Consider the following 72,089-nt stretch of genomic DNA (forward strand, 5'->3'; position numbering starts at 1 on the left):
ATCGCTCCCCACACCATGATGCCGGGTGTTGGCCCTGTGTGCCTCGGTCGTATGCAGTCCTGATTGTGGCGCTCACCAGCACGGCGCCAAACACGCATACGACCATCATTGGCACCAAGGCAGAAGCGACTCTCATCGCTGAAGACGACACGTCTCCATTCGTCCCTCCATTCACGCCTGTCACGACACCACTGGAGGCGGGCTGCACGATGTTGGGGCGTGAGCGGAAGACGGCTTAACGGTGTGCGGGACCGTAGCCCAGCTTCATGGAGACGGTTGCGAATGGTCCTCGCCGATACCCCAGGAGCAACAGTGTCCCTAATTTGCTGGGAAGTGGCGGTGCGGTCCCCTACGGCACTGCGTAGAATCCTACGGTCTTAGCGTGCATCCGTGCGTCGCTGCGGTCCGCTCCCAGGTCGACGGGCACGTGCACCTTCCGCCGACCACTGGCGACAACATCGATGTACTGTGGAGACCTCACGCCCCACGTGTTTAGCAATTCGGCGGTACGTCCACCCGGCCTCCCGCGTGCCCACTATACGCCCTCGCTCAAAGTCCGTCAACTGCACATACGGTACACGTCCACGCTGTCGCGGCATGCTACCAGTGTTAAAGACTGCGATGGAGCTCCGTATGCCACGGCAAACTGGCTGACACTGACGGCGGCGGTGCACAAATGCTGCGCAGCTAGCGCCATTCGACGGCCAACACCGCTGTTCCTGGTGTGTCCGCTGTGCCGTGCGTGTGATCATTGCTTGTACAGCCCACTCGCAGTGTCCGGAGCAAGTATGGTGGGTCTGACACACCGGTGTCAATGTGTTCTATTTTCCATTTCCAGGAGTGTAGATAGTAAGAAGAGTCAGTTTTCTTGTACTTAAGTCGGCATTGTGCTTTTTGTATTTAATTCCGATGCAATTTCTGTGTTTCATCGTCAATAAGAAGGTCAGAGGGATACAGTAAACCTGAAGTGAAGCTTCGGAATCAATATTTAGTGTCACAGGAATGGTTCAAAACATAGAAAGTACGAAGAGTCAGTTTCCTTGTACTTAAGTCGGCATTGTTCCTTTTCTATTCAATTCCGATGCAATTTGTATGTTTCATCGTCAATATGAAGGTCAGAGGGATACAGTAAACCTGAAGTGAAGCATCGGAATCTATAACTAGTGTCACAGAAATGGTTCAAAACATAGACAGTAAGAAGAGTCAGTTTTCTTGTACTTATGTCGGCATTGTGCCTTTTGTATTTAATTCCGATGCAATTTCTGTGTTTCATCAACAATAAGAAGGTCAGAGGGATACAGTAAACCTGATGTGAAGGATCGGAATCTATAACTAGTGTCAAAGGAATGGTTCAGAACTTAGACAGTAAGAAGAGTCAGTTTTCTTGTACTTAAGTCGGCATTGTGCTTTTTGTATTTAATTCCGATGCAATTCCTGTGTTTCATCGTCAACAAGAAGGTCAGAGGGATACAGTAAACCTGAAGTGAAGCATCAGAATTTATAACTAGTGTCACAGGAATGGTTTAAAACTTAGACAATAAGAAGAGTCAGTTTTCTTGTACTTAAGTCGGCATTGTGCCATTTGTATTTAATTCCAATGCAATTTCTGTGTTTCGTCGTCAATAAGAAGGTCAGAGGTATACAGTAAACCTGAAGTGAAGCATCGGAATCTATCACTAGTGTCACAGGAATGGTTCAATACATAGACAGGAAGAAGAGTCAGTTTTCTCTACTTAAGTCGGCATTGTGCCTTTTGTATTTAATTCCGTTGCAATTTCTGAGTTTCATCGTCAATAAGAAGGTCAGAGGGATACAGTAAACCTGAGGTGAAGCATCGGAATCTATAACTAGTGTCACAGGAATGTTTCAAAACATAGACAGTAAGAAGAGTCAGTTTTCTTGTACTTAAGTCGGAATTGTGCCTTTTGTATTTAATTCCGATGCAATTTCTGTGTTTCATCGTCAATAAGAAGGTCAGAGGGATACAGTAAACCCGAAGAGGAGCTTCGGAATCTATAACTAGTGTCACAGGAATGGTTAAAACATAGACAGTAAGAAGAGTCAGTTTTCTTGTACTTAAGTCGGCATTGTGCCTTCTGTATTTAATTCCGATGCAATTTCTATGATTCATCGTCAATAAGAAGGTCAGAGGGATACAGTAAACCGGAAGTGAAGCATCGGAATCTATAACTAGTGTCACAGAAATGGTTCAAACATAGACAGTGAGAAGAGTCAGTTTTCTTGTACTTAAGTCGGCATTGTGCCTTTTGTATTTAATTCCGATGAAATTTCTGTGTTTCATCGCCAATAAGAAGATCAGAGGGATACAGTAAACCTGAAATGAAGCATCGGAATCTATAACTAGTACCACATGAATGGTTCAAAATATAGACAGTAAGAAGCGTCAGTTTTCTTGTACTTAAGTCGGCATTGTGCCTTTTGTATTTAATTCCGATGCAATTTCTGTGTTTCATCGTCAATAAGAAGGTCAGAGGGATACAAAAAACCTGAAGTGAAGCAACGGAATCTATTACTAGTGTCACAGGAATGGTTCAAAACATAGACAGTAAGAAGAGTCAGTTTTCTTGTACTTAAGTCGGCATTGTGCCATTTGTATTTAATTACGATGCAGTATCTGTGTTTGATCGTAAATAATAAGATCAGAGGGATAGAGTAACCCTGAAGTGAAGCATCGGAATCTATAACTAGTGTCACAGGAATGGTTCAAAACATAGACATTAAGAAGAGGCAGTTTTCTTGTACTTAAGTCGGCATTGTGCCTTTTGAATTTCATTCCGATGCAAATTCCGTGTTTCGTCGTCAATAAGAAGGTCCAAGGGATACATTAAACCTGAAGTGAAGCATCGGAATCTATAACTAGTGTCACATGAATGATTCAAAACATAGACAGTAAGAAGAGTCAGTTTTCTTGTACTTAAGTTGGTATTGTCCCTTTTGTAATTAATTCCGATGCAATTTCCGTGTTTCATCGTCAATTAGGTCGTCAGAGGGTACAGTAAGCCTGAAGTGAAGCATCGGAATCTATAACTAGTGTTACAGGAATGGTTTAAAACGTAGACAGTAAGAAGAGTCAGTTATCTTGTACTTAAGTCGGCATTGTGCCTTTTGTATTTAATTCCGATGCAATTTCTGTGTTTCATCGTCCATAAGAAGGTCAGAGGGATACAGTAAACCTGAAGTGAAGCATCGGAATCTATAACTAGTGTCACAGGAATGGTTCAAAACGTAGACAGTAAGAAGATTCAGTTTTCTTGAACTTAAGTCGGCATTGTGCATTTTACATTTCATTCCAGTTCAATTTCTGTGTTTCAATGTCAATAAGAAGGTCAGAGGGATACAGTAAACCTGAAGTGAAGCATCGGAATCTATAACTAATGTCACATGAATGGTTCAACACATAGACAGTAAGAAGAGTCAGTTTTCTTGTACTTAAGTCGGTATTGTGCCTTTTGTATTTAAGTCCGATGCAATATCTGTGTTTCATCGTCAATAAGAAGGTCAGAGTGATACAGTAAACCTTAAGTGCGGCATCGGAATCTATAACTAGTGTCACATGAATGGTTCAAAATATAGACAGTAAGACGAGTCAGTTTTCTTGTACATAAGTCGGCATTGTGCATTTTGCATTTAATTACGATGCAATTTCTGTGTTTCATTGTCAATAAGAAGGTCCGAGGGATACAGTAAACCTGAAGTGAAGCATCGGAATCTATAACTAGAGTCACAGGAATGGTTTAAATCATAGACAGTAAGAAGAGTCAGTTTTCTTGTACTTAAGTCGGCATTGTGCCTTTTGTATTTAATTCCGATGCAATTTCTGTGTTTCATCAACAATAAGCAGGTCAGAGGAATACAGTAAACCTGAAGTGAATCATCGGAATCTATTACTAGTGTCACAGGAATGGTTCAAAACTTTGACGCTAAGAAGAGTCAGTTGTCTTGTACTTAAGTAGGCATTGTGCCTTTTGTATTTAATTCCGATGCAATTTCTTTGTTTCATCGTCAATAAGAAGGCCAGAGGGATACAGTATACCTGAAGTGAAGCATCTGAATCTACAACTAGCGTCACATGAATGGTTCAAAGCATAGACAGTAAGAAGAGTCAGTTTTCTTGTACTTAAGTCGGCATTGTGCTTTTTGTATTTCATTCCGATGCAATTTCTGTGTTTCATCATCAATAAGAAGTTCAGAGGGATACAGTACACCTGAAGTGAAGCTTCGGAATCAATATTTAGTGTCACAGGAATGGGTCAAAACATAGACAGTACGAAGAGTCAGTTTTCTTGTACTTAATTCTGCATAGTGCCTTTTGTATTTGACTCCGATGCAATATCTGTGTTTCATCGTCAATAAGAAGGTAAGAGGGATACAGTAAACCTGAAGTGAAGTTTCGGAATCAATATTTAGTGTCACAGGAATGGTTCAAAACATAGAAAGTACGAAGAGTCAGTTTCCTTGTACTTAAGTCTGCATAGTTCCTTTTCTATTCAATTCCGATGCAATTTGTATGTTTCATCGTCAATATGAAGGTCAGAGGGATACAGTAAACCTGAAGTGAAGCATCGGAATCTATAATTAGTGTCACAGAAATGGTTCAAAACATAGACAGTAAGAAGAGTCAGTTTTCTTGTACTTAAGTCGGCATTGTGCCTTTTGTATTTAATTCCGATGCAATTTCTGTGTTTCATCAACAATAAGAAGGTCAGAGGAATACAGTAAACCTGAAGTGAAGCATATGAATGTATAACTAGTGTCAAAGGAATGGTTCAGAACTTAGACAGTAAGAAGAGTCAGTTTTCTTGTACTTAAGTCGGCATTGTGCTTTTTGTATTTAATTCCGATGCAATTCCTGTGTTTCATCGTCAACAAGAAGGTCAGAGGGATACAGTAAACCTGAAGTGAAGCATCAGAATATATAACTAGTGTCAAAGGAATGGTTTAAAACTTAGACAATAAGAAGAGTCAGTTTTCTTGTACTTAAGTCGGCATTGTGCCATTTGTATTTAATTCCGATGCAATTTCAGTGTTTCGTCGTCAATAAGAAGGTCAGAGGGATACAGTAAACCTGAAGTGAAGTATCGGAATCTATAACTAGTGTCACAGGAATGGTTCAATACATAGACAGGAAGAAGAGTCAGTTTTCTTCTACTTAAGTCGGCATTGTGCCTTTTGTATTTAATTCCGTTGCAATTTCTGTGTTTCATCGTCAATAAGAAGGTCAGAGGGATACAGTAAACCTGAGGTGAAGCATCGGAATCTATAACTAGTGTCACAGGAATGGTTCAAAACATAGAAAGTAAGAAGAGTCAGTTTTCTTGTACTTAAGTCGGAAATGTGCCTTTTGTATTTAACTCCGATGCAATATCTTTGTTTCATCGTCAAAAGGAAGGTAAGAGGGATACAGTAAACCTGAAGTGAAGTTTCGGTATCAATATTTAGTGTCACAGGAATGGTTCAAAACATAGAAAGTACGAAGAGTCAGTTTCCTTGTACTTAAGTCTGCATAGTTCCTTTTCTATTCAATTCCGATGCAATTTGTATGTTTCATCGTCAATATGAAGGTCAGAGGGATACAGTAAACCTGAAGTGAAGCATCGGAATCTATAACTAGTGTCACAGAAATGGTTCAAAACATAGACAGTAAGAAGAGTCAGTTTTCTTGTACTTAAGTCGGCATTGTGCCTTTTGTATTTAATTCCGATGCAATTTCTGTGTTTCATCAACAATAAGAAGGTCAGAGGAATACAGTAAACCTGAAGTGAAGCATATGAATCTATAACTAGTGTCAAAGGAATGGTTCAGAACTTAGACAGTAAGAAGAGTCAGTTTTCTTGTACTTAAGTCGGCATTGTGCTTTTTGTATTTAATTCCGATGCAATTCCTGTGTTTCATCGTCAACAAGAAGGTCAGAGGGATACAGTAAACCTGAAGTGAAGCATCAGAATATATAACTAGTGTCACAGGAATGGTTTAAAACTTAGACAATAAGAAGAGTCAGTTTTCTTCTACTTAAGTCGGCATTGTGCCATTTGTATTTAATTCCGTTGCAATTTCTGTGTTTCATCGTCAATAAGAAGGTCAGAGGGATACAGTAAACCTGAGGTGAAGCATCGGAATCTGTAACTAGTGTCACAGGAATGGTTCAAAACATAGAAAGTAATAAGAGTCAGTTTTCTTGTACTTAAGTCGGAATTGTGCCTTTTGTATTTAATTCCCATGAAATTTCTGTGTTTCATCGTCAATAAGAAGGTCAGAGGGATACTGTAAACCCGAAGTGAAGCATCGGAATCTATAACTAGTGTCACAGGAATGGTTAAAACATAGACAGTAGGAAGAGTCAGTTGTCTTGTACTTAAGTCGGCATTGTGCCTTCTGTATTTAATTCCGATGCGATTTCTGTGATTCATCGTCTATAAGAAGGTCAGAGGGATACAGTAAACCTGAAGTGAAGCATCGGAATCTATAACTAGTGTCACATGATTGGTTCAACCCATAGACTGTAAGAAGAGTCTGTTATCTTGTACTTAAGTCGGCATTGTGCCACTTGTATTTAATTCCGATGCTATTTCTGTGATTTCATCGTCAATAAGAAGGTCAGAGGGATACAGTAAACCGGAAGTGAAGCATCGGAATCTAAACTAGTGTCACAGAAATGGTTCAAACATAGACAGTAAGAAGAGTCAGTTTTCTTGTACTTAAGCCGGCATTGTGTTTTGTATATAATTCCGATGCAATTTCTGTGTTTCATCGTCAATAAGAAGGTCAGAGGGATACAATAAACCTGAAGTGAAGCATCGGAATCTATAACTAGTGTCACATGTATGGTTCAAAATATAGACAGTAAGAAGAGTCAGTTTTCTTGTACTTAAGTCGGCATTGTGCCTTTTGTATTTAATTCCGATGCAATTTCTGTGTTTCATCAACAATAAGAATGTCAGAGGGATACAGTAAACCAGAAGTGAAGCATCGGACTCTATTACTAGTGTCACAGGAATGGTTGAAAACTTAGACAGTAAGAAGAGTCAGTTTTCTTGTGCTTAAGTAGGCATTGTGCCTTTCGTAATTAATTCCGATGCAATTTCGGAGTTTCATCGTCATTAAGAAGGCCAGAGGGACACAGTAAACCTCAAGTGAAGCATCGGAATCTATAACTAGTGTCACATGAATGGTTCCAAACATAGACAGTAATTAGAGTCAGTTTTCTTGTACTTAAGTCGGCATTGTGCTTTTTGTATTTAATTCCGATGCAATTTCTGTGTTTCATCGTCAATAAGAAGGTCAGAGGGATACAGTAAACCTGAAGTGAAGCTACGGAATCAATATTTAGTGTCACAGGAATGGTTCAAAACATAGAACGTACGAAGAGTTAGTTTTCTTGTACTTAAGTCGGCATTGTTCCTTTTCTATTCATTTCCGATGCAATTTGTATGTTTCATCGTCAATATGAAGGTCAGAGGGATACAGTAAACCTGAAGTGAAGCATCGGAATCTATAACTAGTGTCACAGGAATGGTTCAAAACATAGACAGTAAGAAGAGTCAGTTTTCTTGTACTTAAGTCGGCATTGTGCTTTTTGTATTTAATTCCGATGCAATTTCTGTGTTTCATCGTCAATAAGAAGGTCAGAGGGATACAGTAAACCTGAAGTGATGCTTCGGAATCAATATTTAGTGTCACAGGAATGGTTCAAAACATAGACAGTACGAAGAGTTAGTTTTCTTGTACTTAAGTCGGCATTGTTCCTTTTCTATTCAATTCCGATGCAATTTGTATGTTTCATCGTCAATATGAAGGTCAGAGGGATACACTAAACCTGAAGTGAAGCATCGGAATCTATAACTAGTGTCACAGGAATGGATCAAAACATAGACAGTAAAAAGAGTCAGTTTTCTTGTAATTAAGTCGGCATTGTGCCTTTTGTATTTAATTCCGATGCAATTTCTGTGTTTCATCAACAATAAGAAGGTCAGAGGGATACAGTAAACCTGAAGTGAAGCATCGGAATCTATAACTAGTGTCAAAGGAATGGTTCAGAACTTAGACAGTAAGAAGAGTCAGTTTTCTTGTACTTAAGTCGGCATTGTGCTTTTTGTATTTAATTCCGATGCAATTCCTGTGCTTCATCGTCAACAAGAAGGTCAGAGGGATACAGTAAACCTGAAGTGAAGCATCAGAATCTATAACTAGTGTCACAGGAATGGATTAAAACTTAGACAATAAGAAGAGTCAGTTTTCTTGTACTTAAGTCGGCATTGTGCCATTTGTATTTAATTCCGATGCAATTTCTGTGTTTCGTCGTCAATAAGAAGGTCAGAGGGATACAGTAAACCTGAAGTGAAGCATCGGAATCTATAACTAGTGTCACAGGAATGGTTCAATACATAGACAGGAAGAAGAGTCAGTTTTCTTCTACTTAAGTCGGCATTGTGCCTTTTGTATTTTATTCCGTTGCAATTTCTGTGTTTCATCGTCAATAAGACGGTCAGAGGGATACAGTAAACCTGAGGTGAAACATCGGAATCTATAACTAGTGTCACAGGAATGGTTCAAAACATAGACAGTAAGAAGAGTCAGTTTTCTTGTACTTAAGTCGGAATTGTGCCTTTTGTATTCAATTCCGATGAAATTTCTGTGTTTCATCGTCAATAAGAAGGTCAGAGGGATACAGAAAACCCGAAGTGAAGCTTCGGAATCTATAACTAGTGTCACAGGAATGGTTAAAACATAGACAGTAAGAAGAGTCAGTTTTCTTGTACTTAAGTCGGCATTGTGCCTTCTGTATTTAAATCCGATGCAATTTCTGTGATTCATCGTCAATAAGAAGGTCAGAGGGATACAGTAAACCTGAAGTGAAGCATCAGAATCTATAACTAGTGTCATTGGAATGGTTTAAAACTTAGACAATAAGAAGAGTCAGTTTTCTTGTACTTAAGTCGGCATTGTGCCATTTGTATTTAATTCCGATGCAATTTCTGTTTTTCATCGTCAATAAGAAGGTCAGAGGGATACAGTAAACCTGAAGTGAAGCATCGGAATCTATAACTAGTGTCACATGAATGGTTCAAAATATAGACAGTAAGAAGCGTCAGTTTTCTTGTACTTAAGTCGGCATTGCGCCTTTTGTATTTAATTCCGATGCAATTTCGGAGTTTCATCGTCAATAAGAAGGCCAGAGGGACACAGTAAACCTCAAGTGAAGCATCGGAATCTATAACTAGTGTCACATGAATGGTTCCAAACATAGACAGTAAGAAGAGTCAGTTTTCTTGTACTTACGTCGGCATTGTGCTTTTTGTATTTAATTCCGATGCAATTTCTGTGTTTCATCGTCAATAAGAAGGTCAGAGGGATACAGTAAACCTGAAGTGAAGCTTCGGAATCAATATTTAGTGTCACAGGAATGGTTCAAAACATAGACAGTACGAAGAGTCAGTTTTCTTGTACTTAAGTCGGCATTGTTCCTTTTCTATTCAATTCCGATGCAATTTGTATGTTTCATCGTCAATATGAAGGTCAGAGTGATACTGTAAACCTGAAGTGAAGCATCGGAATCTATAACTAGTGTCACAGAAATGGTTCAAAACATACACTCCTGGAAATTGAAATAAGAACACCGTGAATTCATTGTCCCAGGAAGGGGAAACTTTATTGACACATTCCTGGGGTCAGATACATCACATGATCACACTGACAGAACCACAGGCACATAGACACAGGCAACAGAGCATGCACAATGTCGGCACTAGTACAGAGTATATCCACCTTTCGTAGCAATGCAGGCTGCTATTCTCCCATGGAGACGATCGTAGAGATGCTGGATGTAGTCCTGTGGAACGGCTTGCCATGCCATTTCCACCTGGCGCCTCAGTTGGACCAGCGTTCGTGCTGGACGTGCAGACCGCGTGAGACGACGCTTCATCCAGTCCCAAACATGCTCAATGGGGGACAGATCCGGAGATCTTGCTGGCCAGGGTAGTTGACTTACACCTTCTAGAGCACGTTGGGTGGCACGGGATACATGCGGACGTGCATTGTCCTGTTGGAACAGCAAGTTCCCTTGCCGGTCTAGGAATGGTAGAACGATGGGTTCGATGACGGTTTGGATGTACCGTGCACTATTCAGTGTCCCCTCGATGATCACCAGTGGTGTACGGCCAGTGTAGGAGATCGCTCCCCACACCATGATGCCGGGTGTTGGCCCTGTGTGCCTCGGTCGTATGCAGTCCTGATTGTGGCGCTCACCTGCACGGCGCCAAACACGCATACGACCATCATTGGCACCAAGGCAGAAGCGACTCTCATCGCTGAAGACGACACGTCTCCATTCGTCCCTCCATTCACGCCTGTCACGACACCACTGGAGGCGGGCTGCACGATGTTGGGGCGTGAGCGGAAGACGGCCTAACGGTGTGCGGGACCGTAGCCCAGCTGCATGGAGACGGTTGCGAATGATCCTCGCCGATACCCCAGGAGCAACAGTGTCCCTAATTTGCTGGGAAGTGGCGGTGCGGTCCCCTACGGCACTGCGTAGAATCCTACGGTCTTAGCGTGCATCCGTGCGTCGCTGCGGTCCGCTCCCAGGTCGACGGGCACGTGCACCTTCCGCCGACCACTGGCGACAACATCGATGTACTGTGGAGACCTCACGCCCCACGTGTTTAGCAATTCGGCGGTACGTCCACCCGGCCTCCCGCGTGCCCACTATACGCCCTCGCTCAAAGTCCGTCAACTGCACATACGGTACACGTCCACGCTGTCGCGGCATGCTACCAGTGTTAAAGACTGCGATGGAGCTCCTTATGCCACGGCAAACTGGCTGACACTGTCGGCGGCGGTGCACAAATGCTGCGCAGCTAGCGCCATTCGACGGCCAACACCGCTGTTCCTGGTGTGTCCGCTGTGCCGCGCGTGTGATCATTGCTTGTACAGCCCACTCGCAGTGTCCGGAGCAAGTATGGTGGGTCTGACACACCGGTGTCAATGTGTTCTATTTTCCATTTCCAGGAGTGTAGATAGTAAGAAGAGTCAGTTTTCTTGTACTTAAGTCGGCATTGTGCTTTTTGTATTTAATTCCGATGCAATTTCTGTGTTTCATCGTCAATAAGAAGGTCAGAGGGATACAGTAAACCTGAAGTGAAGCTTCGGAATCAATATTTAGTGTCACAGGAATGGTTCAAAACATAGAAAGTATGAAGAGTCAGTTTCCTTGTACTTAAGTCGGCATTGTTCCTTTTCTATTCAATTCCGATGCAATTTTTATGTTTCATCGTCAATATGAAAGTCAGAGGGATACAGTAAACCTGAAGTGAAGCATCGGAATCTATAACTAGTGTCACAGAAATGGTTCAAAACATAGACAGTAAGAAGAGTCAGTTTTCTTGTACTTATGTCGGCATTGTGCCTTTTGTATTTAATTCCGATGCAATTTCTGTGTTTCATCAACAATAAGAAGGTCAGAGGGATACAGTAAACCTGAAGTGAAGGATCGGAATCTATAACTAGTGTCAAAGGAATGGTTTAGAACTTAGACAGTAAGAAGAGTCAGTTTTCTTGTACTTAAGTCGGCATTGTGCTTTTTGTATTTAATTCCGATGCAATTCCTGTGTTTCATCGTCAACAAGAAGGTCAGAGGGATACAGTAAACCTGAAGTGAAGCATCAGAATTTATAACTAGTGTCACAGGAATGGTTTAAAACTTAGACAATAAGAAGAGTCAGTTTTCTTGTACTTAAGTCGGCATTGTGTCATTTGTATTTAATTCCAATGCAATTTCTGTGTTTCGTCGTCAATAAGAAGGTCAGAGGTATACAGTAAACATGAAGTGAAGCATAGGAATCTATAACTAGTGTCACAGGAATGGTTCGATACATAGACAGGAAGAAGAGTCAGTTTTCTTCTACTTAAGTCGGCATTGTGCCTTTTGTATTTAATTCCGTTGCAATTTCTGTGTTTCATCGTCAATAAGAAGGTCAGAGGGATACAGTAAACCTGAGGTGAAGCATCGGAATCTATAACTAGTGTCACAGGAATGGTTCAAAACATAGACAGTAAGAAGAGTCAGTTTTCTTGTACTTAAGTCGGAATTGTGCCTTTTGTATTTAATTCCGATGAAATTTCTGTGTTTCATCGTCAATAAGAAGGTCAGAGGGATACAGTAAACCCGAAGAGGAGCATCGGAATCTATAACTAGTGTCACAGGAATGGTTAAAACATAGACAGTAAGAAGAGTCAGTTTTCTTGTACTTAAGTCGGCATTGTGCCTTCTGTATTTAATTCCGATGCAATTTCTGTGATTCATCGTCAATAAGAAGGTCAGAGGGATACAGTAAACCTGAAGTGAAGCATCGGAATCTATAACTATTGTCACATGAATGGTTCAACCCATAGACTGTAAGAAGAGTCTGTTATCTTGTACTTAAGTCGGCATTGTGCCTTTTGTATTTAATTCCGATGCAATTTCTGTGTTTCATCGTCAATAAGAAGGTCAGAGGGATACAGTAAACCTGAAGTGAAGCATCGGAATCTATAACTAGTACCACATGAATGGTTCAAAATATAGACAGTGAGAAGCGTCAGTTTTCTTGTACTTAAGTCGGCATTGTGCCTTTTGTATTTAATTCCGATGCAATTTCTGTGTTTCATCATCAATAAGAAGGTCAGATGGATACAGTAAACCTGAAGTGAAGCAACGGAATCTATTACTAGTGTCACAGGAATGGTTCAAAACATAGACAGTAAGAAGAGTCAGTTTTCTTGTACTTAAGTCGGCATTGTGCCTTTTGTATTTAATTACGATGCAGTATCTGTGTTTGATCGTAAATAATAAGATCAGAGGGATAGAGTAACCCTGAAGTGAAGCATCGGAATCTATAACTAGTGTCATAGGAATGGTTCAAAACATAGACATTAAGAAGAGGCAGTTTTCTTGTACTTAAGTCGGCATTGTGCCTTTTGAATTTCATTCCGATGCAAATTCCGTGTTTCGTCGTCAATAAGAAGGTCCAAGGGATACATTAAACCTGAAGTGAAGCATCGGAGTCTATAACTAGTGTCACATGAATGGTTCAAAACATAGACAGTAAGAAGAGTCAGTTTTCTTGTACTTAAGTTGGTATTGTCCCTTTTGTATTTAATTCCGATGCAATTTCCGTGTTTCATCGTCAATTAGGTCGTCAGAGGGTACAGTAAGCCTGAAGTGAAGCATCGGAATCTATAACTAGTGTTACAGGAATGGTTTAAAACGTAGACAGTAAGAAGAATCAGTTATCTTGTACTTAAGTCGGCATTGTGCCTTTTGTATTTAATTCCGATGCAATTTCTGTGTTTCATCGTCCATAAGAAGGTCAGAGGGATACAGTAAACCTGAAGTGAAGCATCGGAATCTATAACTAGTGTCACAGGAATGGTTCAAAACGGAGACAGTAAGATGATTCAGTTTTCTTTAACTTAAGTCGGCATTGTGCATTTTACATTTAATTCCAGTTCAATTTCTGTGTTTCATTGTCAATAAGAAGGTCAGAGGGATACAGTAAACCTGAAGTGAAGCATCGGAATCTATAACTAATGTCACGTGAATGGTTCAACACATAGACAGTAAGAAGAGTCAGTTTTCTTGTACTTAAGTCGGCATTGTGCCTTTTGTATTTAAGTCCGATGCAATTTCTGTGTTTCATCGTCAATAAGAAGGTCATAGTGATACAGTAAACCTGAAGTGAGGCATCGGAATCTATATCTAGTGTCACATGAATGGTTCAAAATATAGACAGTAAGACGAGTCAGTTTTCTTGTGCATAAGTCGGCATTGTGCCTTTTGTATTTAATTACGATGCAATTTCTGTGTTTCATCGTCAATAAGAAGGTCCGAGGGATACAGTAAACCTGAAGTGAAGAATCGGAATCTATAACTAGTATCACAGGAATGGTTCAAATCATAGACAGTAAGAAGAGTCAGTTTTCTTGTACTTAAGTCGGCATTGTGCCTTTTGTATTTAATTCCGATGCAATTTCTGTGTTTCATCAACAATAAGTAGGTCAGAGGAATACAGTAAACCTGAAGTGAATCATCGTAATCTATTACTAGTGTCACAGAAATGGTTCAAAACTTTGACGCTAAGAAGAGTCAGTTGTCTTGTACTTAAGTAGGCATTGTGCCTTTTGTATTTAATTCCGATGCAATTTCTGTGTTTCATCGTCAATAAGAAGGCCAGAGGGATACAGTATACCTGAAGTGAAGCATCTGAATCGATAACTAGCGTCACATGAATGGTTCAAAGCATAGACAGTAAGAAGAGTCAGTTTTCTTGTACTTAAGTCGGCATTGTTCCTTTTCTATTTAATTCCGATGCAATTTCTATGTTTCATCGTCAATATGAAGGTCAGAGAGATACAGTAAACCTGAAGTGAAGCATCGGAATCTATAACTAGTGTCACAGGAATGGTTCAAATCATAGACAGTAAGAAGAGTCAGTTTTCTTGTACTTAAGTCGGCATTGTGCCTTTTGTATTTAATTCCGATGCAATTTCTGTGTTTCATTAACAATAAGAATGTCAGAGGGATACAGTAAATCTGAAGTAGAGCATCGGAATCTATAACAAGTGTCACAGGAATGGATCGAAACATAGACAGTAAGAAGAGTCAGTTTTCTTGTACTTAAGTCGGCATTGTGCCTTTTGTATTTAATTCCGAAACAATTTCTGTGATTCATCGTCAATAAGAAGGTCAGAGGGATACAGATAAATCTAGAGTAAAGCATCGGAATCTATAACTAGTGTCACATGAATGGCTTAAAATATTGACAGTAAGAAGAGTCAGTTTACTTGGACTTAAGTCGGCATTGTGACTTTTGTATTTAATTCCGATGCAATTTCTGTGTTTAATCGTCAATAAGAAGGTCAGAGGAATACAGTAAACCTGAAGTGAAGCATCGGAATCTATAACTAGAGTCACAGGAATCTTTCAAAGCATAGACTGTAAGAAGAGTCAGTTTTCTTGTACTTAAGACGGCGTTGTGCCTTTTGTATTAATTTCCGATGCAATTTCTGTGTTTCATCGTCAATAAGAAGGTCAGAGGGATACAGTAAACCTGAAGTGGAGCATCGGAATCTATAACTACTGTCACAGGAATGGTTTAAAGCAAAGACAGTAAGAAGAGTCAGTTTTCTTGTACTTAAGTCAACATTGTGCCTCTTGTATTTAATTCCGATGCAATTTCAGTGTTTCATCGTCAATAAGGAGGTGAGAGGGAAACAGTGAACCTGAAGTGAAGCATCGGAATCTATAACTATTGTCACATGAATGGTTCAACCCATAGACTGTAAGAAGAGTCTGTTATCCTGTACTTAAGTCGGCATTGTGCCTTTTGTATTTAATTCCGATGCAATTTCTGTGTTTCATCGTCAATAAGAATGTCAGAGGAGTACAGTAAACCTGAAGTGAAGTATCGGAATCTGTAACTAGTGTCACAGGAATGGTTCAAAACAAAGACAGTAAGAAGAGTCAGTTTTCTTGTACTTAAGTCGTCATTGTTCCATTTGTATTTCATTCCGATGCAATATCTGTATTTCATCGTCAATAAGAAGTTCAGAGGGATAGAGTAAACCTGAAGTGAAGCATCGGAATCTATAACTAGTGTCACCGGAATGGTTCAAAACATAGACTGTAAGAAGAGTCAGTTTTCTTGTACTTAAGTCGGCATTGTGAATTTTGTATTTAATTCCGATGCAATTTCTGTGTTTCATCGTCAATAAGAAGGTCAGAGGGATACAGTAAACCTGATGTGAAGCAACGGAATCTATTACTAGTGTCACAGGAATGGTTCAAAACATAGACAGTAAGAAGAGTCAGTTTTCTTGTACTTAAGTCGGCATTGTGCCTTCTGTATTTAATTCCGATGCAATTTCTGTGATTCATCGTCAATAAGAAGGTCAGAGGGATACAGTAAACCTGAAGTGAAGCATCGGAATCTATAACTATTGTCACATGAATGGTTCAACCCATAGACTGTAAGAAGAGTCTGTTATCTTGTACTTAAGTCGGCATTGTGCCTTTTGTATTTAATTCCGATGCAATTTCTGTGTTTCATCGTCAATAAGAAGGTCAGAGGGATACAGTAAACCTGAAGTGAAGCATCGGAATCTATAACTAGTACCACTTGAATGGTTCAAAATAAAGACAGTAAGAAGCGTCAGTTTTCTTGTACTTAAGTCGGCATTGTGCCTTTTGTATTTAATTCCGATGCAATTTCTGTGTTTCATCGTCAATAAGAAGGTCAGAGGGATACAGTAAACCTGAAGTGAAGCAACGGAATCTATTACTAGTGTCACAGGAATGGTTCAAAACATAGACAGTAAGAGAGTCAGTTTTCTTGTACTTAAGTCGGCATTGTGCCTTTTGTATTTAATTACGATGCAGTATCTGTGATTGATCGTAAATAATAAGATCAGAGGATAGAGTAACCCTGAAGTGAAGCATCGTAATCTATAACTAGTGTCACAGGATTGGTTCAAAACATAGACATTAAGAAGAGGCAGTTTTCTTGTACTTAAGTCGGCATTGTGCCTTTTGAATTTCATTCCGATGCAAATTCCGTGTTTCGTCGTCAATAAGAAGGTCCAAGGGATACATTAAACCTGAAGTGAAGCATCGGAATCTATAACTAGTGTCACATGAATGGTTCAAAACATAGACAGTAAGAAGAGTCAGTTTTCTTGTACTTAAGTTGGTATTGTCCCTTTTGTATTTAATTCCGATGCAATTTCCGTGTTTCATCGTCAATTAGGTCGTCAGAGGGTACAGTAATCCTGAAGTGAAGCATCGGAATCTATAACTAGTGTTACAGGAATGGTTTAAAACGTAGACAGTAAGAAGAATCAGTTATCTTGTACTTAAGTCGGCATTGTGCCTTTTGTATTCAATTCCGATGCAATTTCTGTGTTTCATCGTCCATAAGATGGTCAGAGGGATACAGTAAACCTGAAGTGAAGCATCGGAATCTATAACTAGTGTCACAGGAATGGTTCAAAACGGAGACAGTAAGAAGATTCAGTTTTCTTCAACTTAAGTCGGCATTGTGCATTTTACATTTAATTCCAGTTCAATTTCTGTGTTTCATCGTCAATAAGAAGGTCAGAGGGATACAGAAAACCTGAAGTGAAGCATCGGAATCTATAACTAATGTCACATGAATGGTTCAACACATAGACAGTAAGAAGAGTCAGTTTTCTTGTACTTAAGTCGGCATTGTGCCTTTTGTATTTAAGTCCGATGCAATTACTGTGTTTCATCGTCAATAAGAAGGTCAGAGTGATACAGTAAACCTGAAGTGAGGCATCGGAATCTATAACTAGTGTCACATGAATGGTTCAAAATATAGACAGTAAGACGAGTCAGTTTTCTTGTACATAAGTCGGCATTGTGCCTTTTGTATTTAATTACGATGCAATTTCTGTGTTTCATCGTCAATAAGAAGGTCCGAGGGATACAGCAAACCTGAAGTGAAGAATCGGAATCTATAACTAGTGTCACAGGAATGGTTCAAATCGTAGACAGTAAGAAGAGTCAGTTTTCTTGTACTTAAGTCGGCATTGTGCCTTTTGTATTTAATTCCGATGCAATTTCTGTGTTTCATCAACAATAAGTAGGTCAGAGGAATACAGTAAACCTGAAGTGAATCATCGTAATCTATTTCTAGTGTCACAGAAATGGTTCAAAACTTTGACGCTAAGAAGAGTCAGTTGTCTTGTACTTAAGTAGGCATTGTGCCTTTTGTATTTAATTCCGATGCAATTTCTGTGTTTCATCGTCAATAAGAAGGCCAGAGGGATACAGTATACCTGAAGTGAAGCATCTGAATCTATAACTAGCGTCACATGAATGGTTCAAAGCATAGGCAGTAAGAAGAGTCAGTTTTCTTGTACTTAAGTCGGCATTGTGCTTTTTGTATTTCATTCCGATGCAATTTCTGTGTTTCATCGTCAATAAGAAGGTCAGAGGGATACAGTACACCTGAAGTGAAGCTTCGGAATCAATATTTAGTGTCACAGGAATGGTTCAAAACATAGACAGTACGAAGATTCAGTTTTCTTGTACTTAATTCGGCATAGTGCCTTTTGTATTTAACTCCGATGCAATATCTGTGTTTCATCGTCAATAAGAAGGTAAGAGGGATACAGTAAACCAGAAGTGAAGTTTCGGAATCAATATTTAGTGTCACAGGAATGGTTCAAAACATAGACAGTACGAAGAGTCAGTTTTCTTGTACTTAATTCGGCATTGTGCCTTTTCTATTTAATTCCGACGCAATGGCTGTGTTTCATAGTCAATGAGGAGGTCTGAGGGATACAGTTAACCTGAAGTGAAGTATCGGCATCTATAACTAGTGTCACAGGAATGGTTCAAAACATAGACAGTCCGAAGAGTCAGTTTTCTTGTACTTAAGTCGGCATTGTTCCTTTTCTATTTAATTCCGATGCAATTTCTATGTTTCATCGTCAATATGAAGGTCAGAGAGATACAGTAAACCTGAAGTGAAGCATCGGAATCTATAACTAGTGTCACAGGAATGGTTCAAATCATAGACAGTAAGAAGAGTCAGTTTTCTTGTACTTAAGTCGGCATTGTGCCTTTTGTATTTAATTCCGATGCAATTTCTGTGTTTCATTAACAATAAGAATGTCAGAGGGATACAGTAAATCTGAAGTAAAGCATCGGAATCTATAACAAGTGTCACAGGAATGGATCGAAACATAGACAGTAAGAAGAGTCAGTTTTCTTGTACTTAAGTCGGCATTGTGCCTTTTGTATTTAATTCCGAAACAATTTCTGTGATTCATCGTCAATAAGAAGGTCAGAGGGATACAGATAAATCTAGAGTAAAGCATCGGAATCTATAACTAGTGTCACATGAATGGCTTAAAATATTGACAGTAAGAAGAGTCAGTTTACTTGTACTTAAGTCGGCATTGTGACTTTTGTATTTAATTCAGATGCAATTTCTGTGTTTCATCGTCAATAAGAAGGTCAGAGGAATACAGTAAACCTGAAGTGAAGCATCGGAATCTATAACTAGAGTCACAGGAATCTTTCAAAGCATAGACTGTAAGAAGAGTCAGTTTTCTTGTACTTAAGACGGCGTTGTGCCTTTTGTATTAATTTCCGATGCAATTTCTGTGTTTCATCGTCAATAAGAAGGTCAGAGGGATTCAGTAAACCTGAAGTGGAGCATCGGAATCTATAACTACTGTCACAGGAATGGTTTAAAGCAAAGACAGTAAGAAGAGTCAGTTTTCTTGTACTTAAGTCAACATTGTGCCTCTTGTATTTAATTCCGATGCAATTTCAGTGTTTCATCGTCAATAAGGAGGTGAGAGGGAAACAGTGAACCTGAAGTGAAGCATCGGAATCGATAACTAGTGTCACAGGAATGGTTCAAAACATAGACAGTAAGAAGAGTCAGTTTTCTTGTACTTACTTCGGCATTGTGCCTTTTGTATTTAATTCCGATGCAGTTTCAGTGTTTCATCGTCAATAAGAATGTCAGAGGAATACAGTAAACCTGAAGTGAAGTATCGGAATCTGTAACTAGTGTCACAGGAATGGTTCAAAACATAGACAGTAAGAAGAGTCAGTTTTCTTGTACTTAAGTCGTCATTGTTCCATTTGTATTTCATTCCGATGCAATATCTGTATTTCATCGTCAATAAGAAGTTCAGAGGGATAGAGTAAACCTGAAGTGAAGCATCGGAATCTATAACTAGTGTCACCGGAATGGTTCAAAACATAGACTGTAAGAAGAGTCAGTTTTCATGTACTTAAGTCGGCATTGTGCCTTTTGTATTTAATTCCGATGATATTTCTGTGTTTCATCGTCAATAAGAAGGTCAGAGGGATACAGTAAACCTGAAGTGAAGCATCGGAATCTATAACTAGTGTCACAGGAATGGTTCAAAACATAAATAGTAAGAAGAGTCAGTTTTCTTGTACTTAAGTCGGCATTGTGCCCTTTGTATTTAATTCGCATGCAATTTCTGTGTTTCCTCTTCAATAAGAAGGACAGAGGGATACAGTAAACCTGAAGTGAAGCATCGGAATCTATAACTAGTGTCACAGGAATGGTTAAAACATAGACAGTAAGAAGAGTCAGTTTTTTTGTACTTAAGTCGGCATTGATCCTTTTCTATTTAATTCCGATGCAATTTCTATGTTTCATCGTCAATAAGAAGGTCACAGGGATACAGTAAACCTGAAGTGAAGCATCGGAATGTATGACAAGTGTCACAGGAGTGGTTCAAAACATAGACAGTAAGAAGAGTCAGTTTTCGTGTACTTAAGAGGGCATTGTGCCTTTTGTCTTTAATTCCGATGCAATTTCTGTGTTTCATCGTCAATAAGAAGGTCAGAGGCATACACTAAACCTGAAGCGAAGCATCGGAATCTATAACTAGTGTCACAGGAATGGTTCAAACATAGACAGTAAGAAGAGTCAGTTTTCTTGTACTTAAGTTGCATTGTGCCTTTTGTATTTAATTCCGATGCAATTTCTGTGGTTCATCATCAATAAGAAGGTCAGAGGGATACAGCAAACCTGAAGTGAAGCATCGGAATCTATATTTAGTGTCACAGGAATGGTTCAATTCATAGACAGTAAGAAGAGTCAGTTTTCTTGTACTTAAGTCGGCATTGTGCATTTTCTATTTAATTCCGATGCCATTTCTGTGTTTCATCGTCAATAAGAAGGTCAGTGGGATACAGTAAATCTGAAGTGAAGCATCGGAATCTATAACTAGTGTCACAGGAATGGATCAAAACATAGACAGTAAGAAGAGTCAGTTTTCTTGTACGTAAGTCGGCATTGTGCTTTTTGTATGTAATTCCGAAACAATTTCTGTGATTCATCGTCAATAAGAAGGTCAGAGGGATACAGTAAATCTAGAGTAAAGCATCGGAATCTATAACTAGTGTCACATGAATGGCTTAAACCATTGACAGTAAGAAGAGTCAGTTTACTTGTACTTAAGTCTGCATTCTGCCCTTTGTAATTAATTCCGGTGCAATTCCTGTGTTTCATCGTCATTAAGGAGGTCAGAGGAATACAGTAAACCTGAAGTGAAGCATCGGAATCTATAACTAGTGTCACAGGAATGGTTCAAAACGTAGACAGTAAGAAGAGTCAGTTTTCTTGTACATAAGTCGACATTGTGCCTCTTGTATTTAATTCCGATGCAATTTCAGTGTTTGATCGTCAATAAGGAGGTCAGAGGGAAACAGTGAACCTGAAGTGAAGCATCGGAATCTATAACTAGTGTCACCGGAATAGTTCAAAACATAGACTGTAAGAAGAGTCAGTTTTCTTGTACTTAAGTCGGCATTGTGCCTTTTGTATTTAATTCCGATGCAATTTCTGTGTTTCATCGTCAATAAGAAGGTCAGAGGGATACAGTAAACCTGAAGTGAAGCATCGGAATCAGTATTTAGGGTCACAGGAATGGTTCAAAATGTAGACAGTAAGTAGAGTCAGTTTTCTTGTGCTTATTTCGGCAATGTGCCTTTTCTATTTAATTCCGACGCAATTTCTGTGTTTCATCGTCAATAAGAAGGTCAGAGGGATACAGTAAACCTGAAGTGAAGTATCGGAATCAATATTTAGGGTCACAGGAATGGTTCAAAATGTAGACAGTAAGTAGAGTCAGTTTTCTTGTACTTAATTCGGCAATGTGCCTTTTCTATTTAATTCCGATGCAATTTCTGTGGTTCATCATCAATAAGAAGGTCAGAGGGATACAGCAAACCTGAAGTGAAGCATCGGAATCTATATTTAATGTCACAGGAATGGTTCAATTCATAGACAGTAAGAAGAGTCAGTTTTCGTGTACTTAAGTCGGCATTGTTCCTTTTCCATATAATTCCGATGCAATTTCTATGTTTCATCGTCAACAAGAAGGTCAGAGGGATTCAGAAAACCTGAAGTGAAGCATCGGAATCTATAACGAGTGTCACACGAATGGATCAAAGCATAGTCAGTAAGAAGATTCAGTTTTGTTTTACTTAAGTCGGCATAGTGCCTTTTGTATTTAATTCCGAAGCAATTTCTGTGATTCATCGTCAATAAGAAGGTCAGAGGGATATAGTAAACCTGGACTAAAACATAGGAATCTATAATTAGTGTCACATGAATGGTTCAAACATAGACAGTAAGAAGAGTCAGTTTTCTTGTACATAATTCGGCATTGTGCCTTTTGTATTTAATTCCGATGCAACTTCTGTGTTTCATCGTCAATAAGAAGGTCAGAGGGATACAGTACACCTGAAGTGAAGCTTTGTAATCAATATTTAGTGTCACAGGAATGGTTCAAAACATAGACAGTACGAAGAGACAATTTTCTTGTACTTAATTCGGCATTATGCCTTTTGTATTTAACTCCGATGCAATATCTGTGTTTCATCGTCAATAAGAAGGTCAGAGGGATACAGTAAACCTGAAGTGAAGATTCGGAATCAATATTTAGTGTCACAGGAATGGTTCAAATCATAGACAGTACGAAGAGTCAGTTTTCTTGTACTTAATTCGGCATTGTGCCTTTTCTATTTAATTCCGACGCAATGTCTGTGTTTCATAGTCAATATGGAGGTCTGAGGGATACAGTTAACCTGAAGTGAAGTATCGGCATCAATAACTAGTGTCACAGGAATGGTTCAAATCATAGACAGTAAGAAGAGTCAGTTTTCTTGTACTTAAGTCGGCATTGTGCCTTTTCTTTTTAATTCCGATGCAATTTCTGTGTTTCATCGTCAACAAGAAGGTGAGAGGGATACAGTAAACCTGATGTGAAGCATCGGAATCTATAACTAGCGTCACATGAATGGTTCAAAACATAGTAAGAAGAGTCAGTTTTCTTGTACTTAAGTCGTCATTGTTCCATTTGTATTTCATTACGATGCAATATCTGTATTTCATCCTCAATAAGAAGGTCAGAGGGATACAGTAAACCTGAAGTGAAGCATCGGAATCTATAACTAGTGTCACCGGAATGGTTCAAACATAGACTGTAAGAAGAGTCAGTTTTCTTGTACTTAAGTCGGCATTGTGGCTTTTGTATTTAACTCCGATGCAATTTCTGTGTTTCATCGTCAATAAGAAGGTCAGAGGGATACACTAAACCTGAAGCGAAGCATCGGAATCTATAACTAGTGTCACAGGAATGGTTCAAACATAGACAGTAAGAAGAGTCAGTTTTCTTGTACATAAGTCGGCATTGTGCCTTTTGTATTTAATTCCGATGCAATTTCTATGGTTCATCATCAATATGAAGGTCAGAGGGATACAGCAAACCTGAAGTGAAGCATCGGAATCTATAACTAGTGTCACAGGAATGGTTCAAACATAGAGAGTAAGAAGAGTCAGTTTTCTTGTACTTAAGTCGGCATTGTGCTTTTTGTATTTAATTCCGATGCAATTTCTGTGGTTCATCATCAATAAGAAGGTCAGAGGGATACAGCAAACCTGAAGTGAAGCATCGGAATCTATATTTAAGGTCACAGGAATGGTTCAATTTATAGACAGTAAGAAGAGTCAGTTTTCTTGTACTTAAGTCGGCATTGTGCATTTTCTATTTAAATCCGATGCCATTTCTGTGTTTCATCGTCAATAAGAAGGTCGGAGGGATACAGTAAACCTGAAGTGAAGCATCAGAATCTATAACTAGTGTCACAAGAATGGTTCAAAACATAGACAGTAAGAAGAGTCAGTTTTCTTGTACTTAAGTCGGCATTGTTCCTTTTCCATTTAATTCCGATGCAATTTCTATGTTTCATCGTCAACAAGAAGCTTCAGAGGGATACAGAAAACCTGAAGTGAAGCATCGGAATCTATAACGAGTGTCACGGGAATGGATCAAAGCATAGACAGTAGGAAGAGTCAGTTTTCCTTTACTTAAGTCGGCATAGTGCCTTTTGTATTTAATTCCGAAGCAATTTCTGTGATTCATCGTCAATAAGAAGGTCAGAGGGATACAGTAAACCTGGAGTAAAACATCGGAATCTATAATTAGTGTCACATGAATGGTTCAAACATAGACAGTAAAAAGAGTCAGTTTTCTTGTACATAAGTCGGCATTGCGCCTTTCGTATTTAATTCCGATGCAATTTCTGTGTTTCATCGTCAATAAGAAGGTCAGAGGGATAAAGTATACCTGAAGTGAAGCATAGCAATCTATAATTAGTGTCACATGAATGGTACAAAACATAGACAGTAAGAAGAGTCAATTTTCTTTTATCTAAGTCGGCATTGTGCCTTTTGTATTTAATTCCGATGCAATTTCTGTGTTTCATCGTCAAGAAGAAGGACAGAGGGATACAGTAAACCTGAAGTGAAGCACCGGAATCTGTAACTAGTGTCACAGGAATGGTTCAAAACATATGCAGTAAGAAGAGTCAGTTTCCCTCTACTTAAGTCGGCATTGTGCCTTTTGTATTTAATTCCGATGCAATATCTGTGTTTCATCATCAACAAGAAGGTCAGAGGGATACAGTAAACCTGAAGTGAAGCATCGGAATCTATAACTAGTGTCACAGGAATGGTTCAAAACATAGACTGTAAGAAGAGTCAGTCTTCTTGTACTTAAGTCAGCATTGTGCCTTTTGTATTTAACTCCGATGCAATTTCTGTGTTTCATCGTCAATAAGAAGGTCAGAGGGATACAGTAAACCTGAAGTGAAGCATCGGAATCTATAACTAGAGTCACAGGAATCTTTCAAAACATAGACAGTAAGAAGAGTCAGTTTTATTGTACTTAAGACGGCGTTGTGCCTTTTGTATCTAATTCCGATGCAATTTCTGTGTTTCATCGTCAATAAGAAGGTCAGAGTGTTACAGTAAACCTGAAGTGGAGCATCGGAATCTATAACTACTGTCACAGGAATGGTTCAAAACAATGACAGTAAGAAGAGTCAGGTTTCTTGTACTTAAGTCGACATTGTGCCTCTTGTATTTAATTCCGATGCAATTTCAGTGTTTCGTCGTCATAAGGAGGTCAGAGGGAAACAGTGAACCTGAAGTGAAGCATCGGAATCTATAACTAGTGTCACAGGAGTGGTTCAAAACATAGACAGTAAGAAGAGTCAGTTTTCTTGTACTTAAGTCGGCATTGTGCCTTTTGTATTTAATTCCGATGGAATTTCTGTGTTTCATCGTCAATAAGAATGTCAGAGGAATACATTAAACCTGAAGTGAAGCATCGGAATCTGTAACTAGTGTCACAGGAACGGTTCAAAACATAGACAGTAAGAAGAGTCAGTTTTCTTGTACTTAAGTCGTCATTGTTCCATTTGTATTTCATTCCGATGCAATATCTGTATTTCATCGTCAATAAGAAGGTCAGAGGCATACAGTAAACCTAGAGTGAAGCATCGGAATCTATAACTAGTGTCACCAGAATGGTTCAAAACATAGACTGTAAGAAGTGTCAGTTTTCTTGTACTTAAGTCGGCATTGTACCTTTTGTATTTAACTCCGATGCAATTTCTGTGTTGCATCGTCAATAAGAAGGTCAGAGGAATACAGTACACCTGAAGTGAAGCATCGGAATCTATAACTAGTGTCACAGGAATGGTTCAAAACATAGACAGTAAGAAGAGTCAGTTTTCTTGTACATAAGTCGACATTGTGCCTTTTGTATTTAATTCCGATGCAATTTCTGTGTTTCATCGTCAATAAGAAGGTCAGAGGGATACACTAAACCCCAAGTGAAGCATCGGAATCTATAAGTAGTGTCACAGGAATGGTTCAAACATAGAGAGTAAGAAGAGTCAGTTTTCTTGTACTTAAGTCGGCATTGTGCCTTTTGTATTTAATTCCGATGCAATTTCCGTGTTTCATCGTCAATAAGATCGTGAAAGGGTACAGTAAACCTGAAGTGAAGCATCGGAATCAATATTTAGTGTCACAGGAATGGTTCAAAATATAGAAAGTAAGTAGAGTCAGTTTTCTGGTACCTAATTCGGCAATGTGCCTTTTCTATTTAATTCCGACGCAATTTCTGTGTTTCATCGTCAATAAGAAGGTCAGAGGGATACAGTAAACCTGAAGTGAAGCATCGGCATCTATAACTAGTGTCACAGGAGAAGTTCAAAACATAGACAGTAAGAAGAGTCTGTTTTCCTGTACTTAAGTCGGCATTGTGCCTTTTGTATTTAATTCCGATGCAATTTCTGTGTTTCATTGTTAATACGAAGGTCAGAGGGATACAGTAAATCTGAAGTGAAGCTTCGGAATCTATAACTAGTGTCACAGGAATGGTTCAAAACATAGACAGAAAGAAGAGTCAGTTTACTTGTACTTAAGTCGGCATTGTGCCTTTTGTATTTAATTCCGACGCAATTTCTGTGTTTCATCGTCAATAAGAAGGTCAGAGGAATAGAGTTAACCTGAAGTAAAGCATCGGAATTTAAAACTAGTGTCACACGAATGGTTCAAAACATTGACAGTAAGAAGAGTCCGTTTTCTTGTACTTAAGTCGTCATTGTGCCATTTGTATTTAATTCCGATGCAATTTCTGTGTTTCATCGTCAACAAGAAGGTGAGAGGGATACAGTAAACCTGATGTGAAACATCGGAATCTATAACTAGCGTCACATGAATGGTTCAAAACATAGATAGTAAGAAGAGTCAGTTTTCTTGTACTTAAGTCGGCATTGTGCCTTTTGTATTTACTTCCGATGCAATTTCTGCGTTTCATCGTCAATAAGAAGGTCAGAGGAATACAGTAAACCGGAAGTGAATCATCCGAATCTATAACTAGAGTCACAGGAATCTTTCAAAACATAGACAGTAAGAAGAGTCAGTTTTCTTGTACTTAAGACGGCGTTGTGCCTTTTGTATTTAATTCCGATGCGATTTCTGTGTTTCATCGTCATTAAGACGGTCAGAGGAATACAGTAAACCTGAAGTGAAGCATCGGAATCAGTATTTAGGGTCACAGGAATGGTTCAAAATGTAGACAGTAAGTAGAGTCAGTTTTCTTGTGCTTATTTCGGCAATGTGCCTTTTCTATTTAATTCCGACGCAATTTCTGTGTTTCATCGTCAATAAGAAGGTCAGAGGGATACAGTAAACCTGAAGTGAAGTATCGGAATCAATATTTAGGGTCACAGGAATGGTTCAAAATGTAGACAGTAAGTAGAGTCAGTTTTCTTGTACTTAATTCGGCAATGTGCCTTTTCTATTTAATTCCGATGCAATTTCTGTGGTTCATCATCAATAAGAAGGTCAGAGGGATACAGCAAACCTGAAGTGAAGCATCGGAATCTATATTTAATGTCACAGGAATGGTTCAATTCATAGACAGTAAGAAGAGTCAGTTTTCGTGTACTTAAGTCGGCATTGTTCCTTTTCCATATAATTCCGATGCAATTTCTATGTTTCATCGTCAACAAGAAGGTCAGAGGGATTCAGAAAACCTGAAGTGAAGCATCGGAATCTATAACGAGTGTCACACGAATGGATCAAAGCATAGTCAGTAAGAAGATTCAGTTTTGTTTTACTTAAGTCGGCATAGTGCCTTTTGTATTTAATTCCGAAGCAATTTCTGTGATTCATCGTCAATAAGAAGGTCAGAGGGATATAGTAAACCTGGACTAAAACATAGGAATCTATAATTAGTGTCACATGAATGGTTCAAACATAGACAGTAAGAAGAGTCAGTTTTCTTGTACATAATTCGGCATTGTGCCTTTTGTATTTAATTCCGATGCAACTTCTGTGTTTCATCGTCAATAAGAAGGTCAGAGGGATACAGTACACCTGAAGTGAAGCTTTGTAATCAATATTTAGTGTCACAGGAATGGTTCAAAACATAGACAGTACGAAGAGACAATTTTCTTGTACTTAATTCGGCATTATGCCTTTTGTATTTAACTCCGATGCAATATCTGTGTTTCATCGTCAATAAGAAGGTCAGAGGGATACAGTAAACCTGAAGTGAAGATTCGGAATCAATATTTAGTGTCACAGGAATGGTTCAAATCATAGACAGTACGAAGAGTCAGTTTTCTTGTACTTAATTCGGCATTGTGCCTTTTCTATTTAATTCCGACGCAATGTCTGTGTTTCATAGTCAATATGGAGGTCTGAGGGATACAGTTAACCTGAAGTGAAGTATCGGCATCAATAACTAGTGTCACAGGAATGGTTCAAATCATAGACAGTAAGAAGAGTCAGTTTTCTTGTACTTAAGTCGGCATTGTGCCTTTTCTTTTTAATTCCGATGCAATTTCTGTGTTTCATCGTCAACAAGAAGGTGAGAGGGATACAGTAAACCTGATGTGAAGCATCGGAATCTATAACTAGCGTCACATGAATGGTTCAAAACATAGTAAGAAGAGTCAGTTTTCTTGTACTTAAGTCGTCATTGTTCCATTTGTATTTCATTACGATGCAATATCTGTATTTCATCCTCAATAAGAAGGTCAGAGGGATACAGTAAACCTGAAGTGAAGCATCGGAATCTATAACTAGTGTCACCGGAATGGTTCAAACATAGACTGTAAGAAGAGTCAGTTTTCTTGTACTTAAGTCGGCATTGTGGCTTTTGTATTTAACTCCGATGCAATTTCTGTGTTTCATCGTCAATAAGAAGGTCAGAGGGATACACTAAACCTGAAGCGAAGCATCGGAATCTATAACTAGTGTCACAGGAATGGTTCAAACATAGACAGTAAGAAGAGTCAGTTTTCTTGTACATAAGTCGGCATTGTGCCTTTTGTATTTAATTCCGATGCAATTTCTATGGTTCATCATCAATATGAAGGTCAGAGGGATACAGCAAACCTGAAGTGAAGCATCGGAATCTATAACTAGTGTCACAGGAATGGTTCAAACATAGAGAGTAAGAAGAGTCAGTTTTCTTGTACTTAAGTCGGCATTGTGCTTTTTGTATTTAATTCCGATGCAATTTCTGTGGTTCATCATCAATAAGAAGGTCAGAGGGATACAGCAAACCTGAAGTGAAGCATCGGAATCTATATTTAAGGTCACAGGAATGGTTCAATTTATAGACAGTAAGAAGAGTCAGTTTTCTTGTACTTAAGTCGGCATTGTGCATTTTCTATTTAAATCCGATGCCATTTCTGTGTTTCATCGTCAATAAGAAGGTCGGAGGGATACAGTAAACCTGAAGTGAAGCATCAGAATCTATAACTAGTGTCACAAGAATGGTTCAAAACATAGACAGTAAGAAGAGTCAGTTTTCTTGTACTTAAGTCGGCATTGTTCCTTTTCCATTTAATTCCGATGCAATTTCTATGTTTCATCGTCAACAAGAAGCTTCAGAGGGATACAGAAAACCTGAAGTGAAGCATCGGAATCTATAACGAGTGTCACGGGAATGGATCAAAGCATAGACAGTAGGAAGAGTCAGTTTTCCTTTACTTAAGTCGGCATAGTGCCTTTTGTATTTAATTCCGAAGCAATTTCTGTGATTCATCGTCAATAAGAAGGTCAGAGGGATACAGTAAACCTGGAGTAAAACATCGGAATCTATAATTAGTGTCACATGAATGGTTCAAACATAGACAGTAAAAAGAGTCAGTTTTCTTGTACATAAGTCGGCATTGCGCCTTTCGTATTTAATTCCGATGCAATTTCTGTGTTTCATCGTCAATAAGAAGGTCAGAGGGATAAAGTATACCTGAAGTGAAGCATAGCAATCTATAATTAGTGTCACATGAATGGTACAAAACATAGACAGTAAGAAGAGTCAATTTTCTTTTATCTAAGTCGGCATTGTGCCTTTTGTATTTAATTCCGATGCAATTTCTGTGTTTCATCGTCAAGAAGAAGGACAGAGGGATACAGTAAACCTGAAGTGAAGCACCGGAATCTGTAACTAGTGTCACAGGAATGGTTCAAAACATATGCAGTAAGAAGAGTCAGTTTCCCTCTACTTAAGTCGGCATTGTGCCTTTTGTATTTAATTCCGATGCAATATCTGTGTTTCATCATCAACAAGAAGGTCAGAGGGATACAGTAAACCTGAAGTGAAGCATCGGAATCTATAACTAGTGTCACAGGAATGGTTCAAAACATAGACTGTAAGAAGAGTCAGTCTTCTTGTACTTAAGTCAGCATTGTGCCTTTTGTATTTAACTCCGATGCAATTTCTGTGTTTCATCGTCAATAAGAAGGTCAGAGGGATACAGTAAACCTGAAGTGAAGCATCGGAATCTATAACTAGAGTCACAGGAATCTTTCAAAACATAGACAGTAAGAAGAGTCAGTTTTATTGTACTTAAGACGGCGTTGTGCCTTTTGTATCTAATTCCGATGCAATTTCTGTGTTTCATCGTCAATAAGAAGGTCAGAGTGTTACAGTAAACCTGAAGTGGAGCATCGGAATCTATAACTACTGTCACAGGAATGGTTCAAAACAATGACAGTAAGAAGAGTCAGGTTTCTTGTACTTAAGTCGACATTGTGCCTCTTGTATTTAATTCCGATGCAATTTCAGTGTTTCGTCGTCATAAGGAGGTCAGAGGGAAACAGTGAACCTGAAGTGAAGCATCGGAATCTATAACTAGTGTCACAGGAGTGGTTCAAAACATAGACAGTAAGAAGAGTCAGTTTTCTTGTACTTAAGTCGGCATTGTGCCTTTTGTATTTAATTCCGATGGAATTTCTGTGTTTCATCGTCAATAAGAATGTCAGAGGAATACATTAAACCTGAAGTGAAGCATCGGAATCTGTAACTAGTGTCACAGGAACGGTTCAAAACATAGACAGTAAGAAGAGTCAGTTTTCTTGTACTTAAGTCGTCATTGTTCCATTTGTATTTCATTCCGATGCAATATCTGTATTTCATCGTCAATAAGAAGGTCAGAGGCATACAGTAAACCTAGAGTGAAGCATCGGAATCTATAACTAGTGTCACCAGAATGGTTCAAAACATAGACTGTAAGAAGTGTCAGTTTTCTTGTACTTAAGTCGGCATTGTACCTTTTGTATTTAACTCCGATGCAATTTCTGTGTTGCATCGTCAATAAGAAGGTCAGAGGAATACAGTACACCTGAAGTGAAGCATCGGAATCTATAACTAGTGTCACAGGAATGGTTCAAAACATAGACAGTAAGAAGAGTCAGTTTTCTTGTACATAAGTCGACATTGTGCCTTTTGTATTTAATTCCGATGCAATTTCTGTGTTTCATCGTCAATAAGAAGGTCAGAGGGATACACTAAACCCCAAGTGAAGCATCGGAATCTATAAGTAGTGTCACAGGAATGGTTCAAACATAGAGAGTAAGAAGAGTCAGTTTTCTTGTACTTAAGTCGGCATTGTGCCTTTTGTATTTAATTCCGATGCAATTTCCGTGTTTCATCGTCAATAAGATCGTGAAAGGGTACAGTAAACCTGAAGTGAAGCATCGGAATCAATATTTAGTGTCACAGGAATGGTTCAAAATATAGAAAGTAAGTAGAGTCAGTTTTCTGGTACCTAATTCGGCAATGTGCCTTTTCTATTTAATTCCGACGCAATTTCTGTGTTTCATCGTCAATAAGAAGGTCAGAGGGATACAGTAAACCTGAAGTGAAGCATCGGCATCTATAACTAGTGTCACAGGAGAAGTTCAAAACATAGACAGTAAGAAGAGTCTGTTTTCCTGTACTTAAGTCGGCATTGTGCCTTTTGTATTTAATTCCGATGCAATTTCTGTGTTTCATTGTTAATACGAAGGTCAGAGGGATACAGTAAATCTGAAGTGAAGCTTCGGAATCTATAACTAGTGTCACAGGAATGGTTCAAAACATAGACAGAAAGAAGAGTCAGTTTACTTGTACTTAAGTCGGCATTGTGCCTTTTGTATTTAATTCCGACGCAATTTCTGTGTTTCATCGTCAATAAGAAGGTCAGAGGAATAGAGTTAACCTGAAGTAAAGCATCGGAATTTAAAACTAGTGTCACACGAATGGTTCAAAACATTGACAGTAAGAAGAGTCCGTTTTCTTGTACTTAAGTCGTCATTGTGCCATTTGTATTTAATTCCGATGCAATTTCTGTGTTTCATCGTCAACAAGAAGGTGAGAGGGATACAGTAAACCTGATGTGAAACATCGGAATCTATAACTAGCGTCACATGAATGGTTCAAAACATAGATAGTAAGAAGAGTCAGTTTTCTTGTACTTAAGTCGGCATTGTGCCTTTTGTATTTACTTCCGATGCAATTTCTGCGTTTCATCGTCAATAAGAAGGTCAGAGGAATACAGTAAACCGGAAGTGAATCATCCGAATCTATAACTAGAGTCACAGGAATCTTTCAAAACATAGACAGTAAGAAGAGTCAGTTTTCTTGTACTTAAGACGGCGTTGTGCCTTTTGTATTTAATTCCGATGCGATTTCTGTGTTTCATCGTCATTAAGACGGTCAGAGGAATACAGTAAACCTGAAGTGAAGCATCCGAATTTATAACTAGAGTCACAGGAATCTTTCAAAACATAGACAGTAAGAAGAGTCAGTTTTCTTGTACTTAAGACGGCGTTGTGCCTTTTGTATTTAATTCCGATGCGATTTCTGTGTTTCATCGTCAATAAAAACGTCAGAGGGTTACAGTAAACCTGAAGTGGAGCATCGGAATCTATAACTACTGTCACAGGAATGGTTCAAAACAAAGACAGTTAGAAGAGTCAGTTTTCTTGTACTTAAGTCGACATTGTGCCTCTTGTATTTAATTCCGATGCAATTTCAGTGTTTCATCGTCAATAAGGAGGTCAGAGGGAAACAGTGAACCTGAAGTGAAGCATCGGAATCTATAACTATTGTCACAGGAATGGTTCAAAACATAGACAGTAAGAAGAGTCAGTTTTCTTGTACTTAAGTCGGCATTGTGCCTTTTGTATTTGATTCCGATGCAATTTCTGTGTTTCATCGTCAATAAGAATGTCAGAGGAATACAGTAAACCTGAAGCGAAGCATCGGAATCTGTAACTAGTGTCACAGGAATGGTTCAAACCATAGACAGTAAGAAGAGTCAGTTTTCTTGTACTTAAGTCGTCATTGTTCCATTTGTATTTCATTCCGATGCAATATCTGTATTTCATCCTCAATATGAAGGCCAGAGGGATACAGTAAACCTGAAGTGAAGCATCGGAATCTATAACTAGTGTCACCGGAATGGTTCAAACATAGACTGTAAGAAGAGTCAGTTTTCTTGTACTCAAGTCGGCATTGTGCCTTTTGTATTTAACTCCGATGCAATTTCTGTGTTTCATCGTCAATAAGAAGGTCAGAGGGATACAGTACACCCGAAGTGAAGCATCGGAATCTATAACTAGTGTCACAGGAATGGTTCAAAACATAGACAGTAAGAAGAGTCAGTTTTCCGGTACATAAGTCGGAATTGTGCCTTTTGTATTTAATTCCGAACAATTTCTGTGTTTCATCGTCAATAAGAAGGTCAGAGGGATACACTAAACATGAAGTGAAGCATCGGAATCTATAACTAGTGTCACAGGAATGGTTAAAACATAGAGAGTAAGAAGAGTCAGTTTTCTTGTACTTAAGTCGGCATTGTGCCTTTTGTATTTAATTCCGATGCAATTTCTGTGTTTCATCGTCAATAAGAAGGTCAGAGGTATACAGTAAACCTGAAGTGAAGCATCGGAATCAATATTTAGTGTCACAGGAATGGTTCAAAATATAGACAGTAAGTAGAGTCAGTTTTCTTGTACTTAATTCGGCAATGTGCCTTTTCTATTTAATTCCGACGCAATTTCTGTGTTTCATCGTCAATAAGAAGGTCACAGGGATACAGTAAACCTGAAGTGAAGCATCGGAATGTATAACAAGTGTCACAGGAATGGTTCAAAACATAGACAGTAAGAAGAGTCAGTTTTCTTGTACTTAAGTCGGCATTGTGCGTTATGAATTTAATTCCGATGCAATTTCTGTGGTTCATCATCAATAAGAAGGTCAGAGGGATACAGCAAACCTGAAGTGAAGCATCGGAATCTATATTTAGTGTCACAGGAATGGTTCAATTCATAGACAGTAAGAAGAGTCAGTTTTCTTGTACTTAAGTCGGCATTGTTCATTTTCTATTTAAATCCGATGCCATTTCTGTGTTTCATCGTCAATAAGAAGGTCGGAGGGATACAGTAAACCTGAAGTGAAGCATCAGAATCTATAACTAGTGTCACAGGAATGGTTCAAAACATAGACAGTAAGAATATTCAGTTTTTTTGTACTTATGTCGGCATTGTTCCTTTTCCATTTAATTCCGATGCAATTTCTGTGTTTAATCGTCAACAAGAAGGTCAGAGGGATACAGAAAACCTGAAGTGAAGCATCGGAATCTATAACGAGTGTCACGGGAATGGATCAAAGCATAGACAGTAGGAAGTGTCAGTTTTCTTTTACTTAAGTCGGCATAGTGCCTTTTGTATTTAATTCCGAAGCAATTTCTGTGATTCATCGTCAATAAGAAGCTCTGAGGGATACAGTAAACCTGGAGTAAAACGTCGGAATCTATAATTAGTGTCACATGAATGGTTCAAACATAGACAGTAAGAAGAGTCAGTTTTCTTGTACATAAGTCGGCATTGTGCCTTTTGTATTTAATTCCGATGCAATTTCTGTGTTTCATCGTCAATACGAAGGTCAGAGGGATAAAGCATACCTGAAGTGAAGCATAGGAATCTATAATTAGTGTCACATGAATGGTTCAAAACATAGACAGTAAGAAGAGTCAATTTTCTTTTACTTAAGTCGGCATTGTGCTTTTTTGTATTTAATTCCGATGCAATTTCTGTGTTTCATCATCAACAAGAAGGTCAGAGGGATACAGTAAACCTGAAGTGAAGCATCGGAATCTATAACTAGTGTCACAGGAATGGTTCAAAACATAGACTGTAAGAAGAGTCAGTCTTCATGTACTTAAGTCAGCATTGTGCCTTTTGTATTTAACTCCGATGCAATTTCTGTGTTTCATCGTCAATAAGAAGGTCAGAGGGATACAGTAAACCTGAAGTGAAGCATCGGAATCTATAACTAGAGTCACTGGAATCTTTCAAAACATAGACAGTAAGAAGAGTCAGTTTTCATGTACTTAAGACGGCGTTGTGCCTTTTGTATTTAATTCCGATGCAAATTCTGTGTTTCATCGTCAATAAGAAGGTCAGAGGGTTACAGTAAACCTGAAGTGGAGCATCGGAATCTATAACTACTGTCACAGGAATGGTTCAAAACAAAGTCAGTAAGAAGAGTAGTTTTCTTCTACTTAAGTCGACATTGTGCCTCTTGTATTTACTTCCGATGCAATTTCAGTGTTTCATTGTCATAAGGAGGTCAGAGGGAAACAGTGAACCTGAAGTGAAGCATCGGAATCTCTAACTAGTGTCACAGGAGTGGTTCAAAACATAGACAGTAAGAAGAGTAAGTTTTCTTGTACTTAAGTCGGCATTGTGCCTTTTGTATTTAATTCCGATAGAATATCTGTGTTTCATCGTCAATAAGAATGTCAGAGGAATACAGTAAACCTGAAGTGAAGCATCGGAATCTGTAACTAGTGTCACAGGAATGGTTCAAAACATAGACAGTAAGAAGAGTCAGTTTTCTTGTACTTAAGTCGTCATTGTTCCATTTGTATTTCATTCCGATGCAATATCTGTATTTCATCGTCAATAAGAAGGTCAGAGGGATACAGTAAACCTAAAGGTAAGCATCGGAATCTATAACTAGTGTCACCGAAATGGTTCAAAACATAGAATGTAAGAAGAGTCAGTTTTCTTGTACTTAAGTCGGCATTGTGCCTTTTGTATTTAACTCCGATGCAATTTCTGTGTTTCATCGTCAATAAGAAGGTCAGAGGGATACAGTACACCTGAAGTGAGGCATCGGAATCTATAAGTAGTGTCACAGGAATGGTTCAATCATAGAGAGTAAAAAGAGTCAGTTTTCTTGTACTTAAGTCGGCATTGTGCCTTTTGTATTTAATTCCGATGCAATTTCTGTGTTTCATCGTCAATAAGAAGGTCAGAGGAATACAGTAAACCTGAAGTGAAGCATCCGAATCTATAACTAGAGTCACAGGAATCTTTCAAAACAAAGACAGTAAGAAGAGTCAGTTTTCTTGTACTTAAGACGGCGTTGTGCCTTTTGTATTTAATTCCGATGCGATTTCTGTGTTTCATCGTCAATAAGAAGGTCAGAGGGTTACAGTAAACCTGAAGTGGAGCATCGGAATCTATAACTACTGTCACAGGAATGGTTCAAAGCAAAGACAGTAAGAAGAGTCAGTTTTCTTGTACTTAAGTCGACAGTGTGCCTCTTGTATTTACTTCCGATGCAATTTCAGTGTTTCATCGTCATAAGGAGGTCAGAGGGAAACAGTGAACCTGAAGTGAGGCATCGGAATCTATAACTAGTGTCACAGGAGTGGTTCAAAACATAGACAGTAAGAAGAGTAAGTTTTCTTGTACTTAAGTCGGCATTGTGCTTTTTGTATTTAATTCCGATGGAATTTCTGTGTTTCATCGTCAATAAGAATGTCAGAGGAATACAGTAAACCTGAAGTGAAGCATCGGAATCTGTAACTAGTGTCACAGGAATGGTTCAAAACATAGACAGTAAGAAGAGTCAGTTTTCTTGTACTTAAGTCGTCATTGTTCCATTTGTGTTTCATTCCGATGCAATATCTGTATTTCATCGTCAATAAGAAGGTCTGAGGGATACAGTAAACCTAAAGTGAACCATCGGAATCTATAACTAGTGTCACCGGAATGGTTCAAAACATAGACTGTAAGAAGAGTCAGTTTTCTTGTACTTAAGTCGGCATTGTGCCTTTTGTATTTAACTCCGATGCAATTTCTGTGTTTCATCGTCAATAAAAAGGTCAGAGGGATACAGTACACCTGAAGTGAGGCATCGGAATCTATAACTAGTGTCACAGGATTGGTTCAAAACATAGACAGTAAGAAGAGTCAGTTTTCTTGTACATAAGTCGGCATTGTGCCATTTGTATTTAATTCCGATGCAATTTCTGTGTTTCATCGTCAATAAGAAGGTCAGAGGGATACACTAAACCTGAAGTGAAGCATCGGAATCAATATTTAGTGTCACAGGAATGGTTCAAAATATAGAAAGTAAGTAGAGTCAGTTTTCTTGTACTTAAGTCGGCATTGTTCCTTTTGTATTTAATTCCGATGCAATTTCTGTGTTTCATCGTCAATAAGAAGGTCAGAGGGGTACACTAAACCTGAAGTGAAGCATCCGAATCTATAACTAGAGTCACAGGAATCTTTCAAAACAAAGACAGTAAGAAGAGTCGGTTTTCTTGTACTTAAGACGGCTTTGTGCCTTTTGTATTTAATTCCGATGCGATTTCTGTGTTTCATCGTCAATAAGAAGGTCAGAGGGTTACAGTAAACCTGAAGTGGAGCATCGGAATCTATAACTACTGTCAAAGGAATGGTTCAAAACAAAGACAGTAAGAAGAGTCGGTTTTCTTGTACTTAAGTCGACATTGTGCCTTTTGTATTTAATTCCGATGCAATTTCAGTGTTTCATCGTCAATAAGGAGGTCAGAGGGAAACAGTGAACCTGATGTGAAGCATTGGAATCTATAACTATTGTCACAGGAATGGTTCAAAACATAGACAGTAAGAAAAGTCAGTTTTCTTGTACTTAAGTCGGCATTGTGCCTTTTGTATTTAACTCCGATGCAATTTCTGTGTTTCATCGTCAATAAGAACGTCAGAGGGATACTGTAAACCTGAAGTGAAGCATCGGAATCTATAACTAGAGCCACAGGAATCTTTCAAAACATAGACAGTAAGAAGAGTCAGTTTTCTTGTACTTAAGACGGCGTTGTGCCTTTTGTATTTAATTCCGATGCAATTTCTGTGTTTCATCGTCAATAAGAAGGTCAGAGGGTTACAGTAAACCTGAAGTGGAGCATCGGAATCTATAACTACTGTCACAGGAATGGTTCAAAACAAAGACAGTAAGAAGAGTCAGTTTTCTTGTACTTAAGTCGACATTGTGCCTCTTGTATTTACTTCCGATGCAATTTCAGTGTTTCATCGTCATAAGGAGGTCAGAGGGAAACAGTGAACCTGAAGTGAAGCATCGGAATCTATAACTAGTGTCACAGGAGTGGTTCAAAACATAGACAGTAAGAAGAGTAAGTTTTCTTGTACTTAAGTCGGCATTGTGCCTTTTGTATTTAATTCCGATGGAATTTCTGTGTTTCATCGTCAATAAGAATGTCAGAGGAATACAGTAAACCTGAAGTGAAGCATCGGAATCTGTAACTAGTGTCACAGGAATGGTTCAAAACATAGACAGTAAGAAGAGTCAGTTTTCTTGTACTTAAGTCGTCATTGTCTCATTTGTATTTCATTCCGATGCAATATCTGTATTTCATCGTCAATAAGAAGGTCAGAGGGATACAGTAAACCTAAAGTGAAGCATCGGAATCTATAAATAGTGTCACAGGATTGGTTCAAAACATAGACAGTAAGAAGAGTCAGTTTTCTTGTACATAAGTCGGCATTGTGCCTTTTGTATTTAATTCCGATGCAATTTCTGTGTTTCATCGTCAATAAGAAGGTCAGAGGGATACACTAAACCTGAAGTGAAGCATCGGAATCTATAAGTAGTGTCACAGGAATGGTTCAAACATAGAGAGTAAGAAGAATCAGTTTTCTTGTACTTAAGTTGGCATTGTGCCTTTTGTATTTAATTCCGATGCAATTTCTGTGTTTCATCGTCAAGAAGAAGGTCAGAGGGATACAGTAAACCTAAAGTGAAGCATCTGAATCAATATTTAGTGTCACAGGAATGGTTCAAAATATAGAAAGTAAGCAGAGTCAGTTTTCTTGTACTTAACTCGGCAATGTGCCTTTTCTATTTAATTCCGACGCAATTTCTGTGTTTCATCGTCAATAAGAAGGTCAGAGGGATACAGTAAACCTGAAGTGAAGCATCGGCATCTGTAACTAGTGTCACAGGAATGGTTGAAAACATAGACAGTAAGAAGAGTCTGTTTTCTTGTACTTAAGTCGGCATTGTGCCTTTTGTATTTAATTCCGATGCAATTTCTGTGTTTCATCGTCAATACGAAGGTCAGAGGGATACAGTAAATCTGAAGTGAAGCATCGGAATCTATAACTAGTGTCACAGGAATGGTTCATACATAGACAGTAAGAAGAGTCAGTTTACTTGTACTTAAGTCGGCATTGTGCCTTTTGTACTTAATTCCGACGCAATTTCTGTGTTTCATCGTCAATAAGAAGGTCAGAGGAATAGAGTTAACCTGAAGTGAAGCATCGGAATTTAAAACTAGTGTCACAGGAATGGTTCAAAACATAGATAGTAAGAAGAGTCAGTTTTCTTGTACTTAAGTCGTCATTGTGCCTTTTGTATTTACTTCCGATGCAATTTCTGTGTTTCATCGTCAATAAGAAGGTGAGAGAAATACAGTAAACCTGAAGTGAAGCATCCGAATCTATAACTAGAGTCACAGGAATCTTTCAAAACATAGACAGTAAGAAGAGTCAGTTTTCTTGTACTTAAGATGGCGTTGTGCCTTTTGTATTTACTTCCGATGCGATTTCTCTGTTTCATCGTCAATAAGAAGGTCAGAGGGTTACAGTAAACCTGAAGTGGAGCATCGGAATCTATAACTACTGTCACAGGAATGGTTCAAAACATAGACAGTAAGAAGAGTCAGTTTTCTTGTACTTAAGTCGACATTGTGCCTCTTGTATATAATTCCGATGCAATTTCAGTGTTTCATCGTCAATAAGGAGGTCAGAGGGAAACAGTGAACCTGAAGTGAAGCATCGGAGTCTATAACTATTGTCACAGGAATGGTTCCAACATAGACAGTAAGAAGAGTTAGTTTTCTTGCACTTAAGTCGGCATTGTGCCTTTTGTATTTAATTCCGATGCAATTTCTGTGTTTCATCGTCAATAAGAATGTCAGAGGAATACAGTACACCTGAAGTGAAGCATCGGAATCTGTAACTAGTGTCACAGGAATGGTTCAAAACATAGACAGTAAGAAGAGTCAGTTTTCTTGTACTTAAGTCGTTATTGTTCCATTTGTATTTCATTCCGATGCAATATCTGTATTTCATCCTCAATAAGAAGGCCAGAGGGATACAGTAAACCTGAAGTGAAGCATCGGAATCTATAACTAGTGTCACCGGAATGGTTCAAACATAGACTGTAAGAAGAGTCAGTTTTCTTGTACTTAAGTCGGCATTGTGCCTTTTGTATTTAACTCCGATGCAATTTCTGTGTTTCATCGTCAATAAGAAGGTCAGAGGGATACAGTACACCCGAAGTGAAGCATCGGAATCTATAACTAGTGTCACAGGAATGGTTCAAAACATAGACAGTAAGAAGAGTCGATTTTCCGGTACATAAGTCGGAATTGTGCCTTTTGTATTTAATTCCGAACAATTTCTGTGTTTCATCGTCAATAAGAAGGTCAGAGGGATACACTAAACCTGAAATGAAGCATCGGAATCTATAACTAGTGTCACAGGAATGGTTCAAACATAGAGAGTAAGAAGAGTCAGTTTTCTTGTACTTAAGTCGGCATTGTGCCTTTTGTATTTAATTCCGATGCAATTTCTGTGTTTCATCGTCAATAAGAAGGTCAGAGGGATACAGTAAACCTGAAGTGAAGCATCGGAATCAATATTTTGTGTCACAGTAATGGTTCAAAATATAGACAGTAAGTAGAGTCAGTTTTCTTGTACTTAATTCGGCAATGTGCCTTTTCTATTTAATTCCGACGCAATTTCTGTGTTTCATCGTCAAGAAGGAGGTCACAGGAATACAGTAAACTTGAAGTGAAGCATCGGAATGTATAACAAGTGTCACAGGAATGGTTCAAAACATAGACAGTAAGAAGAGTCAGTTTCCTTGTACTTAAGTCGGCATTGTGCTTTATGTATTTAATTCCGATGCAATTTCTGTGGTTCATCATCAATAAGAAGGCCAGAGGGATACAGCAAACCTGAAGAGAAGCATCGGAATCTATATTTAGTGTCACAGGAATGGTTCAATTCATAGACAGTAAGAAGAGTCAGTTTTCTTGTACTTAAGTCGGCATTGTGCATTTTCTATTTAAATCCGATGCCATTTCTGTGTTTCATCGTCTATAAGAAGGTCGGAGGGATACAGTAAACCTGAAGTGAAGCATCAGAATCTATAACTAGTGTCACAGGAATGGTTCAAACATAGACAGTAAGAAGAGTCAGTTTTCTTGTACTTAAGTCGGCATTGTTCCTTTTCCATTTAATTCCGATGCAATTTCTATGTTTCATCGTCAACAAGAAGGTCAGAGGGATACAGAAAACCTGAAGTGAAGCATCGGAATCTATAACGAGTGTCACGGGAATGGATCAAATCATAGACAGTAGGAAGAGTCAGTTTTCTTTTACTTAAGTCGGCATAGTGCCTTTTGTATTTAATTCCGAAGCAATTTCTGTGATTCATCGTCAATAAGAAGGTCAGAGGGATACAGTAAACCTGGAGTAAAACATCGGCATCTATAATTAGCGTCACATGAATGGTTCAAACATAGACAGTAAGAAGAGTCAGTTTTCTTGTACATAAGTCGGCATTGTGCCTTTTGTATTTAATTCCGATGCAATTTCTGTGTTTCATCGTCAATAAGAAGGTCAGAGGGATAAAGTATACCTGAAGTGAAGCATAGGAATCTATAATTAGTGTCACATGAATGGTTCAAAACATAGACAGTATGAAGAGTCAATTTTCTTTTACTTAAGTCGGCATTGTGCCTTTTGTATTTAATTCCGATGCAATTTCTGTGTATCATCGTCAACAAGAAGGTCAGAGGGATACAGTAAACCTGAAGTGAAGCATCGGAATCTATAACTAGTGTCACAGGAATGGTTCAAAACATAGACTGTAAGAAGAGTAAGTCTTCTTGTACTTAAGTCAGCATTGTGCCTTTTGTATTTACCTCCGATGCAATTTCTGTGTTTCATCGTCAATAAGAAGGTCAGAGGGATACAGTAAACCTGAAGTGAAGCATTGGAATCTATAACTAGAGTCATAGGAATCTTTCAAAACATAGACAGTAAGAAGAGTCAGTTTTCTTGTACTTAAGACGGCGTTGTGCCTTTTGTATTTAATTCCGATGCAATTTCTGTGTTTCATCGTCAATAAGAAGGTCAGAGGGTTACAGTAAACCTGAAGTGGAGCATCGGAATCTATAACTACTGTCACAGGAATGGTTCAAAACAAAGACAGTAAGAAGAGTCAGTTTTCTTGTACTTAAGTCGACATTGTGCCTCTTGTATTTACATCCGATGCAATTTCAGTGTTTCATCGTCATAAGGAGGTCAGAGGGAAACAGTGAACCTGAAGTGGAGCATCGGAATCTATAACTAGTGTCACAGGAGTGGTTCAAAACATAGGCAGTAAGAAGAGTAAGTTTTCTTGTACTTAAGTCGGCATTGTGCCTTTTGTATTTAATTCCGATGGAATTTCTGTGTTTCATCGTCAATAAGAATGTCAGAGGAATACAGTAAACCTGAAGTGAAGCATCGGAATCTGTAACTAGTGTCACAGGAATGGTTCAAAACATAGACAGTAAGAAGTGTCAGTTTTCTTGTACTTAAGTCGTCATTGTTCCATTTGTATTTCATTCCGATGCAATATCTGTATTTCATCGTCAATAAGAAGGTCAGAGGGATACAGTAAACCTAAAGTGAAGCATCGGAATCTATAACTAGTGTCACCGGAATGGTTCAAAACATAGACTGTAAGAAGAGTCAGTTTTCTTGTACTTAAGTCGGCATTGTGCCTTTTGTATTTAACTCCGATGCAATTTCTGTGTTTCATCGTCAATAAGAAGGTCAGAGGGATACAGTACACCTGAAGTGAGGCATCGGAATCTATAACTACTGTCACAGGAATGGTTCAAAACATAGACAGTAAGAAGAGTCAGTTTTCTTGTACTTAAGTCGACATTGTGCCTCTTGTATATAATTCCGATGCAATTTCAGTGTTTCATCGTCAATAAGGAGGTCAGAGGGAAACAGTGAACCTGAAGTGAAGCATCGGAATCTATAACTATTGTCACAGGAATGGTTCAAACATAGACAGTAAGAAGAGTTAGTTTTCTTGCACTTAAGTCGGCATTGTGCCTTTTGTATTTAATTCCGATGCAATTTCTGTGTTTCATCGTCAATAAGAATGTCAGAGGAATACAGTAAACCTGAAGTGAAGCATCGGAATCTGTAACTAGTGTCACAGGAATGGTTCAAAACATAGACAGTAAGAAGAGTCAGTTTTCTTGTACTTAAGTCGTCATTGTTCCATTTGTATTTCATTCCGATGCAATATCTGTATTTCATCCTCAATAAGAAGGCCAGAGGGATACAGTAAACCTGAAGTGAAGCATCGGAATCTATAACTAGTGTCACCGGAATGGTTCAAACATAGACTGTAAGAAGAGTCAGTTTTCTTGTACTTAAGTCGGCATTGTGCCTTTTGTATTTAACTCCGATGCAATTTCTGTGTTTCATCGTCAATAAGAAGGTCAGAGGGATACAGTACACCCGAAGTGAAGCATCGGAATCTATAACTAGTGTCACAGGAATGGTTCAAAACATAGACAGTAAGAAGAGTCGATTTTCCGGTACATAAGTCGGAATTGTGCCTTTTGTATTTAATTCCGAACAATTTCTGTGTTTCATCGTCAATAAGAAGGTCAGAGGGATACACTAAACCTGAAATGAAGCATCGGAATCTATAACTAGTGTCACAGGAATGGTTCAAACATAGAGAGTAAGAAGAGTCAGTTTTCTTGTACTTAAGTCGGCATTGTGCCTTTTGTATTTAATTCCGATGCAATTTCTGTGTTTCATCGTCAATAAGAAGGTCAGAGGGATACAGTAAACCTGAAGTGAAGCATCGGAATCAATATTTTGTGTCACAGTAATGGTTCAAAATATAGACAGTAAGTAGAGTCAGTTTTCTTGTACTTAATTCGGCAATGTGCCTTTTCTATTTAATTCCGACGCAATTTCTGTGTTTCATCGTCAAGAAGGAGGTCACAGGAATACAGTAAACTTGAAGTGAAGCATCGGAATGTATAACAAGTGTCACAGGAATGGTTCAAAACATAGACAGTAAGAAGAGTCAGTTTCCTTGTACTTAAGTCGGCATTGTGCTTTATGTATTTAATTCCGATGCAATTTCTGTGGTTCATCATCAATAAGAAGGCCAGAGGGATACAGCAAACCTGAAGAGAAGCATCGGAATCTATATTTAGTGTCACAGGAATGGTTCAATTCATAGACAGTAAGAAGAGTCAGTTTTCTTGTACTTAAGTCGGCATTGTGCATTTTCTATTTAAATCCGATGCCATTTCTGTGTTTCATCGTCAATAAGAAGGTCGGAGGGATACAGTAAACCTGAAGTGAAGCATCAGAATCTATAACTAGTGTCACAGGAATGGTTCAAACATAGACAGTAAGAAGAGTCAGTTTTCTTGTACTTAAGTCGGCATTGTTATTTTTCCATTTAATTCCGATGCAATTTCTATGTTTCATCGTCAACAAGAAGGTCAGAGGGATACAGAAAACCTGAAGTGAAGCATCGGAATCTATAACGAGTGTCACGGGAATGGATCAAATCATAGACAGTAGGAAGAGTCAGTTTTCTTTTACTTAAGTCGGCATAGTGCCTTTTGTATTTAATTCCGAAGCAATTTCTGTGATTCATCGTCAATAAGAAGGTCAGAGGGATACAGTAAACCTGGAGTAAAACATCGGCATCTATAATTAGCGTCACATGAATGGTTCAAACATAGACAGTAAGAAGAGTCAGTTTTCTTGTACATAAGTCGGCATTGTGCCTTTTGTATTTAATTCCGATGCAATTTCTGTGTTTCATCGTCAATAAGAAGGTCAGAGGGATAAAGTATACCTGAAGTGAAGCATAGGAATCTATAATTAGTGTCACATGAATGGTTCAAAACATAGACAGTATGAAGAGTCAATTTTCTTTTACTTAAGTCGGCATTGTGCCTTTTGTATTTAATTCCGATGCAATTTCTGTGTATCATCGTCAACAAGAAGGTCAGAGGGATACAGTAAACCTGAAGTGAAGCATCGGAATCTATAACTAGTGTCACAGGAATGGTTCAAAACATAGACTGTAAGAAGAGTAAGTCTTCTTGTACTTAAGTCAGCATTGTGCCTTTTGTATTTACCTCCGATGCAATTTCTGTGTTTCATCGTCAATAAGAAGGTCAGAGGGATACAGTAAACCTGAAGTGAAGCATTGGAATCTATAACTAGAGTCATAGGAATCTTTCAAAACATAGACAGTAAGAAGAGTCAGTTTTCTTGTACTTAAGACGGCGTTGTGCCTTTTGTATTTAATTCCGATGCAATTTCTGTGTTTCATCGTCAATAAGAAGGTCAGAGGGTTACAGTAAACCTGAAGTGGAGCATCGGAATCTATAACTACTGTCACAGGAATGGTTCAAAACAAAGACAGTAAGAAGAGTCAGTTTTCTTGTACTTAAGTCGACATTGTGCCTCTTGTATTTACATCCGATGCAATTTCAGTGTTTCATCGTCATAAGGAGGTCAGAGGGAAACAGTGAACCAGAAGTGGAGCATCGGAATCTATAACTAGTGTCACAGGAGTGGTTCAAAACATAGGCAGTAAGAAGAGTAAGTTTTCTTGTACTTAAGTCGGCATTGTGCCTTTTGTATTTAATTCCGATGGAATTTCTGTGTTTCATCGTCAATAAGAATGTCAGAGGAATACAGTAAACCTGAAGTGAAGCATCGGAATCTGTAACTAGTGTCACAGGAATGGTTCAAAACATAGACAGTAAGAAGTGTCAGTTTTCTTGTACTTAAGTCGTCATTGTTCCATTTGTATTTCATTCCGATGCAATATCTGTATTTCATCGTCAATAAGAAGGTCAGAGGGATACAGTAAACCTAAAGTGAAGCATCGGAATCTATAACTAGTGTCACCGGAATGGTTCAAAACATAGACTGTAAGAAGAGTCAGTTTTCTTGTACTTAAGTCGGCATTGTGCCTTTTGTATTTAACTCCGATGCAATTTCTGTGTTTCATCGTCAATAAGAAGGTCAGAGGGATACAGTACACCTGAAGTGAGGCATCGGAATCTATAACTAGTGTCACAGGAATGGTTCAAAACATAGACAGTAAGAAGAGTCAGTTTTCTTGTACATAAGTCGGCATTGTGCCTTTTGTATTTAATTCCGATCAATTTCTGTGTTTCATCGTCAATAAGAAGGTCAGAGGGATACACTAAACCTGAAGTGAAGCATCGGAATTTATAAGTAGTGTCACAGGAATGGTTCAAACATAGAGAGTAAGAAGAGTCAGTTTTCTTCTACTTAAGTCGGCATTGTGCCTTTTGTATTTAATTCCGATGCAATTTCTGTGTTTCATCGTCAAGAAGGAGGTCAGAGGGATACAGTAAACCTGAAGTGAAGCATCGGAATCAATATTTAGTGTCACAGGAATGGTTCAACATATAGAAAGTAAGTAGAGTCAGTTTTCTTGTACTTAATTCGGCAATGTGCCTTTTCTATTTAATTTCGACGCAATTTCTGTGCTTCATCGTCAATTAGAAGGTCAGAGGGATACAGTAAACCTGAAGTGAATCATCGGCATCTATAACTAGTGCCACAGGAATGGTTCAAAACATAGACAGTAAGAGGAGTCTGTTTTCTTGTACTTAAGTCGGCATTGTGCCTTTTGTATTTATTTCCGATGCAATTTCTGTGTTTCATCGTCAATACGAAGGTCAGAGGGATACAGTAAATCTGAAGTGAAGCATCGGAATCTGTAACTAGTGTCACAGGAATGGTTCAAAACATAGACAGATAGAAGAGTCAGTTTACTTGTACTTAAGTCGGAATTGTGCCTTTTGTATTTAATTCCGACGAATTTCTGTGTTACATCGTCAATAAGAAGGTCAGAGGAATACAGTTAACCTGAAGTGAAGCATCGGAATCTATAACTAGTGTCACACGAATGGTTCAAACATAGACAGTAAGAAGAGTCCGTTTTCTTGTACTTAAGTCGTCATTGTGCCATTTGTATTTAATTCCGATGCAATATCTGTGTTTCATCGTCAACAAGAAGGTCAGAGGGATACAGTAAACCTGAAGTGAGGCATCGGAATCTATAACTAGTGTCACAGGAATGGTTCAAAACATAGACTGTAAGAAGAGTCAGTCTTCTTGTACTTAAGTCAGCATTGTGCCTTTTGTATTTAACTCCGATGCAATTTCTGTGTTTCATCGTCAATAAGAAGGTCAGAGGGATACAGTAAACCTGAAGTGAAGCATCGGAATCTATTACTAGTGTCACAGGAATGGTTCAAAACATAGACAGTAAGAAGAGTCAGTTTTCTTGTACTTAAGTCGGCATTATGCCTTTTGTATTTAATTCCGATGCAATTTTCGTGTTTCATCGTCAATAAGATCGCCAGAGGGTACAGTAAACCTGAAGTGAATCATCGGAATCTATAACTAGTGTTACAGGAATGGTTCAAACCATAGACAGTAAGAAGAGTCAGTTATCTTTTACATGAGTCGGCAATGTGCCTTTTGTATTTAATTCCGATGCAATTTCTGTGTTTCATCGTCAACAAGAAGGTCAGAGGGATACAGTAAACCTGAAGTGAAGCATCGGAATCTATAACTAGCGTCACATGAATGGTTCAAAGCATAGACAGTAAAAAGAGTCAGTTTTCTTGTACTTAAGTCGGCATTGTGCTTTTTGTATTTAATTCCGATGCAATTTCTGTGTTTCATCGTCAATAAGACGGTCAGAGGGATACAGTAGACTTGAAGTGAAGCATCGGCATCTATAACTAGTGTCACAGGAATGGTTCAAAACATAGACAGTAAGAAGAGTCTGTTTTCTTGCACTTAAGTCGGCATTGTTCCTTTTCTATTTAATTCCGATGCAATTTCTATGTTGCATCGTCAATATGAAGGTCAGAGGGATACAGTAAACCTGAAGTGAAGCATCGGAATCTATAACTAGTGTCACAGGAATGGTTCAAAACATAGACAGTAAGAAGAGTCAGTTTTCTTGTACTTAAGTCGGCATTGTGCCTTTTGTATTTAATTCCGATGCAATTTCTGTGGTTCATCGTCAACAAGAAGGTGGGAGGGATACAGTAAGCCTGAAGTGTAGCATCGGAATCAATATTTAGTGTCACAGGAATGGTTCAAAATATAGAAAGTATGTAGCGTCAGTTTTCTTGTACTTAATTCGGCAATGTGCCTTTTCTATTTAATTTCGACGCAATTTCTGTGTTTCATCGTCAATAAGAAGGTCAGAGGAATACAGTAAACCTGAAGTGAAGCATCCGAATCTATAACTAGAGTCACAGGAATCTTTCAAAACATAGACAGTAAGAAGAGTCAGTTTTCTTGTACTTAAGACGGCGTTGTGCCTTTTGTATTTAATTCCGATGCAATTTCTGTGTTTCATCGTCAATAAGAAGGTCAAAGGGTTACAGTAAACCTGAAGTGGAGCATCGGAATCTATAACTACAGTCACAGGAATGGTTAAAAACAAAGACAGTAAGAAGAGTCAGTTTTCTTGAACTTAAGTCGACATTGTGCCTCTTGTATTTAATTCCGATGCAATTTCAGTGTTTCATCGTCAATAAGGAGGTCAGAGGGAAACAGTGAACCTGAAGTGAAGCATCGGAATCTATAGCTAGTGTCACAGGAATGGTTCAAAACATAGACAGTAAGAAGAGTCAGTTTTCTTGTACTTAAGTCGGCATTGTGCCTTTTGTATTTAATTCCGATGCAATTTCTGTGTTTCATCGTCAATAAGAATGTCAGAGGAATACAGTAAACCTGAAGTGAAGCATTGGAATCTGTAACTAGTGTCACAGGAATGGTTCAAAACATAGACAGTAAGAAGAGTCAGTTTTCTTGTACTTAAGTCGTCATTGTTCCATTTGTATTTCATTCCGATGCAATATCTGTATTTCATCCTCAATAAGAAGGTCAGAGGGATACAGTAAACCTGAAGTGAAGCATCGGAATCTATAAGTAGTGTCACAGGAATGGTTCAAACATAGACAGTAAGAAGAGTCAGTTTTCTTGTACTTAAGTCGGCATTGTGCCTTTTGCATTTAACTCCGATGCAATTTCTGTGTTTCATCGTCAATAAGAAGGTCAGAGGGATACAGTACACCTGAAGTGAAGCATCGGAATCTACAACTAGTGTCACAGGAATGGTTCAAAACATAGACAGTAAGAAGAGGCAGTTTTCCGGTACATAAGTCGGCATTGTGCCTTTTGTATTTAATTCCGTACAATTTCTGTGTTTCATCGTCAATAAGAAGGTCAGAGGGATACACTAAACCTGAAGTGAAGCATCGGAATCTATAACTAGTGTCACAGGAATGGTTCAAACATAGAGAGTAAGATGGGTCAGTTTTCTTTTACTTAAGTCGGCATTGTGCCTTTTGTATTTAATTCCGATGCAATTTCTGTGTTTCATCGTCAATAAGAAGGTCAGAGGGTACAGTAAACCTGAAGTGAAGCATCGGAATCAATATTTAGTGTCACAGGAAAGGTTCAAAATATAGACAGAAAGTAGAGTCAGTTTTCTTGTACTTAATTCGGCAATGTGCCTTTTCTATTTAATTCCGACGCAATTTCTGTGTTTCATCGTCAATAAGAAGGTCACAGGGATACAGTAAACCTGAAGTGAAGCATCGGCATCTATAACTAGTGTCACAGGAACGGTTCAAAACATAGACAGTAAGAAGAGTCAGTTTTCTTGTACTTAAGTCGGCATTGTGCCTTTTGTATTTAATTCCAATGAAATTTCTGTGTTTCATCGTCAATAAGAAGGTCAGAGAAATACAGTAAACCTGAAGTGAAGCATCCGAATCTATAACTAGAGTCACAGGAATCTTTCAAATCATAGACAGTAAGAAGAGTCAGTTTTCTTGTACTTAAGACGGCATTGTGCCTTTTGTATTTAATTCCGATGCAATTTCTGTGTTTCATCGTCAATAAGAAGGTCAGAGGGTTACAGTAAACCTGAAGTGGAGCATCGGAATCTATAACTACGGTCACAGGAATGGTTCAAAACAAAGACAGTAAGAAGAGTCAGTTTTCTTGTACTTAAGTCGACATTGTGCCTCTTGTATATAATTCCGATGCAATTTCAGTGTTTCATCGTCAATAAGGAGGTCAGAGGGAAACAGTAAACCTGAAGTGAAGCATCGGAATCTATAACTAGTGTCACAGGAATGGTTCAAAACATAGACTGTAAGAAGAGTCAGTTTTCTTGTACTTAAGTCGGCATTGTGCCTTTTGTATTTAATTCCGATGTAATTTCTGTGTTTCATCGTCAATAAGAATGTCAGAGGAATACAGTAAACCTGAAGTGAAGCATCGGAATCTGTAACTAGTGTCACAGGAATGGTTCAAACATAGACAGTAAGAAGAGTCAGTTTTCTTGTACTTAAGTCGTCATTGTTCCATTTGTATTTCATTCCGTTGCAATATCTGTATTTCATCGTCAATAAGAAGGTCAGAGGGATACAGTAAACCTGAAGTGAAGCATCGGAATCTATAACTAGTGTCACTGGAATGGTTGAAACATAGACTGTAAGAAGAGTCAGTTTTCTTGTACTTAAGTCGGCATTGTGCCTTTTGTATTTAATTCCGAACAATTTCTGTGTTTCATCGTCAATAAGAAGGTCAGAGGGATACACTAAACCTGAAGTGAATCATCGGAATCTATAACTAGTGTCACAGGAATGGTTCAAACATAGAGAGTACGAAGAGTCAGTTTTCTTGTACTTAAGTCGGCATTGTGCCTTTTGTATTTAATTCCGATGCAATTTCTGTGTTTCATCGTCAATAAGAAGGTCAGAGGGATACAGTAAACCTGAAGTGAAGCATCGGAATCAATATTTAGTGTCACAGGAAAGGTTCAAAATATAGACAGAAAGTAGAGTCAGTTTTCTTGTACTTAATTCGGCAATGTGCCTTTTCTATTTAATTCCGACGCAATTTCTGTGTTTCATCGTCAATAAGAAGGTCACAGGGATACAGTAAAACTAAAGTGAAGCATCGGAATGTATAACAAGTGTCACAGGAATGGTTCAAAACATAGACTGTAAGAAGAGTCAGTTTTCTTGTACTTAAGTCGGCATTGTGCTTTTTGTATTTAATTCCGATGCAATTTCTGTGGTTCATCATCAATAAGAAGGTCAGAGGGATACAGCAAACCTGAAGTGAAGCATCGGAATCTATATTTAGTGTCACAGGAATGGTTCAATTTATAGACAGTAAGAAGAGTCAGTTTTCTTGTACTTAAGTCGGCATTGTGCATTTTCTATTTAAATCCGATGCCATTTCTGTGTTTCATCGTCAATAAGAAGGTCGGAGGGATACAGTAAACCTGTAGTGAAGCATCAGAATCTATAACTAGTGTCACAGGAATTGTTCAAAACATAGACAGTAAGAAGAGTCAGTTTTCTTGTACTTAAGTCGGCATTGTCCTTTTCCATTTAATTCCGATGCAATTTCTATGTTTCATCGTCAACAAGAAGGTCAGAGGGATACAGAAAACCTGAAGTGAAGCATCGGAATCTATAACGAGTGTCACGGGAATGGATCAAAGCATAGACAGTAAGAAGAGTCCGTTTTCTTGTACTTAAGTCGTCATTGTGCCATTTGTATTTAATTCCGATGTAATATCTGTGTTTCATCGTCCACAAGAAGGTCAGAGGGATACAGTAAACCTGAAGTGAAGCATCGGAATCTATAACTAGTGTCACAGGAATGGTACAAAACATAGACTGTAAGAAGAGTCAGTCTTCTTGTACTTAAGTCAGCATTGTGCCTTTTGTATTTAACTCCGATGCAATTTCTGTGTTTCATCGTCAATAAGAAGGTCAGAGGGATACAGTAAACCTGAAGTGAAGCATCGGAATCTATAACTAGTGTCACAGGAATGGTTCAAAACATAGACAGTAAGAAGAGTCAGTTTTCTTGTACTTAAGTCGGCATTATGCCTTTTGTATTTAATTCCGATGCAATTTTCGTGTTTCATCGTCAATAAGATCGTCAGAGGGTACAGTAAACCTGAAGTGAAGCATCGGAATCTATAACTAGGGTTACAGGAATGGTTTAAAACATAGACAGTAAGAAGAGTCAGTTATCTTGTACATAAGTCGGCATTGTGCCTTTTGTATTTAATTCCGATGCAATTTCAGTGTTTCATCGTCAACAAGAAGGTGAGAGGGATACAGTAAACCTGAAGTGAAGCATCGGAATCTATAACTAGCGTCACATGAATGGTTCAAAGCATAGACTGTAAGAAGAGTCAGTCTTCTTGTACTTAAGTCAGCATTGTGCCTTTTGTATTTAACTCCGATGCAATTTCTGTGTTTCATCGTCAATAAGAAGGTCAGAGGGATACAGTACACCTGAAGTGAAGCTTTGGAATCAATATTTAGTGTCACAGGAATGGTTCAAACCATAGACAGTACGAAGAGTCAGTTTTCTTGTACTTAATTCGGCATTATGCCTTTTGTATTTAACTCCGATGCAATATCTGTGTTTCATCGTCAATAAGAAGGTCAGAGGGATACAGTAAACCTGAAGTGAGGCATCGGAATCTATAACTAGTGTCACAGGAATGGTTCAAAACATAGACTGTAAGAAGAGTCAGTCTTCTTGTACTTAAGTCAGCATTGTGCCTTTTGTATTTAACTCCGATGCAATTTCTGTGTTTCATCGTCAATAAGAAGGTCAGAGGGATACAGTAAACCTGAAGTGAAGCATCGGAAAGTATAACTAGTGTCACAGGAATGGTTCAAAACATAGACAGTAAGAAGAATCAGTTTTCTTGTACTTAAGTCGGCATTATGCCTTTTGTATTTAATTCCGATGCAATTTTCGTGTTTCATCGTCAATAAGATCGTCAGAGGGTACAGTAAACCTGAAGTGAAGCATCGGAATCTATAACTAGTGTTACAGGAATGGTTTAAAACATAGACAGTAAGAAGAGTCAGTTATCTTGTACATAAGTCGGCATTGTGCCTTTTGTATTTAATTCCGATGCAATTTCTGTGTTTCATCGTCAACAAGAAGGTGAGAGGGATACAGTAAGCCTGAAGTGTAGCATCGGAATCAATATTTAGTGTCACAGGAATGGTTCAAAATATAGAAAGTATGTAGCGTCAGTTTTCTTGTACTTAATTCGGCAATGTGCCTTTTATATTTAATTTCGACGCAATTTCTGTGTTTCATCGTCAATAAGAAGGTCAGAGGAATACAGTAAACCTGAAGTGAAGCATCCGAATCTATAACTAGAGTCACAGGAATCTTTCAAAACATAGACAGTAAGAAGAGTCAGTTTTCTTGTACTTAAGACGGCGTTGTGCCTTTTGTATTTAATTCCGATGCAATTTCTGTGTTTCATCGTCAATAAGAAGGTCAAAGGGTTACAGTAAACCTGAAGTGGAGCATCGGAATCTATAACTACTGTCACAGAAATGGTTAAAAACAAAGACAGTAAGAAGAGTCAGTTTTCTTGAACTTAAGTCGACATTGTGCCTCTTGTATTTAATTCCGATGCAATTTCAGTGTTTCATCGTCAATAAGGAGGTCAGAGGGAAACAGTGAACCTGAAGTAAAGCATCGGAATCTATAACTAGTGTCACAGGAATGGTTCAAAACATAGACAGTAAGAAGAGTCAGTTTTAGTGTACTTAAGTCGGCATTGTGCCTTTTGTATTTAATTCCGATGCAATTTCTGTGTTTCGTCGTCAATAAGAATGTCAGAGGAATACAGTAAACCTGAAGTGAAGCATTGGAATCTGTAACTAGTGTCACAGGAATGGTTCAAAACATAGACAGTAAGAAGAGTCAGTTTTCTTGTACTTAAGTCGTCATTGTTCCATTTGTATTTCATTCCGATGCAATATCTGTATTTCATCCTCAATAAGAAGGTCAGAGGGATACAGTAAACCTGAAGTGAAGCATCGGAATCTATAAGTAGTGTCACCGGAATGGTTCAAACATAGACAGTAAGAAGAGTCAGTTTTCTTGTACTTAAGTCGGCATTGTGCCTTTTGCATTTAACTCCGATGCAATTTCTGTGTTTCATCGTCAATAAGAAGGTCAGAGGGATACAGTACACCTGAAGTGAAGCATCGGAATCTACAACTAGTGTCACAGGAATGGTTCAAAACATAGACAGTAAGAAGAGGCAGTTTTCCGGTACATAAGTCGGCATTGTGCCTTTTGTATTTAATTCCGAACAATTTCTGTGTTTCATCGTCAATAAGAAGGTCAGAGGGATACACTAAACCTGAAGTGAAGCATCGGAATCTATAACTAGTGTCACAGGAATGGTTCAAACATAGAGAGTAAGATGAGTCAGTTTTCTTTTACTTAAGTCGGCATTGTGCCTTTTGTATTTAATTCCGATGCAATTTCTGAGTTTCATCGTCAATAAGAAGGTCAGAGGGTACAGTAAACCTGAAGTGAAGCATCGGAATCAATATTTAGTGTCACAGGAAAGGTTCAAAATATAGACAGAAAGTAGAGTCAGTTTTCTTGTACTTAATTCGGCAATGTGCCTTTTCTATTTAATTCCGACGCAATTTCTGTGTTTCATCGTCAATAAGAAGGTCACAGGGATACAGTAAACCTGAAGTGAAGCATCGGCATCTATAACTAGTGTCACAGGAACGGTTCAAAACATAGACAGTAAGAAGAGTCAGTTTTCTTGTACTTAAGTCGGCATTGTGCCTTTTGTATTTTATTCCAATGCAATTTCTGTGTTTCATCGTCAATAAGAAGGTCAGAGAAATACAGTAAACCTGAAGTGAAGCATCCGAATCTATAACTAGAGTCACAGGAATCTTTCAAAACATAGACAGTAAGAAGAGTCAGTTTTCTTGTACTTAAGACGGCATTGTGCCTTTTGTATTTAATTCCGATGCAATTTCTGTGTTTCATCGTCAATAAGAAGGTCAGAGGGTTACAGTAAACCTGAAGTGGAGCATCGGAATCTATAACTACGGTCACAGGAATGGTTCAAAACAAAGACAGTAAGAAGAGTCAGTTTTCTTGTACTTAAGTCGACATTGTGCCTCTTGTATATAATTCCGATGCAATTTCAGTGTTTCATCGTCAATAAGGAGGTCAGAGGGAAACAGTGAACCTGAAGTGAAGCATCGGAATCTATAACTAGTGTCACAGGAATGGTTCAAAACATAGACTGTAAGAAGAGTGAGTTTTCTTGTACTTAAGTCGGCATTGTGCCTTTTGTATTTAATTCCGATGTAATTTCTGTGTTTCATCGTCAATAAGAATGTCAGAGGAATACAGTAAACCTGAAGTGAAGCATCGGAATCTGTAACGAGTGTCACAGGAGTGGTTCAAACATAGACAGTAAGAAGAGTCAGTTTTCTTGTACTTAAGTCGTCATTGTTCCATTTGTATTTCATTCCGTTGCAATATCTGTATTTCATCGTCAATAAGAAGGTCAGAGGGATACAGTAAACCTGAAGTGAAACATCGGAATCTATAACTAGTGTCACTGGAATGGTTCAAACATAGACTGTAAGAAGAGTCAGTTTTCTTGTACTTAAGTCGGCATTGCGCCTTTTGTATTTAACTCCGATGCAATTTCTGTGTTTCATCGTCAATAAGAAGGTCAGAGGGATACAGTACACCTGAAGTGAAGCATCGGAATCTATAACTAGTGTCACAGGAATGGTTCAAAACATAGACAGTAAGAAGAGTCGTTTTCCGGTACATAAGTCGGCATTGTGCCTTTTGTATTTAATTCCGAACATTTTCTGTGTTTCATCGTCAATAAGAAGGTCAGAGGGATACACTAAACCTGAAGTGAATCATCGGAATCTATAACTAGTGTCACAGGAATGGTTCAAACATAGAGAGTACGAAGAGTCAGTTTTCTTGTACTTAAGTCGGCATTGTGCCTTTTGTATTTAATTCCGATGCAATTTCTGTGTTTCATCGTCAATAAGAAGGTCAGAGGGATACAGTAAACCTGAAGTGAAGCATCGGAATCAATATTTAGTGTCACAGGAAAGGTTCAAAATATAGACAGAAAGTAGAGTCAGTTTTCTTGTACATAATTCGGCAATGTGCCTTTTCTATTTAATTCCGACGCAATTTCTGTGTTTCATCGTCAATAAGAAGGTCACAGGGATACAGTAAAACTAAAGTGAAGCATCGGAATGTATAACAAGTGTCACAGGTATGGTTCAAAACATAGACTGTAAGAAGAGTCAGTTTTCTTGTACTTAAGTCGGCATTGTGCTTTTTGTATTTAATTCCGATGCAATTTCTGTGGTTCATCATCAATAAGAAGGTCAGAGGGATACAGCAACCCTGAAGTGAAGCATCGGAATCTATATTTAGTGTCACAGGAATGGTTCAATTCATAGACAGTAAGAAGAGTCAGTTTTCTTGTACTTAAGTCGGCATTGTGCATTTTCTATTTAAATCCGATGCCATTTCTGTGTTTCATCGTCAATAAGAAGGTCGGAGGGATACAGTAAACCTGTAGTGAAGCATCAGAATCTATAACTAGTGTCACAGGAATTGTTCAAAACATAGACAGTAAGAAGAGTCAGTTTTCTTGTACTTAAGTCGGCATTGTCCTTTTCCATTTAATTCCGATGCAATTTCTATGTTTCATCGTCAACAAGAAGGTGAGAGGGATACAGAAAACCTGAAGTGAAGCATCGGAATCTATAACGAGTGTCACGGGAATGGATCAAAGCATAGACAGTAAGAAGAGTCCGTTTTCTTGTACTTAAGTCGTCATTGTGCCATTTGTATTTAATTCCGATGTAATATCTGTGTTTCATCGTCAACAAGAAGGTCAGAGGGATACAGTAAACCTGAAGTGAAGCATCGGAATCTATAACTAGTGTCACAGGAATGGTACAAAACATTGACTGTAAGAAGAGTCAGTCTTCTTGTACTTATGTCAGTATTGTGCCTTTTGTATTTAACTCTGATGCAATTTCTGTGTTTCATCGTCAATAAGAAGGTCAGAGGGATACAGTAAACCTGAAGTGAAGCATCGGAATCTATAACTAGTGTCACAGGAATGGTTCAAAACATAGACAGTAAGAAGAGTCAGTTTTCTTGTACTTAAGTCGGCATTATGCCTTTTGTATTTAATTCCGATGCAATTTTCGTGTTTCATCGTCAATAAGATCGTCAGACGGTACAGTAAACCTGAAGTGAAGCATCGGAATCAATAACTAGGGTTACAGGAATGGTTTAAAACATAGACAGTAAGAAGAGTCAGTTATCTTGTACATAAGTCGGCATTGTGCCTTTTGTATTTAATTCCGATGCAATTTCTGTGTTTCATCATCAACAAGAAGGTGAGAGGGATACAGTAAACCTGAAGTGAAGCATCGGAATCTATAACTAGCGTCACATGAATGGTTCAAAGCATAGACTGTAAGAAGAGTCAGTCTTCTTGTACTTAAGTCAGCATTGTGCCTTTTGTATTTAACTCCGATGCAATTTCTGTGTTTCATCGTCAATAAGAAGGTCAGAGGGATACAGTACACCTGAAGTGAAGCTTTGGAATCAATATTTAGTGTCACAGGAATGGTTCAAACCATAGACAGTACGAAGAGTCAGTTTTCTTGTACTTAATTCGGCTTTATGCCTTTTGTATTTAACTCCGAAGCAATATCTGTGTTTCATCGTCAATAAGAAGGTCAGAGGGATACAGTATACCTGAAGTGAGGCATCGGAATCTATAACTAGTGTCACAGGAATGGTTCAAAACATAGACTGTAAGAAGAGTCAGTCTTCTTGTACTTAAGTCAGCATTGTGCCTTTTGTATTTAACTCCGATGCAATTTCTGTGTTTCATCGTCAATAAGAAGATCAGAGGGATACAGTAAACCTGAAGTGAAGCATCGGAAACTATAACTAGTGTCACAGGAATGGTTCAAAACATAGACAGTAAGAAGAGTCAGTTTTCTTGTACTTAAGTCGGCATTATGCCTTTTGTATTTAATTCCGATGCAATTTTCGTGTTTCATCGTCAATAAGATCGTCAGAGGGTACAGTAAACCTGAAGTGAAGCATCGGAATCTATAACTAGTGTTACAGGAATGGTTTAAAACATAGACAGTAAGAAGAGTCAGTTATCTTGTAGATAAGTCGGCATTGTGCCTTTTGTATTTAATTCCGATGCAATTTCTGTGTTTCATCGTCAACAAGAAGGTCAGAGGGATACACTAAACCTGAAGTGAATCATCGGAATCTATAACTAGTGTCACAGGAATGGTTCAAACATAGAGAGTAAGAAGAGTCAGTTTTCTTGTACTTAAGTCGGCATTGTGCCTTTTGTATTTAATTCCGATGCAATTTCTGTGTTTCATCGTCAATAAGAAGGTCAGAGGGATACAGTAAACCTGAAGTGAAGCATCGGAATCAATATTTAGTGTCACAGGAATGGTTCAAAATATAGACAGTAAGTAGAGTCAGTTTTCTTGTACTTAATTCGGCAATGTGCCTTTTCTATTTAATTCCGACGCAATTTCTGTGTTTCATAGTCCATAAGAAGGTCACAGGGATACAGTAAAACTGAAGTGAAGCATCGGAATGTATAACAAGTGTCACAGGAATGGTTCAAAACATAGACTGTAAGAAGAGTCAGTTTTCTTGTACTTAAGTCGGCATTGTGCTTTTTGTATTTAATTCCGATGCAATTTCTGTGGTTCATCATCAATAAGAAGGTCAGAGGGATACAGCAAACCTGAAGTGAAGCATCGGAATCTATATTTAGTGTCACAGGAATGGTTCAATTCATAGACAGTAAGAAGAGTCAGTTTTCTTGTACTTAAATCGGCATTGTGCATTTTCTATTTAAATCCGATGCCATTTCTGTGTTTCATCGTCAATAAGACGGTCGGAGGGATACAGTAAACCTGAAGTGAAGCATCAGAATCTATAACTAGTGTCACAGGAATGGTTCAAAACATAGACAGTAAGAAGAGTCAGTTTTCTTGTACTTATGCCGGCATTGTTCCTTTTCCATTTAATTCCGATGCAATTTCTATGTTTCATCGTCAACAAGAAGGTCAGAGGGATACAGAAAACCTGAAGTGAAGCATCGGAATCTATAACGAGTGTCACGGGAATGGATCAAAGCATAGACAGTAAGAAGAGTCCGTTTTCCTGTACTTAAGTCGTCATTGTGCCATTTGTATTTAATTCCGATGCAATATCTGTGTTTCATCGTCAACAAGAAGGACAGAGGGATACAGTAAACCTGAAGTGAGGCAACGGAATCTATAACTAGTGTCACAGGAATGGTACAAAACATAGACTGTAAGAAGAGTCAGTCTTCTTGTACTTAAGTCAGCATTGTGCCTTTTGTATTTAACTCCGATGCAATTTCTGTGTTTCATCGTCAATAAGAAGGTCAGAGGTATACAGTAAACCTGAAGTGAAGCATCGGAATCTATAACTAGTGTCACAGGAATGGTTCAAAACTTAGACAGTAAGAAGAGTCAGTTTTCTTGTACTTAAGTCGGCATTATGCCTTTTGTATTTAATTCCGATGCAATTTTCGTGTTTCATCGTCAATAAGATCGTCAGAGGGTACAGTAAACCTGAACTGAAGCATCGGAATCTATAACTAGGGTTACAGGAATGGTTTAAAACATAGACAGTAAGAAGAGTCAGTTATCTTGTACATAAGTCGGCATTGTGCCTTTTGTATTTAATTCCGATGCAATTTCTGTGTTTCATCGTCAACAAGAAGGTGAGAGGGATACAGTAAACCTGAAGTGAAGCATCGGAATCTATAACTAGCGTCACATGAATGGTTCAAAGCGTAGACTGTAAGAAAAGTCAGTCTTCTTCTACTTAAGTCAGCATTGTGCCTTTTGTATTTAACTCCGATGCAATTTCTGTGTTTCATCGTCAATAAGAAGGTCAGAGGGATACAGTACACCTGAAGTGAAGCTTTGGAATCAATATTTAGTGTCACAGGAATGGTTCAAACCATAGACAGTACGAAGAGTCAGTTTTCTTGTACTTAATTCGGCATTATGCCTTTTGTATTTAACTCCGATGCAATATCTGTGTTTCATCGTCAATAAGAAGGTCAGAGGGATACAGTAAACCTGAAGTGAAGCATCGGAATCTATAACTAGTGTCACAGGAATGGTTCAAAACATAGACTGTAAGAAGAGTCAGTCTTCTTGTACTTAAGTCAGCATTGTGCCTTTTGTATTTAACTCCGATGCAATTTCTGTGTTTCATCGTCAATAAGAAGGTCAGAGGGATACAGTAAACCTGAAGTGAAGCATCGGAAACTATAACTAGTGTCACAGGAATGGTTCAAAACATAGACAGTAAGAAGAGTCAGTTTTCTTGTACTTAAGTCGGCATTATGCCTTTTGTATTTAATTCCGATGCAATTTTCGTGTTTCATCGTCAATAAGATCGTCAGAGGGTACAGTAAACCTGAAGTGAAGCATCGGAATCTATAACTAGTGTTACAGGAATGGTTTAAAACATAGACAGTAAGAGGAGTCAGTTATCTTGTACATAAGTCGGCATTGTGCCTTTTGTATTTAATTCCGATGCAATTTCTGTGTTTCATCGTCAACAAGAAGGTCAGAGGGATACACTAAACCTGAAGTGAATCATCGGAATCTATAACTAGTGTCACAGGAATGGTTCAAACATAGAGAGTAAGAAGAGTCAGTTTACTTGTACTTAAGTCGGCATTGTGCCTTTTGTATTTAATTCCGATGCAATTTCTGTGTTTCATCGTCAATAAGAAGGTCAGAGGGATACAGTAAACCTGAAGTGAAGCATCGGAATCAATATTTAGTGTCACAGGAATGGTTCAAAATATAGACAGTAAGTAGAGTCAGTTTTCTTGTAGTTAATTCGGCAATGTGCCTTTTCTATTTAATTCCGACGCAATTTCTGTGTTTCATAGTCAATAAGAAGGTCACAGGGATACAGTAAAACTGAAGTGAAGCATCGGAATGTATAACAAGTGTCACAGGAATGGTTCAAAACATAGACTGTAGGAAGAGTCAGTTTTCTTGTACTTAAGTCGGCATTGTGCTTTTTGTATTTAATTCCGATGCAATTTCTGTGGTTCATCATCAATAAGAAGGTCAGAGGGATACAGCAAACCTGAAGTGAAGCATCGGAATCTATATTTAGTGTCACAGGAATGGTTCAATTCATAGACAGTAAGAAGAGTCAGTTTTCTTGTACTTAAATCGGCATTGTGCATTTTCTATTTAAATCCGATGCCATTTCTGTGTTTCATCGTCAATATGAAGGTCGGAGGGATACAGTAAACCTGAAGTGAAGCATCAGAATCTATAACTAGTGTCACAGGAATGGTTCAAAACATAGACAGTAAGAAGAGTCAGTTGTCTTGTACTTAAGTCGGCATTGTTCCTTTTCCATTTAACTCCGATGCAATTTCTATGTTTCATCGTCAACAAGAAGGTCAGAGGGATACAGAAAACCTGAAGTGAAGCATCGGAATCTATAACGAGTGTCACGGGAATGGATCAAAGCATAGACAGTAAGAAGAGTCCGTTTTCTTGTACTTAAGTCGTCATTGTGCCATTTGTATTTAATTCCGATGCAATATCTGTGTTTCATCGTCAACAAGAAGGTCAGAGGGATACAGTAAACCTGAAGTGAGGCATCGGAATCTATAACTAGTGTCACAGGAATGGTAAAAAACATAGACTGTAAGAAGAGTCAGTCTTCTTGTACTTAAGTCAGCATTGTGCCTTTTGTATTTAACTCCGATGCAATTTCTGTGTTTCATCGGTAATAAGAAGGTCAGAGGGATACAGTAAACCTGAAGTGAAGCATCGGAATCCATAACTAGTGTCACAGGAATGGTTCAAAACATAGACAGTAAGAAGAGTCAGCTTTCTTGTACTTAAGTCGGCATTATGCCTTTTGTATTTAATTCCGATGCAATTTTCGTGTTTCATCGTCAATAAGATCGTCAGAGGGTACAGTAAACCTGAAGTGAAGCATCGGAATCTATAACTAGTGTTACAGGAATGGTTTAAAACATAGACAGTAAGAAGAGTCAGTTATCTTGTACATAAGTCGGCATTGTGCCTTTTGTATTTAATTCCGATGCAATTTCTGTGTTTCATCGTCAACAAGAAGGTGAGAGGGATACAGTAAACCTGAAGTGAAGCATCGGAATCTGTAACTAGCGTCACATGAATGGTTCAAAGCATAGACAGTAAGAAGAGTCAGTTTTCTTGTACTTAAGTCGGCATTGTGCTTTTTGTATTTAATTCCGATGCAATTTCTGTGTTTCATCGTCAATAAGAAGGTCAGAGGGATACAGTACACATGAAGTGAAGCTTTGGACTCAATATTTAGTGTCACAGGAATGGTTCAAACCATAGAGAGTACGAAGAGTCAGTTTTCTTGTACTTAGTTCGGCATTATGCCTTTTGTATTTAACTCCGATGCAATATCTGTGTTTCATCGTCAATAAGAAGGTCAGAGGGATACAGTAAACCTGAAGTGAAGATTCGGAATCCATATTTAGTGTCAGAGGAATGGTTCAAAACATAGACAGTACGAAGAGTCAGTTTTCTTGTACTTAATTCGGCATTGTGCCTTTTCTACTTAATTCCGACGCAATGTCTGTGTTTCATAGTCAATAAGGTGGTCTGAGGGATACAGTTAACCTGAAGTGAAGTATCGGCATCTATAACTAGTGTTACAGGAATGGTTCAAAACATAGACAGTAAGAAGAGTCAGTTTTCTTGTACTTAAGTCGGCATTGTTCCTTTTCTATTTAATTCCGTTGCAATTTCTATGTTTCATCGTCAATATGAAGGTCAGAGGGATAAAGTAAACCTGAAGTGAAGCATCGGAATCTATAACTAGTGTAACAGGAATGGTTCAAAACATAGACAGTAAGAAGAGTCAGTTTTCTTGTACTTAAGTCGGCATTGTGCCTTTTGTATTTAATTCCGATGCAATTTCTGTGTTTCATCGTCAACAAGAAGGTGAGAGGGATACAGTAAACCTGAAGTGTAGCATCGGAATCAATATTTAGGGTCACAGGAATGGTTCAAAATATAGAAAGTAAGTAGAGTCAGTTTTCTTGTACTTAATTCGGCAATGTGCCTTTCATATTTAATTCCGACGCAAATTCTGTGTTTCATCGTCATTAAGAAGGTCGGAGGGATACAGTAAACCTGAAGTGAAGCATCGGCATCTATAACTAGCGTCACAGGAATGGTTCAAAACATAGACAGTAAGAAGAGTCTGTTTTCTTGTACTTAAGCCGGCATTGTGCCTTTTGTATTTAATTCCGATGCAATTTCTGTGTTTCATCGTCAATACGAAGGTCAGAGGGATACAGTAAATCTGAAGTGAAGCATCGGAATCTATAACTAGTGTCACAGGAATCTTACAAAACATAGACAGAAAGAAGAGTCAGTTTACTTGTACTTAAGTCGGCATTGTGCCTTTTGTATTTAATTCCGACGCAATTTCTGTGTTTCATCGTCAATAAGAAGGTCAGAGGAATACAGTTAACCTGAAGTGAAGCATTGGAATCTATAACTAGTGTCACACGAATGGTTCAAATTATTGACACTAAGAAGAGTCCGTTTTCTTGTACTTAAGTCGTCATTGTGCCATTTGTATTTAATTCCGATGCAATATCTGTGTTTCATCGTCAACAAGAATGTCAGAGGGATACAGTAAACCTGAAGTGAAGCATCGGAATCTATAACTAGTGTCACAGGAATGGTTCAAAACATAGACAGTAAGAAGAGTCAGTTTTCTTGTACTTAAGTCGGCATTGTGCTTTTTGTATTTAATTCCGATGCAATATCTGTGTTTCATCGTCAATAAGAAGGTCAGAGGGATACAGTACACATGAAGTGAAGCTTTGGAATCAATATTTAGTGTCACAGGAATGGTTCAAACCATAGAGAGTACGAAGAGTCAGTTTTCTTGTACTTAATTCGGCATTATGCCTTTTGTATTTAACTCCGATGCAATATCTGTGTTTCATCGTCAATAAGAAGGTCAGAGGGATACAGTAAACCTGAAGTGAAGATTCGGAATCCATATTTAGTGTCAGAGGAATGGTTCAAAACATAGACAGTACGAAGAGTCAGTTTTCTTGTACTTAATTCGGCATTGTGCCTTTTCTACTTAATTCCGACGCAATGTCTGTGTTTCATAGTCAATAAGGTGGTCTGAGGGATACAGTTAACCTGAAGTGAAGTATCGGCATCTATAACTAGTGTTACAGGAATGGTTCAAAACACAGACAGTAAGAAGAGTCAGTTTTCTTGTACTTAAGTCGGCATTGTTCCTTTTCTATTTAATTCCGTTGCAATTTCTATGTTTCATCGTCAATATGAAGGTCAGAGGGATAAAGTAAACCTGAAGTGAAGCATCGGAATCTATAACTAGTGTCACAGGAATGGTTCAAAACATAGACAGTAAGAAGAGTCAGTTTTCTTGTACTTAAGTCGGCATTGTGCCTTTTGTATTTAATTCCGATGCAATTTCTGTGTTTCATCGTCAACAAGAAGGTGAGAGGGATACAGTAAACCTGAAGTGTAGCATCGGAATCAATATTTAGGGTCACAGGAATGGTTCAAAATATAGAAAGTAAGTAGAGTCAGTTTTCTCGTACTTAATTCGGCAATGTGCCTTTTCTATTTAATTCCGACGCAATTTCTGTGTTTCATCGTCAATAAGAAGGTCGGAGGGATACAGTAAACCTGAAGTGAAGCATCGGCATCTATAACTAGTGTCACAGGAATGGTTCAAAACATAGACAGTAAGAAGAGTCTGTTTTCTTGTACTTAAGCCGGCATTGTGCTTTTTGTATTTAATTCCGATGCAATTTCTGTGTTTCATCGTCAATACGAAGGTCAGAGGGATACAGTAAATCTGAAGTGAAGCATCGGAATCTATAACTAGTGTCACAGGAATCTTACAAAACATAGACAGAAAGAAGAGTCAGTTTACTTGTACTTAAGTCGGCATTGTGCCTTTTGTATTTAATTCCGATGCAATTTCAGTGTTTCATCGTCAATAAGGAGGTCAGAGGGAAACAGTGAACGTGACGTGAAGCATCGGAATCTATAACTAGTGTCACAGGAATGGTTCAAAACATAGACAGTAAGAAGAGTCAGTTTTCTTGTACTTAAGTCGGCATTGTGCCTTTTGTATTTAATTCCGATGCAATTTCTGTGTTTGATCGTCAATAAGAATGTCAGAGGAATACAGTAAACCTGAAGTGAAGCATCGGAATCTATAACTAGTGTCACCGGAATGGTTCAAACATAGACTGTAAGAAGAGTCAGTTTTCTTGTACTTAAGTCGGCATTGTGCCTTTTGTATTTAACTCCGATGCAATTTCTGTGTTTCATCGTCAATAAGAAGGACAGAGGGATACAGTACACCTGAAGTGAAGCATCGGAATCTATAACTAGTGTCACAGTAATGGTTCAAAACATAGACAGTAAGAAGAGTCAGTTTTCCGGTACATAAGTCGGCATTGTGCATTTTGTATTTAATTCCGAACAATTTCTGTGTTTCATCGTCAATAAGAAGGTCAGAGGGATACACTAAACCTGAAGTGAATCATCGGAATCTATAACTAGTGTCACAGGAATGGTTAAAACATAGAGAGTAATAAGAGTCAGTTTTCTTGTACTTAAGTCGGCATTGTGCCTTTTGTATTTAATTCCGATGCAATTTCTGTGTTTCATCGTCAATAAGAAGGTCAGAGGGATACAGTAAACCTGAAGTGAAGCATCGGAATCAATATTTAGTGTCACAGGAATGGCTCAAAATATAGACAGTAAGTTGAGTCAGTTTTCTTGTACTTAATTCGGCAATGTGCCTTTTCTATTTAATTCCGACGCAATTTCTGTGTTTCATAGTCAATAGGAAGGTCACAGGGATCCAGTAAAACTGAAGTGAAGCATCGGAATGTATAACAAGTGTCACAGGAATTGTTCAAAACATAGACTGTAAGAAGAGTCAGTTTCCTTGTACTTAAGTCGGCATTGTACTTTTTGTATTTAATTCCGATGCAATTTCTGTGGTTCATCATCAATAAGAAGGTCAGAGGGATACAGCAAACCTGAAGTGAAGCATCGGAACCTATATTTAGTGTCACAGGAATGGTTCAATTCATAGACAGTAAGAAGAGTCAGTTTTCTTGTACTTAAGTCGGCATTGTGCATTTTCTATTTAAATCCGATGCCTTTTCTGTGTTTCATCGTCAATAAGAAGGTCGGAGGGATACAGTAAAACTGAAGTGAAGCATCAGAATCTATAACTAGTGTCACAGGAATGGTTCAAAACATAGACAGTAAGAAGAGTCAGTTTTCTTGTACTTCAGTCGGCATTGTTCCTTTTCCATTTAATTCCGTTGCAATTTCTATGTTTCATCGTCAACAAGAAGGTCACAGGGATACAGTAAAACTGAAGTGAAGCATCGGAATGTATAAAAAGTATCACAGGAATGGTTCAAAACATAGACTGTAAGAAGAGTCAGTTTTCTTGTACTTAAGTCGGCATTGTGCTTTTTGTATTTAATTGCGATGCAATTTCTGTGGTTCATCATCAATAAGAAGGTCAGAGGGATACAGCAAACCTGAAGTGAAGCATCAGAATCTATAACTAGTGTCACAGGAATGGTTCAAAACATAGACTGTAAGAAGAGTCAGTCTTCTTGTACTTAAGTCAGCATTGTGACTATTGTATTTAACTCCGATGCAATTTCTGTGTTTCATCGTCAATAAGAAGGTCAGAGGGATACAGTAAACCTGAATCGAAGCATCGGAATCTATAACTAGAATCACAGGAATCTTTCAAAACATAGACAGTAAGAAGAGTCAGTTTTCTTGTACTTAAGTCGACATTGTGCCTCTTGTATTTAATTCCGATGCAATTTCAGTGTTTCATCGTCATAAGGAGGTCAGAGGGAAACAGCGAACCTGAAGTGAAGCATCGGAATCTATAACTAGTGTCACAGGAGTGGTTCAAAACATAGACAGTAAGAAGAGTCAGTTTTCTTGTACTTAAGTCGGCATTGTGCCTTTTGTATTTAATTCCGAATCAATTTCTGTGTTTCATCGTCAACAAGAAGGTGAGAGGGATACAGTAAACCTGAAGTGAAGCATCGGAATCTGTAACTAGCGTCACATGAATGGTTCAAAGCATATACAGTAAGAAGAGTCAGTTTTCTTGTACTTAAGTCGGCATTGTGCTTTTTGTATTTAATTCCGATGCAATTTCTGTGTTTCATCGTCAATAAGAAGGTCAGAGGGATACAGTACACCTGAAGTGAAGCTTTGGAATCAATATTTAGTGTCACAGGAATGGTTCAAACCATAGAGAGTACGAAGAGTCAGTTTTCTTGTACTTAATTCGGCATTATGCCTTTTGTATTTAACTCCGATGCAATATCTGTGTTTCATCGTCAATAAGAAGGTCAGAGGGATACAGTAAACCTGAAGTGAAGATTCGGAATCCATATTTAGTGTCACAGGAATGGTTCAAAACATAGACAGTACGAAGAGTCAGTTTTCTTGTACTTAATTCGGCATTGTGCCTATTCTACTTAATTCCGACGCAATGTCTGTGTTTCATAGTCAATAAGGAGGTCTGAGGGATACAGTTAACCTGAAGTGAAGTATCGGCATCTATAACTAGTGTTACAGGAATGGTTGAAGACATAGACAGTAAGAAGAGTCAGTTTTCTTGTACTTAAGTCGGCATTGTTCCTTTTCTATTTAATTCCGTTGCAATTTCTATGTTTCATCGTCAATATGAAGGTCAGAGGGATAAAGTAAACCTGAAGTGAAGCATCGGAATCTATAACTAGTGTCACAGGAGTGGTTCAAATCATAGACAGTAAGAAGAGTCAGTTTTCTTGTACTTAAGTCGGCATTGTGCCTTTTGTATTTAATTCCGATGCAATTTCTGTGTTTCATCGTCAACAAGAAGGTGAGAGGGATACAGTAAACCTGAAGTGAAACATCGGAATCTGTAACTAGCGTCACATGAATGGTTCAAAGCATAGACAGTAAGAAGAGTCAGTTTTCTTGTACTTAAGTCGGCATTGTGCTTTTTGTATTTAATTCCGATGCAATTTCTGTGTTTCATCGTCAATAAGAAGGTCAGAGGGATACAGTACACCTGAAGTGAAGCTTTGGAATCAATATTTAGTGTCACAGGAATGGTTCAAACCATAGAGAGTACGAAGAGTCAGTTTTCTTGTACTTAATTCGGCATTATGCCTTTTGTATTTAACTCCGATGCAATATCTGTGTTTCATCGTCAATAAGAAGGTCAGAGGGATACAGTAAACCTGAAGTGAAGATTCGGAATCCATATTTAGTGTCAGAGGAATGGTTCAAAACATAGACAGTACGAAGAGTCAGTTTTCTTGTACTTAATTCGGCATTGTGCCTTTTCTACTTAATTCCGACGCAATGTCTGTGTTTCATAGTCAATAAGGGGGTCTGAGGGATACAGTTAACCTGAAGTGAAGTATCGGCATCTATAACTAGTGTTACAGGAATGGTTCAAAACATAGACAGTAAGAAGAGTCAGTTTTCTTGTACTTAAGTCGGCATTGTTCCTTTTCTATTTAATTCCGTTGCAATTTCTATGTTTCATCGTCAATATGAAGGTCAGAGGGATAAAGTTAACCTGAAGTGAGGCATCGGAATCTATAACTAGTGTCACAGGAATGGTTCAAAACATAGACAGTAAGAAGAGTCAGTTTTCTTGTACTTAAGTCGGCATTGTGCCTTTTGTATTTAATTCCGATGCAATTTCTGTGTTTCATCGTCAACAAGAAGGTGAGAGGGATACAGTAAACCTGAAGTGTAGCATCGGAATCAATATTTAGGGTCACAGGAATGGTTCAAAATATAGAAAGTAAGTAGAGTCAGTTTTCATGTACTTAATTCGGCAATGTGCCTTTTCTATTTAATTCCGACGCAATTTCTGTGTTTCATCGTCAATAAGAAGGTCAGAGGGATACAGTACACCTGAAGTGAAGCTTTGGAATCAATATTTAGTGTCACAGGAATGGTTCAAACCATAGAGAGTACGAAGAGTCAGTTTTCTTGTACTTAAGTCGGCATTGTGCCTTTTGTATTTAATTCCGAATCAATTTCTGTGTTTCATCGTCAACAAGAAGGTGAGAGGGATACAGTAAACCTGAAGTGAAGCATCGGAATCTGTAACTAGCGTCACATGAATGGTTCAAAGCATATACAGTAAGAAGAGTCAGTTTTCTTGTACTTAAGTCGGCATTGTGCTTTTTGTATTTAATTCCGATGCAATTTCTGTGTTTCATCGTCAATAAGAAGGTCAGAGGGATACAGTACACCTGAAGTGAAGCTTTGGAATCAATATTTAGTGTCACAAGAATGGTTCAAACCATAGAGAGTACGAAGAGTCAGTTTTCTTGTACTTAATTCGGCATTATGCCTTTTGTATTTAACTCCGATGCAATATCTGTGTTTCATCGGCAATAAGAAGGTCAGAGGGATACAGTAAACCTGAAGTGAAGATTCGGAATCCATATTTAGTGTCACAGGAATGGTTCAAAACATAGACAGTACGAAGAGTCAGTTTTCTTGTACTTAATTCGGCATTGTGCCTATTCTACTTAATTCCGACGCAATGTCTGTGTTTCATAGTCAATAAGGAGGTCTGAGGGATACAGTTAACCTGAAGTGAAGTATCGGCATCTATAACTAGTGTTACAGGAATGGTTCAAGACATAGACAGTAAGAAGAGTCAGTTTTCTTGTACTTAAGTCGGCATTGTTCCTTTTCTATTTAATTCCGTTGCAATTTCTATGTTTCATCGTCAATATGAAGGTCAGAGGGATAAAGTAAACCTGAAGTGAAGCATCGGAATCTATAACTAGTGTCACAGGAATGGTTCAAATCATAGACAGTAAGAAGAGTCAGTTTTCTTGTACTTAAGTCGGCATTGTGCCTTTTGTATTTAATTCCGATGCAATTTCTGTGTTTCATCGTCAACAAGACGGTGAGAGGGATACAGTAAACCTGAAGTGAAGCATCGGAATCTGTAACTAGCGTCACATGAATGGTTCAAAGCATAGACAGTAAGAAGAGTCAGTTTTCTTGTACTTAAGTCGGCATTGTGCTTTTTGTATTTAATTCCGATGCAATTTCTGTGTTTCATCGTCAATAAGAAGGTCAGAGGGATACAGTACACCTGAAGTGAAGCTTTGGAATCAATATTTAGTGTCACAGGAATGGTTCAAACCATAGAGAGTACGAAGAGTCAGTTTTCTTGTACTTAATTCGGCATTATGCCTTTTGTATTTAACTCCGATGCAATATCTGTGTTTCATCGTCAATAAGAAGGTCAGAGGGATACAGTAAACCTGAAGTGAAGATTCGGAATCCATATTTAGTGTCAGAGGAATGGTTCAAAACATAGACAGTACGAAGAGTCAGTTTTCTTGTACTTAATTCGGCATTGTGCCTTTTCTACTTAATTCCGACGCAATGTCTGTGTTTCATAGTCAATAAGGTGGTCTGAGGGATACAGTTAACCTGAAGTGAAGTATCGGCATCTATAACTAGTGTTACAGGAATGGTTCAAAACATAGACAGTAAGAAGAGTCAGTTTTCTTGTACTTAAGTCGGCATTGTTCCTTTTCTATTTAATTCCGTTGCAATTTCTATGTTTCATCGTCAATATGAAGGTCAGAGGGATAAAGTAAACCTGAAGTGAGGCATCGGAATCTATAACTAGTGTCACAGGAATGGTTCAAAACATAGACAGTAAGAAGAGTCAGTTTTCTTGTACTTAAGTCGGCATTGTGCCTTTTGTATTTAATTCCGATGCAATTTCTGTGTTTCATCGTCAACAAGAAGGTGAGAGGGATACAGTAAACCTGAAGTGTAGCATCGGAATCAATATTTAGGGTCACAGGAATGGTTCAAAATATAGAAAGTAAGTAGAGTCAGTTTTCTTGTACTTAATTCGGCAATGTGCCTTTTCTATTTAATTCCGACGCAATTTCTGTGTTTCATCGTCAATAAGAAGGTCGGAGGGATACAGTAAACCTGAAGTGAAGCATCGGCATCTATAACTAGTGTCACAGGAATGGTTCAAAACATATACAGTAAGAAGAGTCTGTTTTCTTGTATTAAGCCGGCATTGTGCCTTTTGTATTTAATTCCGATGCAATTTCTGTGTTTCATCGTCAATACGAAGGTCAGAGGGATACAGTAAATCTGAAGTGAAGCATCGGAATCTATAACTAGTGTCACAGGAATCTTACAAAACATAGACAGAAAGAAGAGTCAGTTTACTTGTACTTAAGTCGGCATTGTGCCTTTTGTATTTAATTCCGACGCAATTTCTGTGTTTCATCGTCAATAAGAAGGTCAGAGGAATACAGTTAACCTGAAGTGAAGCATTGGAATCTATAACTAGTGTCACACGAATGGTTCAAAACATTGACAGTAAGAAGAGTCCGTTTTCTTGTACTTAAGTCGTCATTGTGCCATTTGTATTTAATTCCGATGCAATATCTGTGTTTCATCGTCAACAAGAAGGTCAGAGGGATGCAGTAAACCTGAAGTGAAGCATCGGAATCTATAACTAGTGTCACAGGAATGGTTCAAAACATAGACAGTAAGAAGAGTCAGTTTTCTTGTACTTAAGTCGGCATTGTGCCTTTTGTATTTAATTCCGATGCAATTTCAGTGTTTCATCGTCAATAAGGAGGTCAGAGGGAAACAGTGAACGTGAAGTGAAGCATCGGAATCTATAACTAGTGTCACAGGAATGGTTCAAAACATAGACAGTAAGAAGAGTCAGTTTTCTTGTACTTAAGTCGGCATTGTGCCTTTTGTATTTAATTCCGATGCAATTTCTGTGTTTGATCGT

Source organism: Schistocerca americana, chromosome 9, assembly GCF_021461395.2.
Source record: "Schistocerca americana isolate TAMUIC-IGC-003095 chromosome 9, iqSchAmer2.1, whole genome shotgun sequence".
NCBI classification, from domain to species: domain Eukaryota; kingdom Metazoa; phylum Arthropoda; class Insecta; order Orthoptera; family Acrididae; genus Schistocerca; species Schistocerca americana.